We start from the raw sequence: 71722 nt of genomic DNA on the forward strand, positions 1-71722 counted from the left end.
CACTGGTGAATTCTACCAAACATTTAGGTAAGAAATTGTATCAACCATATGTCATATATTTCAGAAAATAGAAGAGGAATATTTTCCAGCTCATTTCCTGAAGGCAGCATAACCCTCATATCAAAATCTGAGGAAGACATTACAAGAAAAGGGAATTGTAGACCAATATCCCTCATGATCATAGGAACAAATGTCATTGACAACATATGAACACCACAAAGACAGCAACATATGAAAATAATAATATGCCATGACCAAATGTAAGTCAACTTAGGAATGCAAAATGGTGTAATATTAAAAAGTCATTCAACATAAATTGCCACCTTCACAGATTAAAATTAAAAAATGACATGATAATCTTCACAGATGGACAAAAATTATTTGACAAAATTCAATACCCATTCATGGTAAAACATCTCAGCAAACTAGGACTAGAAAGGACCTTCCTCAAACTGATAGAAATAACTATGAAGTATCTCCAGGTAATCATCATATTTAATGATGAAATGTTGAACATTTCCTGTAGAGTTGGGAACAAGGCAGTGAGATGTGGCCTTTAGAAGGTTTTCCCACCTTTTACTGGATGTTTTAAGCAGTAAGCCAAGTAAGAGAGAAAGATTATATTGGAAGAAATAAAATGGCCTTTCTGTGACCTTTACATAATTGCACAGATAAAAACTACTACAGAAACTACAAAGATCCACACAAACTAATAAATGAACCTAACGAGGTTACACAGATAAGGTAGGTATACCAAAATCCATTGTATTTTTATGTAGTAGTAAAAGCAAAATGGAAAAGGAATTTATTTACAATGCCATAAAGATAAAAATATTTGGAAGTAAATCTACCTAAATCTGTAAGATATTCCTGAGAGAATTAAGGAAGACATAAATAAATGGAGAGATAAACCATGTTCACAGATTAGAATATTCCAAATGGCTAAGATACCTATTTTCCCCAAATTGATCTGTAGATTCACCATAACCCAATCATGAACCCAGAAGACTTTCTGGTAAATTGACAAGTGATTCTAAAACGAGTACCTAAATGGGAAGAACCTAGAAGAGCCAAAGCAATTTGGAAAAGAAGAAAAATGCTGGATAAATTATACAACCTGACTTCAAGAATTAATATAAAGCTTCAGTAATCAAGGCACTGTGGCATTGGCTTTAGAACAGAGAAACAGATCAGTGCACAGAAACAGAGCCACACACACATTGTCAATTGATTCTTTGACAGAGGTCCCAAATTAATCCTGTGCTGAAAATGTAGTGTTTTTACTAATGATGCTGGGACAACTGGATGGATAATTATTATGGGAACATAATGAATTTTATCCACACTTCTCAACAAATATAGATCTGTGGATCATAGACCCAAATGTAAAATTAAACTATTAGCCTTGAGAAGAAAACATGGATGGATTTTTTTGTGATCTTAGAATAGGCAAAGACTTCTTAGGGAGGACACAGAAAACACTAGCCAAAAAAAAAAAGATAAATTTGATTTCAAAACTTCAAAAACTTCAGTTTTTCAAAATACACCATTAAGAAAAGGCATACAAAGCCCCACACTGGGAGGATTAATAATAAGTTGTACTTTTACATAATAATGATATAGGAAGTATAATGCAATTAATATTCCACTTATATTATAATATATAAAATACTTGAATTCCAGGCATAAACTTCTAACAATGAAACAAAAGGAAAAAGTAACTGGAGAGTTATACCTTATGCTTGATTGTATAGACTATAATAAGGATGATAACACTTCCTAATTTAGTAAAGTTATTTTATTTATTTATTTTTTAACGTTTATTCATTTTTGAGAGAGAGAGAGAGACACACACAGCAGAGACAGAGCATGAGCAGGGGAGGGGCAGAGAGCGAGGGAGACACAGACTCTGAAACAGGCTCCAGGTTCTGAGCTGTCAGCACAGAGCCCTAGGCGGGGCTCAAACTCATGGACTGCAAGATCATGACCTGAGCCAAAGTCAGATGCTTAATCGAATGAGCCACCCAGGCGCCCGTAGTAAAGATACTTTAATGGAAGACTAATTAATTTTTCTCAGGATATTTTAAGTAACATTTTTATTTATTTATCTTTATTTTTTTCAATATATGGAGTTTATTGTCAAATTGGTTTCCATACAACACCCGGTGCTCATCCCAAAAGGTGCCCTCCTCAATACCCATCACCCACCCTCCCCTCCCTCCCAACCCCCATCAACCCTCAGTTTTAAGTAACATTTTTAAATGGGATTTCCAAGACAAGGAAACATGCCTTTGTTTTTAGTTTATTGACTATTTCAAATAGTGTGTTTTTACCAGATTGGATTGTGGCAAGAAGGAATTGATTTGTTAGTGGATGTTCAAACAAACCTTCAAAAAAAGGTTAAGAATACTGGAATAAAAATTAGGCCATGAGCAGCCCCAAATACCATAACAAGAAACATAATCTTAAAAAATGTCCTGAAGATGTATGCTTTAGCTGCAGATAAAACACACACCCCTATTACTGTTGAAACTGCACTTTGTAACACTGTGTAGCCTAGCAGATACAATGCCTCAATTATTTTTTGGTTTACTGAGGGCTTAGAACTGGAAAAAATGCGTAAGAAATGTGTGCAGAAAAATCGAAAGAAAACCCTATCTATACAAGTGACAAGATTAATCATGGATATGGAATCAAGATTGACATTCCAGAATGCCATGAACCCTGTTACTCCCACAATCACAGAAGCAATAGCAAAAGTTACCCAGAAGGAACACAGTGGATGAGGAATGAACAATAAGGAAACAATGAACATAGCTGAGGATGCAACAATGACATTTCGAACAGTGTTTTCTAATATTGCGGCAAACTGATCAAAATATATGAATGCCGGGTTGTACACCATTAGGGGAATTTCACACTTTTCGGCTATGCTTCGTAACTGGAATAACATCATCTCCTTATTGGTTGAAGAAGAAACGCCGATGGTCTGAATGAAGCCCCGGGAAGCAATGATTTCATGTGAAGATGAAATATTAATATCACACATAAAAAGTGGAAAATTTGTTAAAAACTGGGCAAACTGTTTATAAAAGTATTCTTATCATTTACATCTTGCCTGCTATTTTCCATATATTGCACATACTCTCGTAACCAAAACTCTGTAACATTTGTATCTACATAGTCACTGTTTTCCAAATCTGCCAGACATTTTTCCAGTTTTTGCCTAGCATCTTTATCTCAGTAGTCAAGAGTTTCAGTGACAATAACCATAACCCTGGGGCCATAATCCAAAAAATAGTCTTCTACTTTAAAAAATGGTGTGGTGTAGGAATCGTCACTTGCCAAATTTCGAAGGTCTAACCCTTCCTGCACTTGGAAACACCCATACATACTACTAATGATGTACAAAATGTATAGAAGCACTACAAAAAACTTGGACTCAGTGCTTGTGAGAAAAGGGCCTAAATAGTCTCTGAAGAACAAAGTCATTGGATGGACATCAGTTTCTTGTTCATCTGGGAGAGAATCACATGGGACAAAGCAGGACTTTTTAAATGAAGAACACTTTTGGTCAGGAGTTTCTGGCTTTTTCAACCAGCGTAGACAGACTACTTCTCTTTTACCATCCAGGGCCATAAATGCTCCAAAACAGGTGATGTTATAAAAATAACCAAAGAGCAGGGTTGTTCCTGTATAAGTGCAAAAGTATTGTACGGACCCGAAAGAGGTCATAATCCCTATATAGAAGGCCAGGACGTTGGTGATAGTGGTGATTGTAATGGACACTGCCACTTTGGAATAGACACTGGACAGCCGCTGTTTGATGTTATCCATGAGGCTGGTCTTCTGCCAGGCAGAAATCATTATAAACATGTCATCAACCCCAACACCTGTTAAAGAAACAAAGAAACAATTTGCATACATATTAATATCTATGAAAAATTAAACACATAAACTCAAACCATCTTCTTTTTCCATCTCTTAGATCTTATTTATCTTGCCTGATCTGTGCTTTGATACTACTACTTTCTCTGGTTGCTTCTGAATCCACAACAGAATCCATCCCTTCCTCTGTAATAACTCTATGCTTCATTCATACTCTTATTATTTGTACATAGCACAGGATACTCTACTCCTACTCTTCATTTAGGGTGTTGTAATGATGAGTCAGGAAACATGTTGTAGGTGTTAGTCGAAGCAGGATTAGCATTGTATCTTTGATTCTACTGGATGACTTGAAAGACCATTTTCCCTCATAAACCATCTTAATGAATGCACAAACACACGAAGCCAACATTCTGTTGCTTAAAATATAAACTGGACTTATCTATTCTACAGTTAGCATCTAACTAGCAATGTTGGCACCTCTCTCAAGATTTCTACTAGAGTTGACACTACTTTCACTCATGTATACCTTTGTTCCCATGTATATTGATGCAAACTCAATAAAATATATAAGGAAATAAACTGCAATAAAATGCTGATCTAATTTCAATTTGGGGGGATCTTGTGCATGGATTACATGGGAGGGTACTGGGAATTGCAACTTTGCCTCTGATGTTTTACAGGTATGATCAAGAAGATAGAAGAATCTGTATTGACACAAGTCTAAACATTCTGTCATAAACTGCATCCTGACATCCCATGGCTTACTAGCTTTGGGGATTTCACTTGGGCTCAGCAGCACAAAAGGGAAGAATCAGAAGTACTAGGGACCAAGAATGAACTCTTGATATGTATTAGGTATTGAAAAACTAGTTTTGTGATTTATAGAAACTTATTCAGAAATTGTCCCTGAACACTTCTTGAGTTGCTTAAATCTCACACACACACAAACACACACACACACACACACACACACTCCTATGTACACACGGACTATTCAGTGCTGGTTTATATTAAATCAAGTATATACACTTTAACTATAGTTGTTTATGGCTGTGGGGAATACTGAGTGGCTAAGCGTGGGTGTGTACTAGGTAGGTGTGTCCTGAAGAGTTAGAGTAAATAAGTTGACATCCAGCAAACAGCTTTTCCACTGTCTCCCCGTGGAAACCAAATACTATTCCTTCCAAGTTCCTTACTTTCTAAAATGTAGAATGGATAAAGAAGATGTGGTTTATATATACAGTGGAATACTACTTGGCAATGAGAACAGATGAAATCTGGACATTTGCAGCAACGTGGATGGAACCGGAGGGTATTATGCGAAGTGAAGTAAGTCAGGCAGAGAAGGACAGCTACCATATGTTTTCACTCACATGTGGATCCTGAGTAACTTCACAGAAGACCACGGGGGAGGGGGGAGGGGAAAAAAGTTACAGAGAGGGAGGGAGGCAAACCATAAGAGACTCTTAAATACTGAGAACAAACTGAAAGTTGATGGGGGGGTGGGGAGAGGGGAAAGCGGGTGATGGGCATTGAGGAGAGCACCTGTTGGAATGAGCACGGGGTGTTGTATGGAAACCAATCTGACAATAAATTATATTTAACAAAAAATAAATAATTGGTGTCTCTTTAAATTAAAAAAATAAAATATAATATAAACACCTTTGTTTTTCATGCTTATTGTCAAATAAATTCTGGAAGTACAAGAAAATGCAGAGAAAAAGTGTAAACAAGAGTAATTCCACCCTGCATTTTTATGTATATCCATCCAGAATTTGCTCTATACAAATATGCACATATAACTGTATCTCTCTATTTCACACACCTGGTTTCAATACCAGCATTTTTCATTTAACATTATATATCTACCTCCTTTTGAAGACTGGATATGATTCAAAAGTATTAATGTGCTGTGTTTGAGTTGACCAATCCCATGTTGATATGGAATTAGGTTTTCAAAACTTTTCCATTCTAAATAATGCTGAAGTGAACCTACTCGTTCTGCTCTTTGAGTACTTGTCTAACTGTTAAGACAAATTTCTAAAAATGGAATTGTTAAGCCAAAGATATTTGCTGTTTGATGTTTAACTCTTTTGATTTGCTGCAAAATTGGATTTAAAAAAGCGTGTAACAATTTATAATTTTCTCCCAGCAGAATGAGTATTCATTTATATACAACCTTCCTCATATCTTCAATCTTGCTAATATTTATTAATTTAATAAGAAGACAAGGAATCTCACTTTTGGTTTAATTTGCATCCATTCATTAATTGAGAAGTCAAATTAGTTTTTCCCTCTACTTCCAGTGAGGGGTGTGTGTGTGTGTGTGTGTGTGTGTGTGTATGTGTGAACTGCCTGTTCATGTCTCTTGTCTGTGTTTTTCCATCCGGGGTGCTTGATTTTTCTGCCTCTAAACACACACACTTCAATTTGATTTTCTTCTCTCCTGTCACCTCATTTTGGATCTGTGGAGCCACCTGAATATAATTATTTTGCTTAATCTAACATAAATTCCTTCCCTTATCTACCCCATACCCCTACATACACAATGTGTAGCTTCACATTTGGTTTTACTCATCTAGAATAAGAAGTGGTGAATTTGCAACTATGATCACAAATGGCACCCCAATGTACAACATCAGGCCAAAGCCACTCACCACTGCCAAGGCAGCAGAAATCACTCCCAAGGTTGCAGCCCACATTTTGTTTCGTACACAGTCACTCCTGTTCATTTGGAGGGAAAAATCATGGAATTTGTGGTGGGAGCTTCCACACTGAAATTCCATCAGTTTATAACATTCTCTACTTGGACATCTGTTCAGAAAGCTCTTGGGCGATCATTCCCATACCTGTCTGCTGAAGACCTTTAATTCCCAGGCACTGTCCCAGACCAAGTGGGAAAAAGGGCGGAGGGAGCAGAAAAGCTGTGAATCAGTACTTTTACCAAACTTCCTGAGCAATTCTTCCGCAGCTGGGCAAGCACAAATTCACTCACCACCACTTCAGAGCCATAAAGATATACCAAATACTTCAGATGGTTAATTACACCCTGATCTTCAAAGGGTGTAAAGGGAATACAACAGCAAAGGGAGGGCAAGCTCTAGCAGAGAAAGTACCCATATTCAGTGCTCTTTTCACCCACCCTTGACTCCAAGTAGCCATTGATGCAATTCTAAACAGCTCTTGTATTTCCAAACCAGTTCAATATGTATTGTGATTAACAAAATGTATGAAAGTCTCCTCCTAAAACGTTTTCAGGATTCTTGTCTACTGGTGAAGAGGGCCTAGGAAAGTTGCTACTAATTACAAAAGAATTAGAAATGTAGTCCATTAAAAAAAAGTTTATTTATGGGGCGCCTGGGTGGCTCAGTCAGTTAAACAACTGACTTTGGCTCAGGTCATGACCTCATGGTTTGTGGGTTTGAGCCCCATGTTCAGCTCTGTGCTGATGGTTTGGAGCTGGGAGCCTGCTTTGGACTTGTTGTCTCCCCTCTCTCTGCCCCTGCCCTGTTCATTCTCTCTCTGTCTCAAAAATAAATAAATTTTTAAAAAATGTTACGTTTACTTATTTATTTTTGAGAGAGAGCAAAGTGGGGGAGAGGCAGAGAGACAGAGAGAGAGAGAGAGAGAGAGAGAGAGAGAGAGAGACTACCAATCAGGCTCCACACTACCAGTGCAGAGCCTGATGTGGGGCTTGAACCCACAAACAATGAGATCATGACCTGAGCCAAAGTCAGACACTTAACCATCTGAGCCACCCAGGCGCCCCTCCAGTCCATTTTTAATAACACAGCCTGTGCCTTTTTCTTTGCTGGACCAACAAAAATGGGAATATATAGGCAGCATTTTAAAGTATGGATTCAGCACTTTACCTACCCAATAACCACAATATTACATTTGAAAATATTGACAACCACCTCTGGTTTTATATTTTGCTTTTTTGTTAACTGCTTCAAAACAAATGACTGATACTTGTCTCTAGATATTTTTAGGAGGAGAGAGAAACTACGTTTGGATTGAAGACTAGGAGAGTCAACTATGGAAATAGAAGCACTGATTCCAATACAGCAACATGACCATGACCTTTAGGCAAGACAACAGTAAAATAGCTAATCTTTCTTATTCTGCAAAAAAATTTCTACACCATGGTTTTATTTATTTATTTTTTTCAACACACCAGTGCTATGAGTTAAACTCAGGGCCCCAAACCAACCACATGTACAAAATTCCAGAGCAAAAGTAAAATTCCTTGTTAGAATAAAATTTGATTATAATGAATACTTTCTTAAAACAACAATGTTGTTTTATAGCAGTTTGAAATAAGAAAGTAACAAAGATGAACTTTGAAATCAGAAAGATGAATGAGTTACATATGACATTCCATCTTTCAAGTTTCTGGATTTTTTGGTATAAAATTTTCAGATGATGTAAGGGCGGCAGTGAAGTATATTATTGCCTGTAGTGACTTTATTTTGACTACGTGCTGAGTTGACTTTGTCTAAATGATCTTTATTTTAATGTGCAATAGACAATGGAAGGAAAGATTTTAAGATGGAACGCTGCAGGAGTTTGGTGAATACACTTGCAGATATTCCGGTCTCCAAGAAAGTTTTTTTTTTTTTAAGTTCATTTCTCTTGAGAGAGAGAGGCTGACAGAGAGAGACAGAGAGAGAGAGAATGGCAAGCAGGCTCCACACTGTCAGCGCAGAACATGAAGTGGGGCTCAAACCCATGAACCACGAGATCATGACCTGAGCCGAAGCCTAGAGTCAAGACGCTTGGCTGACAGAGCCACCCAGGCACCCCTGAGAAGGATTTTGTTTCAGGCAGTTTATCAGAATGACCTAGGGAAGTCTTAGAACTTTAGATCTCCTGGAGCCTGGCTATGCGGATCCTGATTCAGTAGGTTGGTAGGGAAGCTGCAGAATCTTTATGTCTAAAACCTTCCCCAGATGACTCCAGCGCAGGCAGCCAGATGGCCAACCTTCTGAATGTTTTATTTACCTGACAGGGAAGGGCTAAATTAGAACTTATTCTTAGACAACAATCTATATGTTTGCTAAGAGATCCACATCTTCCTTCAAAGGTAATGATGTTTCTCATAAGTAAACAACAGTTTACAGTGTATTTGAGAAGGGAAAGATTTTCCAGCTTGTTTCAGAAACAGATCTAATATTTGGCGTAAATGTTGTCATGTCCAAAATGTGAGACAATTTTGAAGGAGTCAAGAAGATCAATATACCACTACTTGCTGTAGAATGAGGTTCAAGCTAGAGCATATACCTGAAAAAGTTTGTTCAGGGGCGCCTGGGTGGCGCAGTCGGTTGGGCGTCCGGCTTCAGCCAGGTCACGATCTCGCGGTCTGTGAGTTCGAGCCCCGCGTCAGGCTCTGGGCTGATGGCTCAGAGCCTGGAGCCTGTTTCCGATTCTGTGTCTCCTTCTCTCTCTGCCCCTCCCCCGTTCATGCTCTGTCTCTCTCTGTCCCAAAAATAAATAAACGTTAAAAAAAAAAAATTTTAAAAAAAAGTTTGTTCATATGACTTCACAATCAGACAATAAATACGGAACCCTAAAATAGGTGCAAATAAGGGTTCTGTGTGAGGTAAATGCATACGTGCAAGGATAACCTTCATATGTAAGTGTAAATGAGTCAGGCAGGATGGGCAACGTCTTAGGGACTGTCTAGGAGGCTATTGTCCAGACCAGAGATAAGAGATTCTCAGTGATAACAGAAGAGGTAGGAGTGGGAGATGTCCTAGGAATTTACAAACACACTCAAAGGAGAATTGGTTTTATTTTAAAGCCTAGAGAAGGCATGTATTGAAGCATCGTGGCAGCAGCTGTGCCTTAAGGATTTCCCTCCTCCCTTTCTTTTTCTCCTTGGACATGCTCCAACTAACTTAGCAAGATGGGAAGCAGGAAGAGAAGGGATAGAAGAGGGCTGGCGAACCAACAGAATGGCAGAAGATATTTGCAAATGACATATAACATAAAGGCTTATTATCCAAAACCTATAAAGAACTTACCAAACTCAACACCTGAAATAATCCAGTGAAGAAATAGCCAGAAGACACGATTAGACCAAAGAAGGCATCCAGATGGCCAACAGACACATGAAAAGATACTCAACGTCACTCAACATCAGGGAAATACAAATCAAAACCACAGTGAGATACCACCTCACACCAGAGTGGCTAAAATTAACAACTCAGGAAACAACAGATGTTGGCAAGGATGTGGAGAAATGGGAACCCTCTTGCACTGTGGTGGGAAGGCAAACCCTCTTGCACTGTGGGTGGGAATGCACAATTGGTGCAGCTGCTCTGGAAAACAAAGTATCCAAAGGATACAGGAGTGCTGATTCATGGGGGCACATGAACCCCAATGTTTATAGCAGTGCTATCAACAATAGCCAAAATACAGAAAGAGCCCAAATGTCCATCAACTGATGAATGGATAAAGAAGATGTGGTTTATGGGGCGGCTGGGTGGCTCAGTCGGTTAAGCGGCCGACTTCGGCTCAGGTCATGATCTCGCAGTCCGTGAGTTCGAGCCCAGCGTCGGGCTCTGTGCTGACAGCTCAGAGCCTGGGGCCTGTTTCAGATTCTGTGTCTCCACTCTCTGACCCTCCCCCGTCCATGCTCTGTCTCTCTCTGTCTCAAAAATAAATAAATAAACGTTAAAAAATTACAAAAAAAAAAGATGTGGTTTATACATAGAATGGAACAATACTTGAAAATGAGAAAGAATGAAATATTGCCATTTGCAACTACGTGGATGGAACTAGAGGGTGTTATGCTAAGCAAAATTAGTCAGAGAAAGACAAATATCATGTGACTTCACTCATATGAGGACTTTAATATACAAAACATAAGGGAAGGGATGCAAAAATAATACAAAAACAGGGAGAGGGACAAAACATGAGACTCTTAAATATGGAGAACAAACAGGGTTACTGTTGTAGGAGGAGTTGTGGGAGGGGGAATGGGCTCTATGGGTAAGGGCATTAAAGAACCTACTTCTGAAATCATTGTTGCAATAATACGCTAACTAACTTGGATGTAAATTTCAAAAATAAATTAAATTTTAAAAATTTAAAAAAGATGTGGTTTATATATACAATGGAATACTACTTGGCAATGAGAAAGAATGAAATCTTGCCATTTGCAACAACGTGGATAGAACTGGAGGGTATTATGCTAAGTGAAATAAGTCAGTCAGAGAAAGACAGATATCGTATGTTTTCACTCATATGTCGAATCTGAGAAACTTAACAGAAGTCCACGAGGGAAGGGAAGGGTAAAAAATCATTTCAAACAGAGAGGGAGGCAAACCGTAAGAGACTCTTAAATACAGAGAACTGAGGCTTGATTTGGGGGGGTGAGGTGAGGGGAAAATTGGTAACGGGCATTGAGGAGGGCACTTGTTGGGATGAGCACTGGGTGTTATATGTCAGCGAAGAATCACGGGAATCTACCCTGAAACCAAGAGCACACTGTGTCCACTGTATGTCAGCTAACTTGACAATAAATTATATTCAGGAAAAAAAAAAAAGAAGAGAACTGGTAAGCTCCTTTCTCCCCATTAAGGGCTATCCCATGCAGCATGCTCTAGCAAAGGGTGCTGGAGGGCACCTTAACTTTAAATCAAGTCACCAATTTTGTTTATTACATGGACCTGGACATGGACATTTTAACTCTGACTGGAGGATTTTGTCCTACCTGCTAATGACCACAAAAGTCACATAGCCTGTCTGAGTTTTCATGGGGCAGAGGAAGATCTTGCTCTTACCCACAAAACTTAAAGGGAACAAAGGGAGACAAAAATAAAGTTGCATTATGTTTATACCTCATGAGTCCTATATGTTTCATATGCTGGTTACATAAACACAAAGTCTTCAAAGACAAATAAATATAAATCATTTTCTAGGGGTGTGTGGCTGGCTCAGTCGGTTAAGCATCCAACTCTTGGTTTTGGCTCAGGTCATGATCTCCTGGTTTGTGAGTTCAAGCCCTGTGTCGGGCTCTGCTCTGACAGCGCAGAGCCTGCTTGGGATTCTTTCTCTCCCTGTCTCTCTGCCTCTCCTCTGCTCACTCAACCATGCTCTCTCTTTCAAATTAAATAAATATTAAAAAAATCATTTTCTAATTGCCTAGAGTGTAAGATTTTCTGTACCACTGTCCATAATTATTAGTAAAGATAAGCGAGAATTGATATAAATGTGTATCTTCAGAACCAACTACCTAGTAGGAAAGTTTTGTCAAGCCAATTGTTGGTACTTTGGAGATTCCACACTAGGTTAACATTATTTTTATACTCTAATGACTTGAACAAGACTGAATTTGGTCTTTTTTCCTTCCCATCCTTCCTCCCCTATTTTCTCCCTCCCTCCCTCTCACCCTTCCTTCTTAGTTTTTTGATTTTGTTTGTTTTCTAGGGAATGTGGTCTTTCTTTCCAAAATAACAAAGTTACGAGGTAGTTTATTAACTCTAACGAGATACCCATCATGGTTTAACTCCCTCTACCTACTGGGGCCTTATGTTTCTCTACCTGAAAATCTAGAGAGTTGAATTATATCATTTGTTCCCAAGCCTGCCTATACAGGAGAATCAATTAAAGACATTTTTGAAATATAGATTTTCAGACTGAAACCCCAGAGACTCGATTCAATAGGTGGCTTCAGAATAAGTAGGTGTAGAGTCCTCTCTGGAACTCTGCTGTGAGAATCACTCAATTAATATATTCTATGGGGTTACTTCTACAACTAAATACTGGTGTTTGCTGATATTTTCAATATTTTAGCTTTCTGATTACAAGAGCTCAAACTAACCCTAATGCCTAGATAACAATTTTTAAGTGCTTAACAAGGTAAACCCCACATCCGAACAATGGGGACACCCAAGTCAATTAAATTAGAGGTTGATTTTTTATATAGTTAAAAGTACTCGTTCAAATTTATACAGAAATAAGGACTTGTTTAATTCTATCAGCATGTCTGCTTCCAAATGGAACAATTAATCACAATTGGCACAATATGTAAAGTAAAAACCATATGCCAAATCAAACAAAACTGGCCATAGTTTCTTTATTTGTTTTTACGATTCCATCTGATTGCACACTATTGCCAATGGGGGTTGGGGAGAAAAGAAAGTTTAAAAAGTAAGAGTTTAGTGCTGGATATCAGCAAAACATGGCCTAGGAATTTCCCAAGTCTCATCCCGACAAAGAAATATAGAAAAACGGGCATATATTTTCAGAATTCTGTGAACTCTGGAAAGCAGTCAAAAGCTTACAGCAACTAAGCAAGCGCTAAATGAAAGAAAATCAGGGGAGTACTTCAAAATAGTAGGAATGTTTTATAGTGATTTTACATGCCCTGTCTCCTTCTCCAGTGTGATAGTCGCCTTAAAGTGGCAGTGATCATAATGTGGCAGATACGTTAAAGTGGCCCCAGTCCCAAATTGTCCCTCAGACAGCAGGGATCTTAAAGTGGTAACAGCTCATGTTACCATGATGGAGCCATCTCCCTGTTTTTGGAGGAAGCAGAGCAGAGGTTATTCCTAAAATAGTTTATATGTCTGTTCTAACCTATTTGGGGGCTACCTGAAGGACTGATGCAAGGCACTCCTCTGTTTTGTCTAACTCAAAACTCAGGTTGAGAAAGCTGGAAACACCACAAGTTGAATGAACAAGCCTCATGTGCATAGGGCAAAAGATTATAGCTCAAAAATACAAAAGACTGCCTATGGAAAAAGATGAGGAGCATTTCTCTGGGAATTTAGGAGATTAAAAAGCTCTCAGTTATACTGGGGAATTTAGAAAATTACCCAGGGCAAGATGTATGCTCAGAAAAGACCTAAGAAGACCCTAAGCTTTCACCTAGGGCTGATCCCTAGGTACAGTGTAAGCCTTGGTAAGTGTTGGAGGTTCCAGGCACAGAACCATTTTGCAAACACTGGGAGAGCTCCTGGCATCCAAGGAAATCTATGTCAAAACACTAGCTAAGGTACAGAAACTTCAGTGAACACAAAAAACAATAATTACAGTCTTTCGATAATAGTTTCGGAAAATCACAAAGAAAATGGACCACTAATCTTAAATAAACACATAGGAAAACAACAGAAAACCCTGGGGAGCGTGGAAACTGATTTCCAGTTAGCCAAATGTCCAGTTTTCTACACAACCACCACCACCACCACCAATAACAAATCACAAGGTATATAAAGATAGAGGAGAGTGTGGTTCAAACTATGTGTGAAACAAAATAAATAGACAGAAATCATCCTTGAGGAAAGACAGAGCTAGGACTTACTAGACAAAGACTATAAACACTTTTCTAAACATGCTTACAGAGCTAAAGAAGAGCTCTGACAAGGAAATAAGAAAAACAATGTATGACCAAAATAATAATATAAAGAGGTAGAAATTTTTTAAAGGAACCAAACAGAAATTCTGGAACTGAAAAATACAATAACTGAAATGACAGAACACAAACCCAAAAACACTAGACGCATTCAACAGCAGGTCTAATAGGCAGAAGAATCAGTGAACTGAAAATAGGACAATTGAAATGTATGGAGTCTAAGAGACATAAAGAAAAAAGGATGAAGAAAAGTGAGAAGAACCTCAGAGATCTGTGGGCCTACCAGCCAGTAGATCAACATACACATTATGGGAGTTCCAGGAGAGAGAGAAAAGGAGGCAGGAAGAATATTTAAAGAAATAATGGCTGAAAACTTCCCAAATTTGGTAGAAGATATGAAGCTACAAATCCGAGAAGCTTAATGAAGTTCAGATAGGATGAACTCAAAAAGACCCAGACTGAGAACATGATAATCAAATCACTGAAAGCCAAAGGCAAAGAGAGTCTTGGAAGCACTGAGAGAGGAGCAACTCACCAAATATAAGGGACCCTTAATAAGTGTAAAAGCTGATTGCTTATTAGAAACCATGGAGGCAAGGAGACAATGGGATATTTATAGTGCTTAACGAAAAAAAAAACCATCAACTGAAATTCTGTATTCATCAAAACTGTCCTTCAAAAATGAAGGAGAAATTAAGACATTCCAGATAAACAAGAGCTAAGCGGGCTTGTTAATTAGACCTGCCCTATATGAGATGGTAAAAGGAATCCTTCAGGCTGGGTAGAAAGAACAATAAAAAGTAATGCTAAGTCATATGAGGAAACATAGGTCTTGGTCAAATATAACAGCAAGTATTATTATATTTTTGGTTTATAACCCTACATTTTATTACCTACAGAATTTAGAACATAAAAATAATTATAACTCTGTTATTGGGCAAAGAGTGTACAAAGACATAATTTGTGACAACAACAACATAAAGAGTGGGGGACAGAGGTGTACAGAAGCAGCAGATTTGTGTGTTTTTGAAGTTAAGTTGGTATCAGTTTAATGTAGGTTGTTTTAAACTTAGAATTATATGAATCAGCATGGTAACCATAAAGAAAATCTCACAAAATCATGGCAAAAGGAAATGAGAAGAGAATCAAACAACTCATTAGAAAAATAGAAACTAAACATAGAAAAAGGGATAATGGATGAAGTGAGGGACAAAAAAAACTGTATGATACACAGAATACAAATAGCAAAATAGCAGAAGTCCTTCCTTGTCAGCAGTTATTTTAAATGTAAATGGATTAAACTCTTGAATAAAAGGGTAGAAATTGACAGAAGGGATAACATACCATGATTCAACTATATGCTGTCTACAAGAGACTCATTATAGATCCAAAGACATAAATAGATTGAAAGCTAAAGGATGGAGAAAGATATTCCATATAAATATAACCAAAGGAGGGCAGGATTGAATACACTTCTATAAGACAAAATAGATTTTATTTTAAAAACTGTTAAAAGAGACAAAGAAGGGCATTTTATATTGATGAAAAGAACAATTCATCAAGAAGATTCATCTACAAACATACATGCACTGCCAATAGAGACCCAAAAATGAAACAAATATTAACAGATTTGTAGACAGAAATAGACGGAGAATTCAATATGCCACTTTCAATAATGTGTAAAACATCTAGGCCAATAATCTGTAAGGAAACAGAAGAAATGGACAACACTAAATAAATTAGACCTTACAGAGATATATACAACACTCAACCCAATGATAGAAGAATATACATTATTCTCAAGTGAACATGAAACATTCTCTGGAATACAGCATACGTTAGGTCACAAAACAAGTCTGAACATGTAAAAATATTGAAATTACCCAGTGTGTCTTTTTAACCAACAATGGAATGGAGCTACAAATCAATAATAGAGGGAAAACTGGATAATTCAAAATGTATGGAAATTAGGCAACTCACTATCAAATAACTAGGGGGTCAAAGAATAAATCACAAGGGAAATTAGAAAATACTTAGCAAAAAATGAAAATAAAGACACAGCAAAACATAACTTACAGGATATAGCAACACTAGTGCTCATAGGTAAATTTATACTACATTAAAAAAGAACAAAAAGGTCTTCAATCACCTTACGGTACTAGACATATCGCAGAAATAGAAACAAAATAAAACAAAACAAAACCCAAAGCTAACAAGGAAGGAAATGAAAAGATTAGAATATAGATCTATGCAATTGAGACTAGAAAAACAATGGAGAGAACCAACAAAGCCAGAAATTGATTATTTAAAAAGATCAACAAATTGATAAACTCTTATCTACAGTGACAAAGAAAAAAGAAGACAGAAATAACTAAATCAGATATGAAATTGAAGACATTACTACTAACCTTAGAGAAATATGAAGGAGTATAAAAGAACACTATAGGGTTGTCTGGGTGGCTCAGTTGGTTGAGCTCCGACTTTGTCTCAGGTCATGATCTCACGATTGATGGTTTTGAGCCCTGCATGGGGCTCACTGCTGTCAGTGCAGAGCCTGCTTTGGATCCTCTGCCCCCGCCCCCCGCCACCTCTCTCCCTCTCGTGCACTCTCTCTCAAAAATAAATAAACATTAAAAAAATAAAGAGTGCTATAAACAACTTATGCCAACAAACTATATGAAATGCACAAATTTCTAGAAACACCTAAATGACCTAAACTGACTCAAGATGAAATAGAAAACCTCAACAGACATTGAATAAGTAAAAAGAGTGAATCAGTAATCAAAAACCACCCAAAAAGAAAAGTCCAAGACCAGATGGCTTCACTGGTAAATTTTACTAAACATGTAAAGAAGAAGTAACACCGATCCTTCTCAAGTCCTTCCAAAAAGTTGAAAAGGAAGAAACACTCTCTAACTCATTCTATGAGACCAACATTACACTGATACCAATCCCAGACAAAGATTACAAGAAGAAAACTACAGATCAATATCTTATGAATGTAGATTCAAATGTCCTTAATAATATTCTGCAAACCCAATTCAATAGCACGTTAAAAAGATTATACATCATTACCGACTAGGATTTATCCCAGGAATGCAAGAGTGGTTCAACATGGGAAAAATCAATCAAGTAACATATCACGCTAATAGAACAAAGGATAAAATCTACATGATCATCTCAATAGATGCAAAAAAGGCATTTGACAAAATCCAACACCCAATTATGATTTAAAAAAACACCCTCAAAAACAAGGAATAGAAAGGAACTTCCTCAAAATGATAGGGACCATTATAAGAACTGAATATCTAACAATATAATCCAAAGTGAAAGCTGAAAGATTTCCCTTCAAAATCAGGAACAAGATAAAGATGCCCACTTTCACCAATGACACTTGACATTGAAGTGGAAGTGCTATCCAGAGGAATTAAATAAGAAATGGAAATAAAAGGAATCCAAATTGGAAATGAAGAAGTATAACGATCCCTTTGCACAGATTACATGATTCTATATATGAAAATTCCCAAGAAACCACAATAAAACTAATAGAGTTAATAAACAAATTGAGCAAAGCTGCAGGATACAAGCTCAACACACAAATACCAGTTGTGTTTCTATATACATGCAATGAACAATCCAAAAATGAAATGAAAAAAGCAATTCCATTTAGTGTCTAAAAGAATAAAATATTTAGAAATAAATTTAACCAAGGAGCTGAAAGACAGAAAGCTACAAAAATCTAGTGAAAGAAACTAAAGAAGACCTAAGTTAATGGAGATGCAACCTTAGTTCACGGGGAGGAAGACAGTATTGTTAAAATGTTAATCTCACTTAAAACAACCTACAGATTCAACACAATCTTTATCAAAATTTCAATGACCTTCCCCCCCACCCCAGAAATGGAAAAGCCAACCCTCAAATTCATATGGAATTGCAAGGGTCCTAGATATCCAAAATAATCAAGAAAAAGACGATAAAAATTGGAGGGCTGAGATTTCCAGATTTCAAAACTCATAACAAAGCTACAGGAGTCAAAACAGTGTGGTCCTGGCACATCAACAGACATGTAGGCTCATGGCATATAATTTAGAGTCCAGAAATAAACCCATACATCTACAACCAATTGATTGTTTACAAGGATGCCAAGTCCAATCAACTGGGAAAGAATAGTCTGTTCATCACATGGGACTTGGAAAACTGGATTTCCAGCAATCAACATGGAAACATGGATTTCCACATGGATTTCCACGCACAAGAATGAAGCTAAACCCCTACTCACACTACATATACAAATGTGAACTAAAAATTGATCAACAACCTAAATATGAGGGCTAAAACCATAAAACTCTTAGAAGGAAACACAGGGCAAATGTGCATGACATTGAACTTGTCAATGGATTCTTAGATATAAGTATAAGTAGCAAAAGAACAAAATAAGATAAAGTGGATTTCATCAAAATTAAAAACTCTTGTGCATTAAAGACATTATCAAGAAAGTGAAGAGACACTACACAGAGTGGGAGAAAATATTTATAAATCATATATCTGATAAAGGTTTAATATTTAAAACATACAAAATACTGAGGTGTCTGGATGGTTCAGTCAGTTGAGTATCTGACTTCAGCTCAGGTCATGATCTCATGGTTTGTGGGTTCACGCCCCGCATCAGGCTCCGTGCTGGCAGTGTGGAGCCTGATTGGGATTCTCTCTCTCTCCTCTCTTTCTGACCCTCCCCCATTCATACTTCTTCTCTCTCGAAATAAGAAAAAAAAAACTTAAAACCAAATATACAAAGTACTCACCAACAATAGGACTCAAAAACAAAAAGACAACCACATTAAAAAATGGGCAAAGGACTTGCATAGACATTTCTCCAAAGATGTACATATGGCCAATAAACACATGAAAAGGTACTTAAGATCATTAGTAATTAGGGAAATGTAAATCAAACCACACTTTGTCACTATTAAGTTGACTATTATCAATAAAAAAAAAAAACAAGTGTTGGTGAGGATGCGGAGAAATTGGAACCTTTATACATTGCTGGTAGGATTTGGCGGTTCTTCAAAGAACTGAACATAGAATTATCACTCCACCCACCAATTCCATTCCCAGGTATATACTGAAAATAATTGAAAACAGGAGCTCAAGAAAATATTTGTACATCAATGTTCGTTGCAGCATTATTCACAAAAGCCAAAAAGTGGAAACATTCCAAGTGACCGTCAACAGTTAAGTGTATAAACAAACAGTGCTGTATGTATACGGTGAAATACCAGTCATAAAAATGAATGAGGGTTTGATACATGCCTGGATATAGAGGAGCCTTGAAAACATTATGCCAAGTGAAATAAGCCAGTCACAAAAGTACAAATATTGTGTGATTCCACTTATATGAAATCTCTAGAATAAGCAAATTCATAGAGATAGAAAGTAGATGAAGGTTAGCCGAGACTGGGGGGAGGCCATGGAGAGTTACTGCCTAAGGGTTATACAGTTTCTGTTTGGGGGGATGGAAAGATTTAGAGACAGACAGTTGTGGGGCGCCTGGGTGGCTCATTAAGCGTCCGACCTCGGCTCAGGTCATGATCTCCCGGTCTGTGGGTTCGAGCCCCGAGGCAGGCTATGTGCTGACAGCTCAGAGCCTGGAGCCTGCTTCCAATCCTGTCTCCTTCTCTCTCTGCCCCTCCCCCACTTGTGCTCTGTCTCTCTCTATCAAAAATAAAGAAACGTAGAAACATAAAAATGAAAAAAAAAACCCAGATAGTTGTGATGGTTGCACAACAGTGTGGATGTAATTAATGCCACTGAAATATACACTTAAAAATGATTAGAATGGCATATTTTATATCAATTATATGTATTTTGCCACCCAAAAATATCTGTTAAAAAGAGTTAAGAAACAATGAAACCATTTTACCTGTAGCATGATAGGATTGCAAATAATATGATTAGAAGTTATGCCAAGTGAAACAAACGGATCACTGTCATCAAAGTTGCTTCAAGTTCCGTTGTGTAGAAATTGATGTCAAGTAGACCACCTGCCACAAAAGTTTAGTCAAGTAAATAACTTTTCATTCCAATATTTGTGTGAGTTACAAACCCTATTGAAACACTATAGCTTACTGATTGAAACATGTGAAGATTTAGTAAAAGATCAAAATATGTGAATCGTGATTTTAGAATAAAGAAGATTAACATAGGTGTGCTTCTTCCCACAAATCTGTGGCACGCTTTCCATAGTTTCTTTCAGAAACCCAAGGTTTAAACCTCCTGAATACACAAAATCTGAGATCTACCTAAGATTGTGAAACCATTCATAATTACAGAAATTGTGGCTTTTTCTAGAATTTTAGTAGGTCGTTGTCTTTTACTATTTTAATTTCATCGATATTTCAGAAGGATCTGGTATTTTTCCAATAGTTGTCTCACTTTGACCAGGCTTATTCACAACTATTAGTTACAGAATAGCTAGCATGTGCCTGGCACTAGGCTATATAACTTACTTGGTAAACAGTGAGCTAATTCGCTTTTCAATAATACCATGGAACTTCTTAAAAGTTTGTTGCTTTTATTCCAATGAACCCCAAACACATTTCAGAGGGTTCCGCCAAATAGCAAAGACTTTAAGAGTAAGGATTTTAAAGTAATTTGACTGGAAAACCTGATGATCAATGTCTGCACTGAGCAGACCTACCTTAGGGATGTAGGATTTGTGTTTTCCACCAGAATATTATTAAGGATGTATGCTGTGTGGCATCCTTTGGTGTGTGAGATTAAGGAAGTTGGATTAAGTGCCAAACAGAGTAGAGCGCTCCCAGCTGCAAGTCAAGGACTCCAACAAATAATCCAGGAGTGCTACTACTTGGAAAACGTGTTCTTACCCCTCCCACCTTCTCCTGGTCTCCCTATAAAACTCAGCCAGCAGATACCTGGATCCTCTTCGAGGCCAGACGCTTTTCAATGTTGCTAGATTGGTTCAGAAAATGGGTCAACCATTTCTTACTACGCTCGATGTCCTCTCCATCCTCAGTTTTCAGGTAGTAGAGCAGCCTCACGGCTTTGGCTTCCAGGAGTAACTGGTTCATTCCCATCCTCTCGCCTAAGAAGGTTCCTCCAATGGTGCCAGCCAGGTAGGTGGGCTGACCGGTGTGGTTGTAGATTGGGAAAGTGACATTTCTCAGGTCGAGGTCCCTGTTCATCTGCCAGGCATACAGGAGTGGGTTGGAAGGCACGCAGAGACCCTGGTGCTTGGCACACACCTGATTGTAGTGGATCTGGGTTCCGTTTTCCCCCATCGCATACAGATCCTGGATCACGTCATCCACTTTACTGTCTTCTGATAAGATTGCTGGTTCTAGCAGGGAGGTGGTGTTGGAGACCGCTAGAATACAAGCGAAATAGACCTCGGTGCTCTTCCTGGAGATGGAGAAGCAGTAAGAGGCGGGGCTGCCCGCCCCGCCCGCGCGCGCGCCCGCCCGCCAGCCAATCGCGCCCACCGTGCCCACGCGCGACCCGGCGCGGCTGGCGGGGACGGGGACCCAGGCGCCCCCCAAGGGCCCGCGCCCGCCGCCTCCGGGCGACGCCCTCGCTCACAGCCGCAGGCCAGCGCCCCCCGGGAACCCAGCGACGCCCACGATGCCCCAGCCCACGGCAAGGCGGCTGCCCGACTCCCGCCACACCTCGCGTCTCCCATGCCCAGGCCTGGACTCTGCCTGCCTCGCTCTCGAGGGACCCCAGTCGGTGCCTCAGCCTCTGACCTTCCCAACGTGTGGCTCTTCCGTAAGACCTTGCCCCCCAGGGACTGGCGGCCTCCTGCCAGCCGCTCCTCACCTCACCATGGACGATGGAGGTGCTGGCCTGTGGAGTCCTGCGCCTGGCCACAGCAGGAGAGGTGATGGTCACCCCACGGACGGCCGGATGCCCGGCGCAGGGCCTGTGCCCCAGCTTCCTTCCTGCAGCCTGTTCAGTGCTGTGCACATCTGCTCTGGGAGGAGACACCTAGGCAAGCTGCAAAGTCCAAGCCCCTGGGCCGTTGTCCCTCTTCTCTTTTTCTGGCTTATTTTCTGGGATTATTTCTAAAGAGTAACCGAGCTGACATCTGGGACAGGACGGACCGACCTCAAGCCTGCCTGCTCCCCCACTCCCCACCCCAGCTGTACACCCTCTGCTCTGCAGATGGCAGCCAGAACTGCTACCACCCTGAGAAGGGGGGCAGGGAGATCTCGGCCTCCTGTGCTAGAGGCCAGTCAGTGGCACTGAAGGCAGGGCCAGGGCCTGCACCCCATTTACAGATGGGGAAACTGAGGCCCCAGACCTTCAGTGATTGGCAAGATTCTCAAGCATGAGTGCCTCCTGTCTTCCGTCACTATCACACTCCCAAGTACCTTTGGCTTCCCTGGAGTGCTCTCAGATGTCATATCTGGAGTCTTCGGTCCCACAGAAAGGACAGGCAGACCTGTGGTCACCAGCTCCCCCAATGACAGCGCCCTTAGGAGGACATGGCCTGCTGTACCTTCCACACTCAGGAAGCGCTCCTTTCTCCCTAGCCCCTTGTGTGCCCCTTGGTCCTCCTCCATCTCTGAATCACCAGCACCTAGCACAGAGTTGTTTGCTCAGAAAATGAAAAAGCCATGTAAGCAGCAGCATTGCTCTGCAAAGTTCTGTGTCAAACGCCCATTTCCCCCTCCACTGGGACCTCCATGTAGTCCAGAGCTGTGACCAGTGTGGGGACACTCCACCGCTCAGACCCCTCATCCAAAGCCTCAGGGCCAGATGTGTTTGGAATTCAGAATTTGTCATATATCTCATACAGTACATGATAACTCATTGGAGCCGGCTGCAGCTGCTGGTAACCAAACACATTAAGATGTTTGTAGTGGAGGGGTACCAGGGTAGCTCAGTAGGTTAAGCGTCCGACCTCAGCTCAGGTCATGATCTCTTGGTCTGTGAGTTCGAACCCCGTGCTGGGCTCTGTGCTGACAGCTCAGAGCCTGGAGCCTGCTTTGGATTCTGTGTCTCCCTCACTCTCTACCCCTCCCCCACTTGTATTCTGTCTCTGTCTCTCTCAAAAATAAATAAACATTAAAAAAAAAAAACTTTTAAAGATGTTTGTAGTGAAATGAGGGGTGTCCAGGTGGCCCAGTCGGTTAAGCGTCCAACTCTTGATTTTGGCTCAGGTTGTGATCTCACGGGTTTGGGCTCTGTGCTGACAGCATGGAGCCTGCTTGGGATTCTCACTCTCCCCCTCTCTCTCTGCCCGTCTCCCGCTCACAATCTCTCTCTCTTAAAATAAATACATAAACAAACAAACAAACAAACATTTAAAAAAGGTGTCGGTAGTGAAGTGCGACTATTCACATGAACTGGAATTAATAAAGGCCATAACACATGGTTACACATCAGCCCAGGGCTGCCTTTGTTACAGAGTTTCGAACACTTTAAGTTTCAGAGCTTTGGGGGAATTTAGAATTGGGGATAAAGAATGCAGCAGGGAGGGAACACTTGAAGTGATAGGCAGGACTTCTGAATCTTCCTCAGCTCCGACAGGCTTGGTGGGAACCCCATCTGAGGGGGCCTGAAGCTTTGCAAAATGGTTGAACTGGTCACTGAAAACTGGCACTTGGACCTTTAGTATGAATTGACCCATGCAAGCCTGTGCTTGTGGGGACAAAGGAGGAGACAGGAACCTATCCTCGATGAGGCAGACATGTCTTTGCAAAGGGCTCTCTCTGGGCTCAGCGGGGAGGGGGGCTCCAGGCAGCCCTGGGTGCTGGCCTTGCCACAAGAGAGTCAGGAGTGTGGCCCCCCGGGAGGATTTCTGTGGCGGTGGATCCCCAGCCCGGGGCAAAGGGGCTGACTGGTATCCTGGAGACCACCATGGCAAAACCATGGTACCCCAAATAAGGACAGACAACATCACTGCCCTCCACACTGGGGACCTCCAGATGCAGAGCAGACACCTGGAGAACCGATCTGGGACCTCTGAGACCAGAGACCTCCACACCAGGGACCTGCCAAACGGTGACCTCAGACCAGAGATCCCCAGAGGAGAGACCAGCATACCAGAGACGCCTACACCAGAAATTCCATACCAGGGCTCCAAAGAGAAGAGACCTATAGAGCAGGGGCTCTAGATAAAGGATCTGCAGCAGAGAGACTCATAAAATAGGGACCCTCACTAGGGACCCCCGGAGCAAGGGGTACCCAGGTGAGGCATTCTGTGCCAGGAGAGACCCAGGGCTCCCGCAAACAAGTCTGTCCCCATTTTTCCTATAAAGAGAGCCAATGGTCTTCCCCCACTCCCCCCCTGAATGAACATCTCAGGATGGCATTGTCTATGGGCTCTGGCTCTGCTCTGGTCTGTGTCACTGGTGTCCTCCCGGGTGTGGACCCCCAAGACGCACTCTTGCAGGAGATGAGGCAACTTGAACATGGTGAGCACCTTCAGTGGGCACACAGGGGCGCAGGCGTGTTGGGACAGGCGGCTGTCAGGGGCGCCCGCCCCCCGCCCCCCCCCCCCCCCCCCCGCAGCCCTGCCCAGACAGAAGCCCTTTCCTCGTATCTGGCTGGAATCCTTCAAGAGCATCTTTAAATAAACAAAGCACAGAGAAAAGTGAGCTCCTAAATACAAGTCACATTAACATAGATTTCCATGCAGAAGCACAGCAGAGCTTGGCCTTTAGGCCTCCCATAGGCCTCCTCAAAGCCCTGCTCAAGCCTGGGAGTTTTAGAGGCCCAGGGGCACAATCACCTGGGCGATGCCCACACTGCCCCGGACACTCACCCCCACCTCCCCAGCCCCCTGGCCCCAGGCTATAGTCTCCCTCTTGGGAATGGGCACACCAGGCCTATGCACACACCTGGGCAAGAGAAGCAGCATGGGGACCCTCTACTTGCCGTGAGGTCTGTACCCCCAAACCCCAGGGGTTCCCTCAGGCAAAGCTTGAAGGATTCCCTTCCAGCCCCTCTCACTTCTTTTTTTTTTCTTTAAAGTTTATTTACTTCTTTTGAGAGATACAGAGACAGTGCAAGTGGGGGAAGGGCAGAGAGAATCCAAGCAAGCTCCACCCCATCAGCACAGAGCCTGACAAGGGGCTCAAACCGACATAGCCGTGAGACCATGACCTGAGCCAAAAGCAAGAGTCAGACGCTTAACCAACTGAGCCACCCAGATGCCCCAGGCCCCTGCCACTTCTGAAGGGGTTTTTTTTTTTTTTTTACCCCACTGGGGACACAGTGACCTTGTGGGGATGATCCCAGGGTCCTGTGTGACTGGGACAGAGGCAGGGAGAGCAGCACTGGGGTGGGTGGAGAGAGCCAGTCAGGCTGTCCTTGTTGTTGAAGGTGCCCTCCCGTCCCCCACCCCTTGCCACATGAGTGTCTATCTGGCCGAGAGCCCCTCAATTTGTCTAACACACTTAAACAGGGTGAGGTGAGGCCCTCCCCACAAGGACACCTGTAGTAGGACAAGGGGTGAGGAGGGTGGGAGCCTCTGATAGGTGAAGGCTGGAGTCCAAGGGACCTGCACCCCCAAGCCCCCCCAGACCATGCAGACAGTAGCCTCCAGATGGGATGGCACACTGCTGGGAAGAATGCTTCAGAACCAACAAATGACTGGATGGAGCTCCCCTTACACATCTGGGGCCCTTCTGCCCTCTCCCTCCTACAGGCTGAGCCCAGGGCACCTCTGGCCCCTGCAACCTCTGTACCCTCCCCTGACAGGCGTCTCCTGGCAGCACAGTGCTGCTCCCTCAGCCTGAACATCCCCAGGAGCCCTCCCCACCACCTGCCTTCGACATACCAGTCAGTGCTTTTGATGTCCCGGGGCTGGGGCACTCAGGTTTGTTCTGAGGGTCAAGGGGATCATCCACATGATGAGGACCAGGGTTTCTCTCAGGCACAGAATTCCAAGAGCTCTGAAGGACGCTCCCGTCCCCGCTCCCTCCGCTCTTTGAGAGATTTCATGGTGGACATTTGTTTCCCTGTGTATAAGTGGCCTTCTTTCTGCCACAAGAGCCCTGAGGGGTTGTCTGCAGGACAGACCCCTGGGCCAGGGATCCATGAGGCCAGTGGCTGAACTGGGGGTCTGGGCAGTGGGGGTGCTGAGCACACTCCATAGGTCTTGGGAACATTTTCATGGGCTCTCTCAAGCTTTGCCCACTGAGTACTGACCCCCCAGGGGATGTCCACAGTAATGGAGGGGTCCCCACCTGGTCGATCTCCCAGCACCCTTTGTCCAGCTGGCCTCCACCACGCTGCGGGGTGGTGGTGACAGGAAAGCAGGACAGAAGGAGGGAAAGACCGTGTTTCCTCTGGGGCAGAGAAGATCCCCATGGGAAGGCTTCTCTGGGAAGGACTGCTGATCCCCAGACCCTGCAGGGCCAGCCCATGGGTTCTCCTGATAGGACAGGACGTCATCCTCTGCAGACATTTCCTGTCTGTGCACAGAGAAGGTGAGGACGAGGAGAGTGTTGCATCCATTGTAGACAGCCCTGGGTGTAGACAGCTCTGGGCACGTGACTGTGTTGGGGAAAAACGGAGGTAGGCCTGGGGGATACCCCAGGGGCTGTTTAAGGAGGGCGGGACACAAGAGCTAAGGCCAGGCCCAGTCACCAGGACCAATGACCCTAAAGGCCCCCCTCAGCCTAGGGGGCGAGTGCTTCCCGAGAGCCCCCTGCTGATTTATGGTTCTCCAGGGTGGACAGAGTTATGGCTGCTAAGGCCTTGCTCCCTCCCTCTTCCTCCTCCCTGTTGGGGGTCGGTTGGGGTGGGGTGGCTCTCAGCTGGTTTCCAGATGGGCCTGATAGAGGGGGCATCTTGGGGTGGGAGGCCAGACACCCTGAGCAAAAGGACCTGGCCAGTGTCAGCTGGCCAGCCATAGCTGCCTTTGTCTCTCTCTGTGGTTGTCTCTGTCTCTGTCTCTGTCTCTGTCTCAGGCTCTGTCTCTGTCACATGCAGCCCCCCTTCCCCGAGGCAGCCTGGGTGGGTGGGAGTGGGAGCCGGTGATTTATCGCCTGCTGCCTGTCTTCCATCGGAAACGCCGGGGGTGGGCGCAGACGGTGCAGTGAGCTATGGGCCCCCAGGGCCCCGCCACCCACCCCAATGTTGTTGCTCTGTCTGGGCGGCGGGTGCACCCCACCCCAACGTGGCCAGGGCTTCGGGGGCCCCCAGACCTTCCCAGGGCCTCGTCCACGCGGGCCCCACTCAAGTCTCCGCCCACCGAGGGGCCGCCCCCCTCCCCAGGCTCCCCTTCATCTCCCCAGGCAAGAGGGGGCCCACAAAGGACCCGCACCCACTCCTCGCCCCCAGGTTGGTCGGGAGGTGGCGAAGCGTCTGTTCCACTCCCCCTGGGGGGCTCCCATTCCACCATCCCCGCCGGCTTCTTCCTTCTAGTCGCCCTCCACGCCACCGGCCACCACGCAGCCGCTCCTTCCAGCCCCGCCTCGGTGCACACAGCAGGGGCCCAATATATGTTTACGGAGCAAACAGGCGGCAGGAGTGCGGCTGGTGCACCTGAGCTGACACTCCCTCCGCCTGGCGGAAGAAGTCCCTTATCTTCCCTGTTGATGAGCTGTCAGCGACCCCGGGGAGGGGAAGGGAGAGGAAGGTAAAGGAGGGGAAGGGTGTAGAGGGGGCGCGCTCACCCCTCCCTGTCAGCGGCCACTTGATGCACCCTTCCCTGTTCCCGTGGGGTGCGCGACCTGTCCGCCGTCTCGGCGATCCACCCCCACCAGCCTGGGCAAATCCGTCCTCTCCTGGCCTCTGTTCCTCTGCGGACCCTGGTTGTCTGCACGCCCAGGGCTCACCTCGGCTGCCCTCGCCCCACGTGGGGGGTTTTCCGCAGACCACGAGCGCCCTCTGGTGGCTCATTCGGGTCGCGGCGCGTGAGGGGAGAACCGGATGCCCATTTGGGGGCGGGAGGTCCTCAGCCGAGGCCGCAACCCATTTCACAGACAAGGACACGAAGATTGCCAGAGGGACGTCACGGCTGTATCTGTCCCAGGAATGCCATCTGGCCCTGCTGGGGCTTGTTCAGAGAGGCTGGGGGTGGGCAGTGATGTGGTCAGAGGACCCCTGGGCTGTAGGGCAAAGGACCCTGAATCGGACAGCTTGGGGGCTGCAGGTGTGGGGGGATGCGTAGTGCCTTGAGTGGCCACCGTTTTGTTCCCATCTGGAAGGAGAAGGAGTCTGAAACCGCAGAGAGGACCAGGCTGTCAGTGGGGAAGGAAGGGCCCCTGGGACAGGTGTGGTGTCCATTAGATGGAGGACCACGCTGGGGGGAGGGGCATGGCAGGCCCTTGAGGTGGGGGTAGAGGTGTACATTCCCCCTCCCTGCACAGGGCCATTCAGGGGCGCTGAGCTGGGACCATCCACTTCCCCACACTCCTTGGAGGCCCCAGGGTCAGTGCATGGAGGGTCAGCTCAGGGTCACAAGTTGGGACCGGGGACTCCCAGGCAGCCCGGAAAAGATTCGCCAGGGAGGCCAGGCCAGCACCCTCTGTGGTCAGTACCTTGGGCAGAAGCCAATCTAAATCATGGAGAACTGACCAAAGAGAGAGAGAGAGTCTAGGAGGAACCATGGAATTCAGCTGCCCTATTTACCAGGGAGTAAGGAAGTTCTTCCTCAGGTCTGACCAGACTGTGACACCAGCCTCTTTCCTGCATCAGAGGAGCTCCAGCTGCTTCTGCAGCTCCGGGCTCTCAGGGTTCCTTGTGCCCACCCTCTCAGAGGGACACAGCCCAGAAGCCCTCAAACCTGTGGGCAGTGGGCCTCGGCTCCTGCTGACCCCTCCCCATAGTGTCTGCTGGAGCCTGGGCTCACAGCCCAGGAGGCTTCCTTCTCTTAGCTTGGGGTCACCTAAGACCCCCAGGCCATCTTCTCCTGAGCCCTACATTTGTTCCCTGAAGGCCTCAGTGAGGAGTAAGAGAGGAGTCCTAGGGGCTCTGCTTCCAGTGCAGCGTGGAGAAAGCTCAGGCCCAGCAGGAAGACCCCTCTCTGGCATCTGGTTTCCTCCTCTGGAAAGTGAGGGGGAACATCCCCTCCCTGTACCATGCTGGGACTGAGTTAGGCTGCCTGTGTACCTTACTGTGACAAAGACTATTACCTCTGACCCCCACCAGGGGCTCTGGGTGTGCTGGGCCATCCCTGAGGGTGTGTGTGGGGGGGGGTGGGGGGGTTGACAGTTCATTTGTACAAAAGGGGCCATCCCTGATGTAGTGATAAGGCCGGATGGACGGCTGGACAGTCGGCCACAGCCCACAATGGGCTGGATGCCCCGCACCTGCCCACAAAGGAGGGGGTGGCTCCTGCCTCACGTCTGACCGGCAGCCCTGAGATAGCATCAGCCCAACCGGAGGGCCATCCATCTTGTCCCACAAAGACTGGGACAAAGGCCATGTCAGCGGCAGCCTCCCCGACCCGGCCAATGGGGGCCAGAGCCTTCCTGTGCCAGGCGCCCCAGGCCCAGGCCTGAGGCTTCTTGTCAGGGTCCTGTTTGGGTCCATGAAGAGTGGCCTTCATTGTTTACAGGGCCAGCCGGGTGGAGGCCCCACCCAGGGCAGGAATGGGACTCCAATATTGAGGAAAGTGTCAGCCCTTCATTTGGGCACCCTGGGTCCCTTGTTAGCAGCTTGCGCCACAGTGGGGCACCCTGGAGGAGTCCCAGGCCCTGGCTGCTCAGCCTGAGTTCAGGGGTGGGATAGGGGAGACCAGGGACCAAGGCTGGTCCGAGCGGTCAGAGGCACCTTCCCACGGGAAGTGGTGGTCAAGTGCAGAACATGATTCCAGACACTGCGCAACTCCCTGGTACCCACTCAACCCTGCAGGGACCTGCCTCACCTGTCCTCCAGAGGCTGAGCTTCTAATTCAGATGCCCAGGGAGTTCCAGGTGGGTCATCAGATTATTCTCACCACCCTGACCCATCCCTGACTGCCCTGAAATCTGCCCATCCACGCTCCCAACAGTCCTCAGAGCCTCCTCACGGCCCTTCACTGACCCCCCAGAGACCCCAACTCCAAACATCCTCTCTCTCAACCACACTGTCCTGCAGTGCCCTCGATGTCCCCACTGTCTTCACTGTCCAGTATCCTCACCGTCCCCGTGTCCTCACTGCCCCTCAGTGTCCTCACTGTCTCAACACTGTTTTCACTGTCCCCACAATGTCTTCACTACCCTATAATGTGGTCACTGTCTGAGTTCTTGTGTGCCTTCCACTTGAACTCCTTTGAAAGTGAGTGGTCTGGGAGAGTCACTGATCCCGTGTTGGGTGTAGGAAGATGTGATGCATCCCCCTTGAATCACCTCCTAGGGCTTGTCCTGTGGTTTGGGAGGGGAATTTCCGGGTGGTGGGGCACAGAGACCAGTCAGATTGGGAGAAGGGTTTATTCTGCACTGGAGTTTGGTGTGGGGAACCTCGCAGGGGCTGGGCTGCGGCTCACCCCCTTGACCCGCCTAAGCGTCCTGGGCTTTGGCTCGCCTCGCTGTAGAGGGGCGCGTGTGGCCCGGGGCCCGCAGGGGGGGGTGGTGAGGTCTGGAAGACTGTGCCCAGGCGGAGGACGAGCCCCGGTCCGGGTGAGGGCGAGGGCTCCTTGGAGCAGGGTCCTGTCGGGCTGGCACGTCCGCGTCGCTCAGCGCCTCTCAGGACGACTCGTAGAACTCGCTGGCTCCGGCCGTCTCCGCCACCAGCGGGGCGGTCAGCGACAACGGGTGCGCGGCGCGGGCGCGGGCGCGCAGCCGGCGCAGGCGACACAGCAGCAGCAGCAGCAGCAGCGCGTGCAGGAGCCCGAGGCCGAGCACCAGGAGCTGCGCTGCCAGCGCCCCCCAGCAGAGCGCGCCCGGCGCACAGGCGGCGCGCAGCTCGTCTTCCGCCAGGTACCGCAGCAGGCGGCCGCGCAGCGCCGGGGGCGCGGCGCAGCGCAGGTCGCGGTAGGGCGCGCGCTCGGGCCGGCCGGCCAACCAGGCGCGCAGTGGCACCAGGCGGCAGTCGCAGCGCCAGGGGTTGCCGCCCAGGTGCGCGGCGCGCAGCACGGGCAGCGAGTCCAGCAGCCCCGGCGGCAGCGCCGTCAGATTGTTGCCCGTCAGCACCAGTTCAGTCGTGTCCGGCGGGAAGGCGGCGGGCAGCGAGGCCCATGTCAGCCCGCGGCGCCCGCAATCCACGCGCGTCCCCGCACAGCCACACGGCGCGGGGCAGCCCGCGACTGGGCGGCTGGGCGGCGCTAGTAGCAGGAGCAGCAGGCTCAGCGCCCGGCGCGGCCCTGCAAGGGAAGCGCCGCAGTGAGCCTGGTGGCCTGTGTGGCACCTGAGCGGGTCCCTGTACACCCCGGAGACCCGGGGCCCCGCCTTACCCGAAAGCCTCTCCACCTCGACCATCCGCGCGCTGACTGGAAGTCCGCCCTAAATCTCCCTACTGCAGCCCAGATGACTGCAGCGCCTCCCAACCCGACTCTGCTCAAGGAGCGCAGTCCCGGGCCTGCCTGACCCCAAACTCACCGGAGCCCATGGCGAGAGGATGGTGACCTGGCTTGTTCTGGAGCGCTGAGCGTTGGCTGGAGAGCCAAGTGATAATGCCGCCCTGCCCCTGCCAGGCCCCAGCACCCCGGCCAAACCGACCACAGCGCTGCCACCCGCCAGAAATAACCCGGAGGCCCAGTAGACAGACGCTGCGGCCCCAGATAGAGCGCTATCACCAGGGCTCGCAGGCTACCAGGGCTTCCACCCCCCACCAACCCAGGGGAGCACGGATCACCACTGCGACTTCACTAACATTGTTCTCCTGTCACCAGGACAGGATGCAGCATTCACAACTGAACAAAACTGGAGACTGGGATTGGGGGGGGGAAGGTATCATGCTGGGGGTGGGGGAGGGATGGACTAGACAACCCAGGGCAACAGTGCTGCTGGGGAGAAAGGACCTCCAGCCACAGGCAGGGAATGGCAGTCTAGGGGTGAGGGGTTCCCAGGTTGCCCAGCACCCACTGTTCCTGGAGCCCTCAGGCCAGGCCACAGCCCTAGATGAGGAGTTTGGGCAATTGCAGGCGTCCCTGCCCCACCAGCCCCGGGAGATCCTTGCCTGCAGCCAGCTGCTCTCCTTCGGTCTGGAGGGATCCTAAGCGCTTCTGTTGCCCAACCTGCCACTGAGCTACCCAGTGAGGGGTGAGGAGGTAGGGAAGGACTGGCCCACCTCGGCACAAAGTGAGGCCTCAGCGTAAGCTGGGTGGCCCGAGGGAGGGGGCACATGAGGGTTCCCACGTCCACTCTGTGGCACTGGGATGGAGAAATAGACCTGGGATGCCGAGGATCTGCTCCCCTATTCTGCCTTGTTTTACCCCCCTACCTGAGTAGGGCCTGGAGTCGGAGTTCATGACCTTCTGGGGCAGGGGTAGATCTCAAAAGTCATGGCCCAAATTAGCTCCTGTTCCCCCGAGGCCAAAGAGGGCCAGCTGTGGGGGCTGCTGTCCAGGCCCCTTGGAAGCAGATACAAATAAGGGGAGGGACTGGTGCTGAGAATAAATTAGGGTTGTTTGGGGGCTATGAGCCTGCATCTCTGGGTCAGGCTGGGAATAGTCGGGAACAGTCCTGGTCTGGACCATTCCAAGACTGCTGTTGTGCCCAGGTCTGTTGGAGATCCAGATTTATTCCAGGGTGGAGTCCAGGCCAGTTGGGGTCCAGGGACGGGAAGGGCCAGCCTGGAAACTGGCAGTATATCCATGGCAATGCGGGGCTGGGTTGGGGTCACTGGTCCTGCATCTGCTACTTCATCTTCTGCAGCATCTCCTGCATGCGCCTTAGCTGGAGGTGAGACGGGAATAGCAGAAGGTAGAGTGACAAACGTGATAGGAGGGGCTGGACCCCCACCCCCACCCCTTCTCCTCCCCTGTGGCCCCACTAACCTCCTCATCCTTCATCCTGATGAGCTTTTCTGTCTCAGCATCCGGGGTAGGCAGTGGTAGGATGGGGATGGGGCTCTCCATGCGGCTGTCCTGGGTCAGTTTGCTGTGGGGTGGACAAGAAGCACAGTTTGTCTGACCCCCAACACTACCGAGGCTCTGCCCTCCTGAGCTCCCACACCGTTGGGTCGGCTCTGGGAAGACAAGGTGCAGGGTGGGGGGCCTACTTGGGAGTCGGGGCAAAGTTCAGATCTGGGAAGGCAGCAAGGATCAGCCCTCTGTTAGGGAGCCTTGGCTGGGAACATGAGGTGCACGATCCAGGTCCGGGTCAGAGCTGCGCACCTGGTCATCTGCTGGATGCAGTGCGCGCGATAGTTCTCATAGTGCACGTCGCATGTCACGTCCTTGAGATCATGCACGTGTGTGCGGATCAGCATGTTGCGAAGCTTCACAAAGTCGCAGTGTGCCTGGTTCTCCACTGTGGGGCAAGAGCGGGTGTGGGGTGGGTGCAGGCCCGGGGGAGCCACCCCACTCCCTCTGTCGCACCCCATGCCTGAACTCACCCTCCACGATCCCCCAGGGGTACAGTCGCCCCCGGACCCGCTGCCCCTTGGCCTCCACCACTGTGTTGCTGCCGATAACCGCGAAGGGCGCACTCTCCTGGGAAGGGCAGGTACAAGGGCTCGCGCCCAGTTAGTGTGAGTATGGGGTAGTGGCTGAAGAGGGACATGGGCACTCGGCACCTGGTCGCTCCTCCAGTATCACTATCAACAGCCCCTCCCCAAAGAGATCCTGGGGTTGCCCAACCCTTGTGGCTTCTCTGAAGCCAGAGCTGGCATGGCATATACCCGTGGCACAGGGTATGTGCCCAGCCAGGCATATCCTCCCCTTCTGACACCATCCCCCATCAGGAAGTGCTCCATTCAGCTACCATCGCCATCCCTCCCTCCCCAGAGCTGAGCCCCTGCCTCCTGTTACTGATGCTGACTTAGGCTGGGGCCAAGGGCTCCACCCTGCTCTTGGCCCAGTGGCTGCCTATCCCGTGCCTTAGGCTTGGTTATTGCCACTCTAGATCCCGGGGCACCCAAAGCCACAACCACCCTCTGGAGCTCAGAATTCTGGGAGCCAGGGCACACACAGGCTTCTGGCCATCAGGCCAGACCCTTCTGCTCGTGACCCATTGGAAGAAGACTGAGGAGCAGGGTCAGGGTGGAGGCCTGGCCAGGACTGTGCCTTTGGGTCCTGGCAAGTGCTCCGTGACACGCTAACCACACGGGGCCCAAACTGCACAAGCCAGTGGGGACATGAGTGACTGTACCCCACCCCCACCCCCCCACCCCACCCGACCCCAGGTGGAGGGGCTCTGCTGCCCAGACAAAAGACTCTTTCCCCCACCGGGTTGGACCTGGATGCTTGGTGCCATGTAAACTGACCTCCAGTTCCCTCCTCTGCCACCCCAGGCCGCTCACCTTCAGTTCCCGATCCTGCTGCTTGAAGTCCTCATCCTCGTCAGAGTCACATTCAGGGAACTGGTACACGTGGATCCCAAACTTGTCAATCTCCTCCCGGATCTGTGGCAGGGCAAGGGCTGTCAGATTTGAGGCTGGCCAGGGACCCGGGGCCAGGTGCGCTGGCACCCAGGATCAGCACACTTGGTGTTCTGGGTCCTGGAGACTTAGCCCAGGCCCAGTTGCCAGGCTCACCCGCTCCTTCAGCTTCCGGATCTCCCTAGGGACGAGACAGTCAGCTTTGGCGATGAGGGGCACAATGTTCACCTTCTCATGCAGAGCCTTCATGAAAGCCACATCCACTGGCCGCAGCCTGCAGAGAGCATCCAGGGGTGGAGAGGGGCATGGTGGGGGTGGTGGGGGCACAGAGAGAGGGTGGGATGGGCTCAGGGAGGGCATGGTTGTGAGGGCACAGGCAGAAGATAAGCAGTGACAGGTGCAGCCAACGGGGAACCACGGAGGCGGGCCCCACCCCCCACCCTGAGCCTGTTCCCAGGACATTCACGCACCCGTGTCCAAAAGGGGAGATGAAGTAGAGGCAGCAGTGCACGCGGTTGTCTTGGATGTTCTTGCGGTTGAGGCCACTCTCGTCACGAAAATACTGCTCAAACTGCTGGTCCACATAATCGGTGACGGGCTTCCAGCTGCAGGTAGGCAGGAGGGTTGGTGAGGCCAGGGGGACACTGGATCAGCCTAGGCACAGACTGTTCCCCAGCCAGGCTTTCCTCACCACTCAGAGTTGTTGACAGCATCCCCGAAGCCCGGTGTGTCTACAATGGTGAGCTTCAGCTTGACCCCCTTCTCCTCAATGTCCACCGTGTGCTTCAGGATCTCTGTCGTTTGGCTGATGTGCTCTGTGGGTGTCGGGGCATCGTTTGGAGGGGTCTCTCCAACTCTCAGACCCCACCCCCACTGGGCAGCCAGGACCCTTGTTCTCATCCATTCTAGCATTTAGCCCTGGCCTCATGGCCTGACTGTGGTCTGGGCCACTCCTCCTGGACCCTGAACAGGAGAGACCCACGCTGTGGGGAGAGAGGAGCAGGGTCTGGACCCAGAAGGGACCCCTTTGAAGGGTCACACAGCAGAGGATGGGGAACCAATGCCAGGGCTGCATAGGGCCCACTCACCCTCGGCACTGAGCAGCTTCCGGTCCTTGTACAAGTCGGTCAGGAAGAGGCTGTGGACCAGCGTGGACTTCCCCAGGCCCGACTCACCTGCCAGCAGGTACAGTGAAAGAGTCAGGTTAAGTCTGGGACCCCTCTGACAAAGCCTAGCTGGCTATGGCCCAAGCCACCCCACCTGGGAGTCCAGCCCACTCACCCGCCACCATAAGAGTGAAATCGAAGCCCTTCTTCACAGACTTCTGGTGCACCTGATCGGGCAGTGTGACCAAGCCCACGTACTGCTTGTTGATATCCTGGGGGGCAGGGGCAAGGCAAGTCAGGAGCAGGCTTGGATTCCTGGGGCAGTCCGATGCCCTGTTCCCTACCCGGCTCAGACATGGAGGCATGTCTGTGTGGGGAGTTTCAATGGCAGAAAGGGGTGAGGGCCTGTGAGCAAAGGCCTGGAGCTGGGAAGGCAGGTAAGGGGGTGACAGGCATCCTTGCCCCCGCCTCAGTGAGTAGCTTTGCAGGGACCTGAGAATGTGTCTGTGTGTGTAGAGTTTAGGATGCCTGGCTGCAGTAGTCCTAGGCTGGGTCCTCCCTTGGGTGGTGGGCAGAGGGCACCAGGACCCAGACCCCTCACACACATCCAAGGCCCTCCATAGGCGGGAGAAGCCCCCTGGCCTCAATACTCACCCCTCCTGAGTGTACCAGGGGGTGGGAGGCCACCCTCCACCATCCAGCCGCGGGGGGTGGCTGGCTGCTGCTACCAAGGGGAGCAAGGGCTATTTATAGACAGCGGCACCAAGCCTCCCCCACCCTCGGGGTCCCAGCGCCCAGTCAGGTGGACCCTGGCCCTGCCGGTCCCTGTCACGTCCCAGAGCCCTTGGGACCGGGACCCGGCAGGCACACACAACGCTGACCCACATTCCACTCCCCTCTCCACACACACCTTGAGCCGCCTCTGGGCCCGGGTCCGCCGTGACAGCAGCTGCTCCACCAGGCGGTCCTGGGGCGCTGCCGGCGAGTCCATCGCTGCGTTTGGACCCCAGACCGGGTCAGACCCACAGGGGCAGGGCTTTCAGGAGGGACTCACAGGCGGTACTGCCCTGAAGCTCTGTTCTCGCCCCCGTTAATAGACGCGGGAATTGAGGCCCAGAGAAGGGACGTTGCCCACCCGCGGTGTGGCTGACCCCAGAGGCCACGCGGTCCATGCCTCTGCCAATGCGGACCCGCCCCGAGCCGCGCGCGCGGTCTCAGCCACAGGCAGGCCCGGCTCCCGCACCGAACCAGAGGCGGGGCCTCGCGGGCGCTGGCAGGCGGGGCGGGCGGGGAAAAAGACCGCCCCACCCCCACCCTCATGGTCGCCGGGAAACAGTCGCTTGGAAATTGGGCCGCCGGCGGAGCCACCGGAAGGCTGCTTCGGAGGGCAGGGCCCAGCATAGGCGCGCATAGGCACGGAGGCGGAGTCCCGCTGCCGGACGGGTGGCCTCTGTCCGGGCGTCTCGACCACCCGGGTGGGAGGGTGGGGAAGCCAGGGCCCACCTAAGGGCCCTAGGGGGCGGGGTTTGTGGCCGCCCCGCGTCTCGCCCCCTCCAGGTGCAGCGCGGCTTTCACCCGCCAGAGGGCGCCGGGAGAACGCTCCCGGGACCTATGCGCACCCACGCGGGAAGCGGCCCCTCTCACTCCTTCTCTCCTCGTAGAATTGGCCCGGAAACCTCCCGGCGGTGTCGCGGAGTCCTAACTATCCACGGCCACACCCCTCCTCGTACGCTCCCTCCCCCCTCGTATGTTATGTGTGTGTGATGGGAGCAGGAGTGTTCTGGACTGGTGTGGCCCTTCCAGACACGTGGGAACTGGGAGGGGGCAGAGCCCACCTCCCCTTCGCCCGGGCTTGAAGGGGCTCAAGTGCTCAGTTAGAGCACCAGAGGCCTACCCACCCTACCTCCGGGAAACTTGGAAGCTGCAGCCAGCCAGCACTGGCCACAGCTGCCCCCAGACCACTTCTGCCAGCCAAAGTGGGGGGATGGTGTGTAGAGTGAACTTACCCCCTCCCCATCATTTGTCTCCCTGTCAGCCTCCTCGCCTGCTCTGATCCACAAGACGGACCCACGAGGGCTGGAAAGCTCAAGCCGGTATAGCTCTCACCCTCTGTGACCACCCCAGGGGCCACAGGCCTCTCCTGGCCACCAAACCCTTCCTCACCCCTCTCTCCAGGACCCTACCAGAATCGGAACCAGCCAGCCAGGCAGGAGGGAGGCTTGGAAAGGAGCTGCAACAAGAACAGACATACTTAGGCTGAGGCCAGGCTGCGGGGTGACTGGCCCCTCCGCGCCTTGGCGGTGAAGCGTTCCTGCACAAAGCGCCGCTCGGCCTTGGCTGGGCTCCCTATTGGGGTGTACTGCTCCTCCAGGTTTTCTTCTACATCCTTGGGCAGGTAAATCAAACCGGTGCCCAGAGCGGCCGTCAGCACCATGGGCACCAGCAGGAAGATCCAGGGGTGCGCGCCCACTTCGCATCCCAGCCTTCGGAAGAGGCAGGAGAGGGGCGCCTCCAGGCAGTCGGTGTGGCAACGGGGTCTCTCGGACACCTGGTTTTCCGACGGTGATGCTGGCAGCGAAGAATCCCCCCTCACTGACACCGGATGTGAATGGGGCACCCCAGCGGGCTCTGGCAAGTGCCCCGAAGCCCAGGTCATCTCGGGTTCCTGTCTTCCACCGAAGAACTGCTCTGACTCGTGCTTAGAGGCCGGGAGTGGCTCTGAGCCCGGGCCCTGCCTCGGGTTGCCGCCTCAGCTCTGACCTGGGCCCCGGCTCCTCCGCTGGGGGCTCCCGCTCCGCCTGCGCCTCTGCCTCCGGCCAGGCCTCTGGCACTACCTTGCAGGGACGAAGGCTCATTTCCGGGAAGGAAAGGCCAGGGTCTCAAACGTGACAGCAGATTAGAAAACAGCCACTGGACCGAGCGCCCATCTCCGTCCCACACGACGGTTTCCTGGAGAAATTCTGCAGAAGTCTGAGTTCTGGCCGCTTGAGCCAGGATCCCGGAGGCTTCCGTTGGGGAGCACGTGTTTTGACTCATAGCCCATCCAGCCCCAAATTTGGCTGTGGCGTGCCTGATGCTCCCAGAAAGTTAGTACACAAACACTACCTAACGGTAAGATGCGTGCCTCTTCTACAAAGCTTACACACACACACACACACACACACACACACACACACACACACACGTGGTGTCACCTTTCCGGGGAGCATCCAGTAACACAGTTCTCCGGTAAGATGAACCTCGTATGCCTGGTTTAGTGACTCTTTTTGTTAACTACAAACGTAACATATATTCTTCTTGTAAAAAGTTAGAAGTAAATAAGTGGGCTGAAAAGTGGGTATTTATCTTGGATCTATTCCACCCGCAGTTCCCAGGATGGAGGGACCCCTGTGTTCATGTCACCGTTTTTACGAAAACCTCTACCTACCTTTCAACATGCTCGCAACCGAGAGGCAGGTGTTGAGCGGTTCTTAAGAATTATGAAAATTGCTTGCCATGTTTTTCATGGTTGGTAGTCACCTAATATTATTGTGATTGTGTTTTTATGTGGGTAGGTCTAGCATTTTAATGAAATCTCCAGATTGTAAGAGTACCAAGTCCAAGAGTTTAAGAAAGATAATTTTAACAGTATTTTCAAGGAGAAAGAAATAGGAGATTTTGTTAAGTTGCCTCTCCAGAAAGTCATTGTTTAAGAGCGACCTTATTAAAATAACCAAAAGATGGCACCCATTTTCTTTTTTTTTTTATATATATATATGAAATTTGTTGACAAATTCGTTACCATACAACACCCAGTGCTCATCCCAAAAGGGATGGCACCCGTTTTCTATTTTCAAAGTTATGGTAAAGGAAACTGAAGATTCCTTCTGTCTTTCCTCTGTGTTTCCAAGTCCTAATTATAGCTACATCTTGAGTTCATCGCTGGTGTGCTATAAAGCTAGTGGCTTCTGTATCACATTTCAAGTCTGTAGATACAGGAACTGACCTGAGAATTCCATTTGTTGGACCATGTCTACATTATGGAGAGAATGGCTCAGCTGTTCTCCTAAACATTTAAGAGGAAATGGTAGGGTGAAGGTGTTCACAAGTACCCTATAATGTACACATCCAAACACAGGGCCTCTTCCTGCCCATCTTTATAAAGTATTTCTCTAGCACAACATCAATGTGTGTCTTTCATCTCAAAACACAAGTAAATTTCTACAATTGCTCCTAAATCAGGCATTGTGAAGTGCGAATAAATTCCATAGTAAAATATGCACCCTGGGATTTGATTTTATCTAGTTTCTTAATTATAGATTATTGATTCCAGATTATTTTATTAATCTCGCTATCTAGATTACTAATGTTTGTGCGGGTCTAGAATGTCAATCAAAAATACCACTGTTAGTTATTTTCCACCAGTTTTTCTGCATCATTTCATAAAAGGAATAGAGCATTTCCAAAATGAGCTCATCGCCTATTTTTGAGTGATCAAAGCCTGAAAGGCTCTGAAAGATTGGTTTCAGAACTCTACACTTCTCCAGGTGAAGCTGTCACATGGCCTAGAAGTGACATGGCTTCTAATTAAGGAAGTCTCTAAAGGCTCTTCCTTTCAATTCAGGAAGACCCTCTGGCCTTCAATTTGAGAATGGTGTCTACTGTGTCAGGATAGGATTCCCCATCCTTCAGAAAATGCCTTTTGTATGAGGAGAGGATGGGTATTGGGAATTCAAGAATATAGTTTAGAACTTAAAATTGTATCTAGCCTACTTCTTCTCCACCTTCAGTCTAGATAAAATGAAGCAGACAAAGCATTCCTTTTATCTTCTATCACCATGTAGATTCCATTTCCTTCTGTTCCCCAGTCCTTCTCCAGCAGCCCCTGTGCTCCATTTTTTTTCTCTTCTCCTCCCTTCTCTTTTGCTTCCCGCCCCTTCTCCTTTTCTAATACCTATTCTCCCACATTAGCCAAACTGAGTTTGATATAAATAAAGGGAATTTTATTTTTTTATTAAAAAATTTGCCCATTAATATTTATAAGATGTTTTTGTTTTAACTGTGTATTTTAGTTCTATGATAATCTGTTTCCTACACTTGACCATGAGCTCCTCAGAGAAGCTCTGTCTCATTCATCCCTGCCTACTCAGAGGTACTCAGAAGACACTCAAATGTTAGTCATAACTTAGGTGGTCCTGTTTATCTTTCCATCGCTCTAGAAATTATCTAATTCAAATATGGCAGACATCATGGCTGAAATGTATTCTGTAGATCCCATAGGGTCTGCTCAGATGCCTGTGTTCTCACTGAGACATGAGGTATCTTTTTGCATCTTTTCCCCTGCCCTATTTTAAGCTATTTGCCATTTCCTTTCTTCGTTGCTACAATTAACACAGTGTAGCTGTTTCTCCTAACTTGTATAATAATCTGTCACAGAGCATTACGGAGTCCCTCAGTTTTCCTTTTCTAAACTGAAATGTAAAGATTTAATAAATTGATTGGTCATTGAGAAGAAGCTCTAAAACTGAAACACGAGTAATTAAGAAAGAAACTGAAGAAAAGGCAGCAGAAAGAACTGACCATGAATGTAGTGTTACAGAAGAAACATATGGTTAAGATGCATGTACATATTATGGTAGGGTGGTAGGCTCTTATATTGATGGTCTCCAATGAATCATGGCTCCCAGAATTTATGATTTGTCCTGGTTCCCTCCCACAATGACTCTGGGTTTGGCTATGTGACTTACTTGGTCCAAGCAAGAGAGCTCAGGCTTTTATGGACTTGGGGTTCATAATGCTGATGGTAAAACTCTTTGAAGTACTTTATCATTGGTTTTCATTAAGTTTCTAAAAAAAATTTTTAATTTTATTTTAGAGAGAAAGCGCAGGGGAGGGGGCAGAGGGAGAGAGACAGAGAGAAAGAGAGAGAGAGAGAATCTTAAGCAGTCTCTTTGCTCAGTGTGGAGCCTGATGTGGGGCTCAATCCCACGACCCTGGGATCATGACCTGAGCGGAAATCAAGAGTTAGATGCTCACCGGACTGAGCCACTCAGGTGCCCCTAAATTCCTTTTTATATAATAAGGTGAATTTCTCCTTTTCTGTAGTATAGCAATACCTAAAAAGATGGCTTAGGAAACAGCAGAAGACAAGGTGGAAAATGCTTGAGAAAAGAAAAATAGAGATTTCCTTAATGCAAGTGTTGGAATTTGGGAGAACACATTAAACAGAAGAGGAAAAAGGAGATCTTGAAGGTCACGCTCAACATATGGAAAGGATAACACAGCAACAACAACCAGAATGGACAGCTTATGGAGTAGGACTTTAAAAGGAGGGAAATAATTTAGTAACTAACTGGCTGGAGAGAGTGACTAGAGTCTTAAAAAAAATCTAACAGGTGGGGTGCCTGGGTGGCTCAGCTGGTTGAGCATCTGACTTCAGCTCAGGTCATGATAAACATAAAAAAACATTAAATACACATAAGTAAACATTAAAAACATTTTTTAAGTCCCATTCAATGGTGAAAATATATTTTTTTTTTTGGTTTTTCATTAATTTAATGTGAATGCCCAATGTTATTCTGGAATTCATAGAATTATCTCATCTCTCTTGCACCTACCAGTCAGGTTTTGTTGTTGTTGTAGTTTTACTTCTTCTTTTTTTTTTTTTTTTATATATGAAATTTATTCACAAAATGGTTTCCATACAACACCCAGTGCTCATCCCAAACATCCAGATGGCCAACAGGCACATGAAAAGATGTTCAGCGTCGCTCCTCATCAGGGAAATACAAATCAAAACCACACTCAGGTATCACCTCACGCCAGTCAGAGTGGCCAAAATGAACAAATCAGGAGACTATAGATGCTGGAGAGGATGTGGAGAAACGGGAACCCTCTTGCACTGTTGGTGGGAATGCAAATTGGTGCAGCCGCTCTGGAAAGCAGTGTGGAGGTTCCTCAGAAAATTAAAAATAGACCTACCCTATGACCCAGCAATAGCACTGCTAGGAATTTACCCAAGGGATACAGGAAAATATTTCTAATAATAATAGCCCTTATTGAATTACACGTGTTTTAAATAATTTCACACATATTAAATAATTTAACCCTACGAACTCCACGAGTGAAGTACTATCTTCTCGCTTTGACAAGTGGAAAATGTGACCGAGAGAAGCTAAGTAACTTGCCCCAAATCACACAGGTAGTAAGAGGTAGAGCTGGGATAGGAACCCAGGTACAGTGGCCTCAAAGTCCATACTTATTTAAAAAAAATTTTTTTTAACATTTTTCATTTTTGAGACAGAGCATGAAATGGGGGAGGGTCAGAGAGAGGGAGACACAGAATCTGAAACAGGCTCCAGGCTGTGAGCTGTCAGCACAGAGCCCGACGCGGGGCTCGAACTCACAGACCAGGAGATCATGACCTGAGCCGAAGTCGGCCGCTCAACCGACTGAGCCACCCAGGCGCCCCTATAGCGTTATGGTCAGAAAAGATGCCTGATATTTTTGAATTTGTTGAGGCTTGTTTTGTGGCCGAATATGTGTTCTATTCTGGAGAACGTGCTGTGTGCACTTGAAAAGTACGTGTATTCTGCTGTTTTAGGATGGAATGTTCTGAATATGTCTGTTAAATCCATCTGGTCCAGCATGTCATTCAAAGCCACTGTTTCCTTGTTGATTTTCTGTTTGGATTATCTGTCCATCGATGTAAGTGGGGGGTGTTAAAGTTCCTTACAATTACTGTATTACTATCGATTATTTCCTTTATTTTTATTAGCTGATTTATGTATTTGAATGCATAAATACAATTGTTATATCCTCTTGTTGGATTGTCCCCTTTATTACACAATGTTTTTGTCTCTTGTTACAGTTTTTGTTTTAAAGTCAATTTTGTCTGATGTAAGTATTACTACTCCAGGTTTCTTTTGACTTCCATTTGCGTGACAAATGTTTCTCCATCCCCTCACTTTGGATCTGCAGATGCCTTTTGGTCTGAAATGAGTCTCTTGTAGGCAGCATATAGATGGATCTCTGTCACCCTATGTCATTTGATTGGACCATTTAGTCCACTTACATTCAAAGTAATTATTGATAGATATGTACTGATTGCCATTTTGTTAAGTGTTTTGTGGTTGTTTCCATAGATTTTCTCCGATCTTTTCTTCTCTTGCTCTCTTTCATGGTTTGTTGGCTTTCTTTAGTGATATATTTGGATTCCGTTCTCTTTATTTGCGTATCTATTACTGGGTTTTGATTCTTGGTTTGGATATAACATCTTCTGTATATAGCAGTCTATATTAAGTTGATGGTCACTTAAGTTTAAACCCATTCTTTTTTTTCCCCCAGGGGTAGAATTTAGTGATTCACCACTTACATACAATATCCAGTACTCATCACAAGTGCCCTCCTTAATACCCATCACCCATTTAGCTGATCTGCCACCCACCTCCCTCCATCAACCTTCAAGTTTTTCTCTATAGTTGAGAGTCTCTCATGGTTTGCCTCTTTCCCCACCCCCTTCCCCTATGTTCAGCTTTTTTGTTTCTTAACTTCCACATACGAGTGAAATCATACGGTATTTGTTTTTCTCTGATTTGATTTGCTTAGCATAATATACTCTAGCTTCATCCATGTATCCATATTGTTGCATATGCCAAGATTTCATTCTTTTTTAGAATTTTTTATTAAAATTTTCTTACTATTTACGTTTAAATTTTAGGTTTACTTACTTTTCCAGAGAGAGAGCGAGAGAGAGCGAGCGAGCGAACATGGGTGGGGGAGGGGGAGAGAGAGGGAGATACAGAATCTGAAGCAGGCTCCAGGCTCTGAGCTGTCAACACAGAGCCCAATATGGGGCTTGAACTCACAAACCTTGAGATTATGACCTGAGCTGAAGTTAGATGCGGAACTGACTGAACCACCCAGGTGACCCAGATTGTTGACATTTTAATTACTATGTGTCTAGGTGTGGACATCCTTGGGTTGAATTTGTGGGGAGGGGGGATCTTTATGCCTTCTGAATCTGGATGTCTATTTCCTTACCCAGATTAGGGAAGTTTTCAGCTATTATTTCTTCAAATAAAATTCTGCTCCCTTTTCTTCTTCTGAGAACACGATAATGCAAATGTTTTTATGCTTAATGGAATCTCTGAGTTCCCTAAGACTGTCCTCAATTTGCATAATTTTCTTTCCTCTCCTTCGCTCATTACTTTCCATTACTTCTGCCTTCTAGGTCATTAATTAATTCCTCTGCTTCACCTACCCTGTTATTTATTCTACCAAGCGTATTTTTATTTTCATTTATTGTGTTCCTGCCTTCTGATTGGCTGTTTATCTCTGTGTGAAGGGGTCTTACTGATGTCCTATGCTCTTTTCTCAAGTCCAGGGAGTATCTTTACCATCATTAAATTCTCTATCAGACATATTATTTATATCCAGTTTGCTTAGATATCTTACTGTGGTTTTGTTCTGTCCTTTCATTTGGAAGATACTTCTTTGCCCTCTCATTTTTTTCTCCTCATTGTGTCTGTTCTGTGTTAGGAAAATCAGCGACTTCTCTTACTCTTAACAATAATAGCCTTATGAAGAAGAGGTACTGAAGTGCCCTGCAGTGCAGTGTCCCTTCTTCCCTAGGGCCTGGGGCTTCAGGGAATGCCTCCTATGTGTGTTGCCTATGTGCTCGTCTGTTGGGTCTTGGCCTCTTTTTTTCTTCAGTCCAGTTGTCTGCAAAGTCTGTCTTTGCCTATTGTGGGCAGTATTTGGTCCCCAGCAGGAGTGGGATGAATTTTAACAAGGTGTGCAGTTGTCTCCTTGCAAAATGAGACGTGCCCCTGCTGCTGCAGGAACCGAGGCCCTGCAAGACCTGTGGGTCCAGAGATGGGGTAGACAGGGTTTGGGCCGATCTTCCAGGGGAGGGGCCCTGCATGACTGGGAAGGGAAGATCTGGAGAACTGAGGGGTTGGGGGCTCGGTGCAGACAAGTTCTGTAGTATAAGCATAGCACTGTTCCCCACAGATGGCCGTTGTTTATGCTGGGGGCAGGGGAGGGAAATGGCACCTGCCTGCTCCTTTGCTCTTGGAGGGGTCTTTCCATGATCCTTGTCTCTCTGGGCCACACTCTGATAGGAGCAAATCACTCTTCCTCCTGTCTGCACCCTGCGTTTTTCAAACTGCTGGTTCTATGTTATATCTGCAAGGGCTGTTGATTGTGCTCTCTCCCCCTGAGCCCAAGGCTGGAGCCTGCTAATTTTTAAAATTCCAGGTTTTAAGACCCTCCTGGTTGTAAGAGCTCATGAAATTCGGCCCCTCTCTCTTCCAAAGGCAATGTTATGGGGATTTGTCCCCCTCGTCGCTTGGCTCCCCGGTGTGAGAGTCTGTTTTACACCCTTGTCTGCACCACCAGCTCCCTCTCCACCAAGTATGGCTTTGGTCTGTTTTGCTCCTAGACCATGTCTTCACTCTTCCAACCTTCTTCAATGTGCCCTCTTCTCTACCTGTAGTTGTGGAGTTTGTTCTGCCAGTCTTCAGGTCATTATCTGGGTTAGTTGCACTGCTGTGAGTATTGTCTAGTTGTATCCAGGGGGGGAGGCAAGCTTAGGGTCCTCCTACTCCCTCTTCACAACCAACCAGAAATAACCTGTTTCATGAAAGGTTGATGAATCTCTCCCGTGACTTATCTGGGTCCTAGTGCCTTTAAGAGATTGAAATGTTTAACAACCAGTTCAATTTTATTGATACTATCGGGTGAATCAGGTTTTAAATTTCTTCTTCAGCCAACTTGAAACTTTTTCTAAAAATATGTTTATATTATTAATTTTTAAAATGTCATAACATTTTCATGTGTTTTTTTAAATTAAAAAAATCTGTTCTTTATCTGTACTTATGGCCCTTTTCCATTCCTAATATTAATTTGTGCCTACTCTCTCTTTTCCTTAGGAAGGCTTTTATAGCTTTTTTCTATTTGCCACTCTTTTAAGAGAAGCAGGTATTGATTTTGCAGCTTAACTCTATTTTAAAATTCTTTGATCATTGTTTATTTAATTTCTCCATTGCCTTTATTTCCTTCTTCCAACTTTTGAAATTCTCTTCTGACTTCTTAAGTCGACTGCTTTTTGTTTTATAATAAATGCATTTCAAACCATGAGTTTTCACTTAAGTACTTGGTTAATGACTCTATAGGTTTTGATAGGTAGTGTTCTAAAGATGAATTTTCAAAAGTTTACTAATTTCCTTAGAACTTCTATTTTATGTCATCTGTTTTTAAAAAAATTTTTTATATACATTTAGTTTTGATAGACAGAGACAGAGCACAAGTGGGGGAGGGGCAGAGAGAGAATCCCAAGCAGGCTCCAGGCTCTGCGCTGTCAGCTCAGAGCCCGATGTGGGGCTCCAACCCACAAACCACGAGATCATGACCTGAACCGAAGTCGGAGGCTTAACTGACTGAGCCACCCAGGTGCCCCTTACGTTATCTGTTTACCAGGCTTTTATCCCCACTTGCTTTTTCTACTTTTATTCTTTGCTCCTTTTGGTTTTCTTAATTCTCATGGTTTCCTTTAAAAGGTGCTCTGAAATTTTTTTTTTTTAAGAATTTTTTTTTTAATGAAATTTATTGACAAATTGGTTTCCATACAACACCCAGTGCTCATCCCAAAAGGTGCCCTCTTCAATACCCATCACCCACCCTCCCCTCACTCCCACCCCCCATCAACCCTCAGTTTGTTCTCAGTTTTTAACAGTCTCTTATGCTTTGGCTCTCTCCTACTCTAACCTCTTTTTTACCCTTCCCCTCCCCCATGGGTTCCTGTTAAGTTTCTCAGGATCCACATAAGAGTGAAACCATATGGTATCTATCTTTCTCGGTATGGCTTATTTCACTTAGCATCACACTCTCCAGTTCCATCCACGTTGCTACAAAAGGCCATATTTCATTTTTTCTCATTGCCACGTAGTATTCCATTGTGTATATATACCACAATTTCTTTATCCATTCATCAGTTGATGGACATTAGGGCTCTTCCCATAATTTGGCTATTGTTGAGAGTGCTGCTATGAACATTGGGGTACAAGTGCCCCTATGCATCAGTACTCCTGTATCCCTTGGATAAATTCCTAGCAGTGCTATTGCTGGGTCATAGGGTAGGTCTATTTTTAATTTTCTGAGGAACCTCCACACTGCTTTCCAGAGCGGCTGCACCAATTTGCATTCCCACCAACAGTGCAAGAGGGTTCCCGTTTCTCCACATCCTCTCCAGCATCTATAGTCTCCTGATTTGTTCATTTTGGCCACTCTGACTGGCGTGAGGTGATACCTGAGTGTGGTTTTGATTTGTATTTCCCTGATGAGGAGCGACGCTGAACATCTTTTCATGTGCCTGTTGGCCATCTGGATGTCTTCTTTAGAGAAGTATCTATTCATGTTTTCTGCCCATTTCTTCACTGGGTTATTTGTGTTTCAGGTGTGGAGTTTGGTGAGCTCTTTATAGATTTTGGATACTAGCCCTTTTTCCGATATGTCATTTGCAAATATCTTTTCCCATTCCGTTGGTTGTCTTAGAGTTTTGTTGGTTGTTTCCTTTGCTGTGCAGAAGCTTTTTATCTTCATAAGGTCCCAGTAATTCACTTTTGCTTTTAATTCCCTTGCCTTTGGGGATGTGTCGAGTAAGAGATTGCTACGGCTGAGGTCAGAGAGGTCTTTTCCTGCTTTCTCCTCTAAGGTTTTGATGGTTTCCTGTCTCACATACAGGTCCTTTATCCATTTTGAGTTTATTTTTGTGAATGGTGTGAGAAAGTGGTCTAGTTTCAACCTTCTGCATGTTGCTGTCCAGTTCTCCCAGCACCATTTGTTAAAGAGGCTGTCTTTTTTCCATTAGATGTTCTTTCCTGCTTTGTCAAAGATGAGTTGGCCATACGTTTGTGGGTCTAGTTCTGGGGTTTCTATTCTATTCCATTGGTCTGTGTGTCTGTTTTTGTGCCAATACCATGCTGTCTTGATGATGACAGCTTTGTAGTAGAGGCTAAAGTCTGGGATTGTGATGCCTCCTGCTTTGGTCTTCTTCTTCAAAATTACTTTGGCTATTCGGGGCCTTTTGTGGTTCCATATGAATTTTAGGATTGCTTGTTCTAGTTTCAAGAAGAATGCTGGTGCAATTTTGATTGGGATTGCATTGAATGTGTAGATAGCTTTGGGTAGTATTGACATTTTGACAATATTTATTTTCCCAATCCATGAGCAGGGAATGTCTTTCCATTTCTTTAAATCTTCTTCAATTACCTTCATAAGCTTTCTATAGTTTTCAGCATACAGATCCTTTACATCTTTGGTTAGATTTATTCCTAGGTATTTTATGCTTCCTGGTGCAATTGTGAATGGGATCAGTTTCTTTATTTGTCTTTCTGTTGCTTCATTGTTAGTGTATAAGAATGCAACTGATTTCTGTACATTGATTTTGTATCCTGCAACTTTGCTGAATTCGTGTATCAGTTCTAGCAGACTTTTGTTGGAGTCTATCGGATTTTCCATGTATAATATCATGTCATCTGCAAAAAGCGAAAGCTTGACTTCATCTTTGCCAATTTTGATGCCTTTGATTTCCTTTTGTTGTCTGATTGCTGATGCTAGAACTTCCAGCACTATGTTAAACAACAGCGGTGAGAGTGGGCATCCCTGTCGTGTTCCTGATCTCAGGGAGAAAGCTCTCAGTTTTTCCCCATTGAGGATGATGTTAGCTGTGGGCTTTTCATAAATGGCCTTTATGATGTGTAAGTATGTTCCTTCTATCCCGACTTTCTCAAGGGTTTTTATTAAGAAAGGGTGCTGGATTTTGTCAAAGGCCTTTTCTGCATCGATTGACAGGATCATATGGTTCTTCTCTTTTTGTTAATGTGATGTATCACGTTGATTGATTTGCGAATGTTGAACCAGCCCTGCATCCCAGGAATGAATCCCACTTGATCATGGTGAATAATTCTTTTTATATGCCATTGAATTCGATTTGCTAGTATCTTATTGAGAATTTTTGCATCCATATTCATCAGGGATATTGGCCTGTAGTTCTCTTTTTTTTCTGGGTCTCTGTCTGGTTTAGGAATCAAAGTAATACTGGCTTCATAGAATGAGTCTGGAAGTTTTCCTTCCCTTTCTATTTCTTGGAATAGCTTGAGAAGGATAGGTATTATCTCTGCTTTAAACGTCTGGTAGAACTCCCCTGGGAAGCCATCTGGTCCTGGACTCTTATTTGTTGGGAGATTTTTGATAACCGATTCAATTTCTTCGCTGGTTATGGGTCTGTTCAAGCTTTCTATTTCCTCCTGATTGAGTTTTGGAAGAGTGTGGGTGTTCAGGAATTTGTCCATTTCTTCCAGGTTGTCCAATTTGTTGGCATGTAATTTTTCATAGTATTCCCTGATAATTGTTTGTATCTCTGAGGGATTGGTTGTAATAATTCCATTTTCATTCATGATTTTATCTATTTGGGTCATCTCCCTTTTCTTTTTGAGAAGCCTGGCTAGAGGTTTGTCAATTTTGTTTATTTTTTCAAAAAAACAACTCTTGGTTTCGTTGATCTGCTCTACAGTTTTTTAGATTCTATATTGTTTATTTCTGCTCTGATCTTTATTATTTCTCTTCTTCTGCTGGGTTTAGGCTGCCTTTGCTGTTCTGCTTCTATTTTCTTTAGGTGTGCTGTTAGATTTTGTATTTGGGATTTTTCTTGTTTCTTGAGATAGGCCTGGATTGCAATGTATTTTCCTCTCAGGACTGCCTTCGCTGCGTCCCAAAGCATTTGGATTGTTGTATTTTCATTCTCGTTTGTTTCCATATATTTTTTAATTTCTTCTCTAATTGCCTGGTTGACCCACTCATTCGTTAGTAGGGTGTTCTTTAACCTCCATGCTTTTGGAGGTTTTCCAGACTTTTTCCTGTGGTTGATTTCAAGCTTCATAGCATTGTGGTCTGAAAGTATGCATGGTATGATTTCAATTCTTGTAAACTTATGAAGGGCTGTTTTGTGACCCAGTATATGATCTATCTTGGAGAATGTTCCATGTGCACTCGAGAAGAAAGTATATTCTGTTGCTTTGGGATGCAGAGTTCTAAATATATCTGTCAAGTCCATCTGATCCAATGTCTCATTCAGGGCCCTTGTTTCTTTATTGACCGTGTGTCTAGATGATCTATCCATTTCTGTAAGTGGGGTGTTAAAGTCCCCTGCAATTACCACATTCTTACCAATAAGGTTGCTTATGTTTATGAGTAATTGTTGTATATATTTGGGGGCTCCGGTACTCGGCGCATAGACATTTATAATTGTTAGCTCTTCCTGATGGATAGACCCTGTAACTATTATATAATGTCCTTCTCCATCTCTTGTTACAGCTTTTAATTTAAAGTCTAGTTTGTCTGATAGAAGTATGGCTACTGCAGCTTTCTTTTGGCTTCCAGTAGCATGATAAATAGTTCTCCATCCCCTCACTCTCAATCTAAAGGTGTCCTCAGGTCTAAAATGAGTCTCTTGTAGACAGCAAATAGATGGGTCTTGTTTTTTTATCCATTCTGATACCCTATGCCTTTTGGTTGGCGCATTTAATCCATTTACATTCAGTGTTATTATAGAAAGATACGGGTTTAGAGTCATTGTGATGTCTGTATGTTTTATGCTTGTAGTGATGTCTCTGGTACTTTGTCTCACAGGGTCCCCCTTAGGATCTCTTGTAGGGCTGGTTTAGTGGTGGCAAATTCCTTCAGTTTTTGTTTGTTTGGGAAGACCTTTATCTCTCCTTCTATTCTAAATGACAGACTTGCTGGATAAAGGATTGTCGGCTGCATATTTTTTCTGTCTAGCACACTGAAAATCTCGTGCCAATTCTTTCTGGCCTGCCAAGTTTCAAAAGAGAGATCAGTCACGAGTCTTATAGGTCTCCCTTTATATGTGAGGGCACGTTTACCCCTTGCTGCTTTCAGAATTTTCTCTTTATCCTTGTATTTTGCTAGTTTCACTATGATATGTCGTGCAGAAGATCGATTCAAGTTACGTCTGAAGGGAGTTCTCTGTGCCTCTTGGATTTCAATGCCTTTTTCCTTCCCCAGTTCAGGGAAGTTCTCAGCTATTATTTCTTCAAGTACCCCTTCAGCACCTTTCCCTCTCTCTTCCTCCTCTGGGATACCAATTATGCGTATATTATTTCTTTTTAGTGTATCACTTAGTTCTCTAATTTTCCCCTCATACTCCTGGATTTTTTTCTCTCTCTTTTTCTCAGCTTCCTCTTTTTCCATAACTTTATCTTCTAGTTCACCTATTCTCTCCTCTGCCTCTTCCATCCGAGCCGTGGTGGTTTCCATTTTGTTATGCATTTCGTTTAAAGCGTTTTTCAGCTCCTCCTGACTGCTCCTTAGTCCCTTGATCTCTGTAGCAAGAGATTCTCTGCTGTCCTGTATACTGTTTTCCAGCCCAGCGATTAATTTTATGACTATTATTCTAAATTCACTTTCTGTTATATTATTTAAATCCTTTTTGATCAGCTCATTAGCTGTTGTTATTTCTTGGAGATTCTTCTGAGGGGAATTCTTCCGCTTGGTCATTTTGGATAGTCCCTGGTGTGGTGAGGGCCTGCAGGGCACTTCCCCTGTGCTGTGGTGTATAACTGGAGTTGGTGGGCGGAGCCGCAGTCAGACCTGATGTCTGCTCCCAGCCTACCGCTGGGGCCACAAGTCAGACTGGTGTGTGCCTTCTCTTCCCCTCTCCTAGGGGCGGGATTCACTGTGGGGTGGCGTGGCCTGTCTGGGCTACTTGCACACTGCCAGGCTTGTGATGCTGGGGATCTGGCGTATTAGCTGGGGTGGGTAGGCAAGGTGCACAGGGGCAGGAGGGGCAGGCTTAGCTCGCTTCTCCTTAGGGGATCCGCTTCAGGAGGGGCCCTGTGGCAGCAGGAGGGAGTCAGATCCGCTGCCGGAGGTTTGGCTCCGCAGAAGCGCAGAGTTGGGTGTTTGCGCGGAGCGAGCAAGTTCCCTGGCAGGAACTGGTTCTCTTTGGGATTTTGGCTGGGGATGGGCGGGGGAAATGGCGCTGGCGAGCGCCTTGTTCCCCACCAAACTGAGCTCTATGGTCCGGGGGCTCAGCAGCTCTCCCTCCCTTTGTCCTCCAGCCTTCCCGCTTCCGAGCAGAGCTGTTAACTTATGACCTCCCAGACGCTAAGTTGCGCTTGCTGTCGGAACACAGTCCGTCAGGCCCCTCCGCTTTTGCAAGCCAGACTCGGGGGCTCTGCTTGACCGGCGAGCCGCCCCTCTGCCCCGGCTCCTTCCCGCCAGTCCGTGGAGCGCGCACCGCCTTGCCGCCCTTCCTACCCTCTTCCGTGGGCCTCTCGTCTGGGCTTGGCTCCGGAGACTCCGTTCTGCTAATCCTCTGGCGGTTTTCTGGGTTATTTACGCAGGTGTAGGTGGAATCTAAGTGATCAGCAGGACGCGCGGTGAGCCCAGCGTCCTCCGACGCCGCCATCTTCCTTAGATTCAAATTTAAATCAGATTCAAACTTATTTTCATTGGCTACTTTGGAAATTTGCTTTATTGACTTCTTGTATCCAGTATTGCTATAATGAAATCTAAGACAAATCAGGTTCTGCTCCTTTGCTGATAATTATTTTTCTCCTTTGAAGGCTTTTGAGATATTATTCTTTTCCTGTAATATGTCATAAGAACATATTATTGGGGAGGAAAAAAATTTCCTTCTTCCCTTCAACATCATTTGGCTGCTCTAATAATTAAATTACCATATGACAGATAAGCAGGAAAAAACAAATTTAATTACATATGTATGAGGAGCACCATGAAAATATGATACTCAGGGGCAAGCTGAGGAGTTGCTGCCTATAGACCATCCTGAACTAAGGAATGGGATAGGAGCCTGGGGCTTCAGAGGGGAGGAAGTGATTCACAGCACAATAAGGAGAGCAGATTTTTGGTAATTAGGTGTTTGCCCTACCATACAGATATAGCATTCAGATAAAAAAAAATTATCTCTGATAACAGCTGATAACAGAACTTCCCCAGCCCTTCAGTATACACTGTTCAGTTTTAGGACGAAACACCCCCTCACAAAGTGTGTTCTATAGCTATTGTACTTTGCAGCATGGCCAAACCATAGCAAACAGACTCTCCCTGGCCTTATTTCCAATGGGAAGTTAAGGAAGAAGGATTTGGCATTCCAGTTGGATAAAGTTCTAACCTCTTGAGACTGTCTCCTTCCATTGCTAGAGAGTCTATCTAGACCCACCCCACATCACACAGGAGCATGATCCCAATGTGAGTGCTATGTAGTGGTTCATGATGTCCCCATTAGGTGACACACATCTAAAGAAATCATGCTTTTTTTCATGGAAGGCATATATCATCAGATCCTCCACTGATGAGCAACAAAACAAAACAATATCTTGAATGCCTACATTCAATTACCCGGGAATTTAATTTTCTAAACATTCAAACATATCCACTGTATGATTCTAACTATAGGACACTCTGGAAAGAGCAAGACTATGGAGGTAAGGGTTGGAATGAATGTAGGGATAAAGGGGCACAGCACAGAGGACTTTTAAGGCAATGAAACTCTTTGACACGATACCACAAAGGTGGATTCACATCATTACACATTTGTTAAAACTCATAGAACGTATAACACCAAGGCTGAACACTAATGCAAATTACAAACTTTGCCTGAAAATGATGATTTAGTGTCCGTATAAAACGCACCATTGTTGTCAGGGTGCCTGGGTGGCTCAGCTGGTTCAGCGTCCAAGTCTGGATCTGAGCTGAGGTCATGACCTCACAGTTCATGGGATCAAGTCCTACATCAGGCTCTGTGCTGACAGCACAGGATTCTTTCTCCCCTCTCTCTCTGCCCCTTTGCTGCTCACACACATGCATGCTCTCTCACTCAAAACTAAACAAAGGAACTGAAAAATACATACTACTAAAAATGGACCACTGTCGTGCAACATGTTGACAACAGTGGAGGCGATCCGTGCGACGGAAATCACAGCACCACACATGCCGACATTGCAGTGCTGCGTAGACGTGGATGGACACGTTTGGGTTAGGACAGGTAAAAGCCTGGCTCTGATGTCAGACAGACCTGGGGGTGAAGTCCCTGGCTCCGCACCCTATCGGCTGTGTGCACTTGAGCAACTCACGCCTCCCCTCCAAGCTCGGGTTCTCTCTCTGTAAAGTGGGGACAATCGCACTCACCTCAGAAAGTTACCTGTACACACAGGGTACGGCACAGAGTAGCCCCCAGGAAATGGAAGTTCTGATTCCTGAAACGATGTGCCCCACGAAATACAGAGTTCAGAATCAGCCACCAACTCACTACTGTAAGCCGTGCCTTCTGACTGCAGATCCGGAGTCAATGGGCGCTAGAGGCCTTTTGCCCAAATTTGCAAGGTTCTGTCCCTGCCCCACTGAGGCACCAAGGGGGATGCCACACAGGTCCCTCTGATCAGGCGATGGCCTTGGCCTCATGTCAGGCAGAAAGCTCATTCCATGCCCCAAACTCGGCTGCTCCCAGGAGAGAGGATGCAGGCCCACACCTCTGGTCACCAGGGGCAATGTATACCCACCGCACCCCCCCACGCTGCGGCCAATAATCCAAACTAGACTGACATGGGTAGGACCTCCAAGGACGCTCCTTCTCCACATGTGGAAACTGAGTCCTCGAGAGGGGAAAGGACTTGTCCAGGGTATCGAGGGAGCTGCTGGCAGAGCTGGGACCAGGGTCCCAGCTGGAGCCCTGCCCAGAAGCAGGTGCCTTGTTCACACATTCTTCTGCCTGTGGCCCCCACTCCCACTTGAACAGCCAACCATTTCCTTGAAAACGCAGCCATTCCAGTTGCAAACATCTGCAGAGCACATATTACAGCTAGGTTTGGTTAAACAATGAACAAAGAGTCTGCAGGTTTTTAACCTGAAGGCTTTTGGGGGAGGTTCTAGAGACACCCTCCCCTAACATAGTCATCAGAATACTGTAGGTCTGTACGTTTTGTTGGAAGGTGGTCTATCTACATAGACCTTTCTTCAGTTCCCCACAGGGCCTCTAAGAGGGCTAAACTGAAAACATCTGGGCCTTTCTGAGGAATTCCACACATCCCACCTTATTCAGAAATGCTAGAATGAGGGGTGCCTGGGTGGCTCAGTTGGTAAAGGGTCTGACTGTGGCTCAGGTCATGATCTCACGGTCTGTGAGTTCCAGCCTCGCGTTGGGCTCTGTGCTGACGTCTCAGTGCCTGGAGCCTGCTTCAGATTCTATGTCTCCCTCTCTCTCTGACCCTCCCCCATTCATGCTCTATCCCTCTCTGTCTCAAAACTAAATAAATCTTTAAAAAAAAAAAGAAATGCTAGAATGTACAGTCAGCTCTGGAGGTAATTCTTTCAACACGCAGGACATGCCACACCTAGAGACCTATATGCAGACATATGCCCGAGCTTTCTGAGCAGGGAGGGGCAGCAACAGGTCCAGGCTTCAAGCCTGTCCTTTGGTGGCTGTCTGCCACCAGGCGGCGAGGGGCTTCTTGGTGCTCAGTGCTGACACCAGATGCGGACACCCTCAACACACATACACGGGCACAGGTATGAGGCCAGCCCCCAAGGTCTGAGGGCATTTCTGGTCTCAGGCTGAGGACTCAAGATACAGGGGTGAGGCAGCTCAGCAGTGACGGGTCCCAGGATGGGAAGTGACATAAGGAAGGCAATAGACACACATACAATCACACATACACGGTCACGGCCTCACCCATGTACACAGAGACTCATGCATCACACAGATACACCTCATACTCACGAAAACACATAAACACACAGACCCACGTACACGCAATAAGAAGATATACTTGGATATCTCCAGACCGATGCACAGACATGCTCAGAGGCACCCCCTCACAGCCACATGTCCTCGCCCACATAGGCGTGTGCATGCTTTACACACACGCACACACACAGTCCAAGCTCCCCGGGAACCAACCACTATGCATTCTCCCCTCTGCGGGCAGTCCAGGGCTACAAACTAAAGGCTGGACTGGGTTCCCAGTTGGCCCCAAAGAGAGGGAAGGGGCAGAGGGACAGTTGAACCTTGCTTGCTTCTCACTCGACTGCATGTGGGGGTGGGGTAGGGGGTAAGGGAAACCCACCTGCCAAAACAGCAAGGGACAAGCCCACAAATGGAGTAACCCACTTGCCAGGGGCTATCAGGAATGGGGGGCGGGGGGAGTCTCTTGGCTCCTGGGGGTGGCTCCAAGCACTGAGAATTTGCGGGAAAGGGGAGATCTGGGATGAGGGGCATTTTTCCACAGTGAACCTTTTCCCCCTTCTGAAGCGTGGTCTTCCTTCTGCAGCTGCATTCAGCCCCCCCACCACCCAATACGCCCAGTCAGCACCCCTAGGCGCTTGCCTCACCTTACTGAGATACAACCACCAGCTCCTCCACAAGAGGAGGTCCTACCCAGACATATCCAGGGGTGCCCCACACCCGGGGGGCCCTCCCGCTGCACCCGCTCCTGCACACAGCATAAAAACATCCAGAGTCCCCCTATACTCCAACCCCCAAACTCACCCGCCTCCAGTTCCGCGGGAGGTAAATACCCAGCCAGGTGAGCCCCAAACCGGAAATGGCCGTCCCCGCCGCCGCCACCTCTCCTTCGGAAACCCTTCCCTGGGTTCTTGAAAGCCCCCTCCCCCAGGATCGCGACCCCACCCCTGCCTCCTTTTGGACGGTGTGCAGCAGCCTCTGTCAAGTGTCCGCCTCTGTGGGACGAGACGAGAGGGCAGCCGGTCAGCCAAGCGCTGGGGGTAGGGGCCTGGGGGGCTGCCCTCCCGCCACTCCCGCGCCCTGCGCCCGCTTAGCCGAGGCGCCAGAGACCATGGCCACGCGCGCTACGTTCTCAGCCCAGACTGTCTCGGTGCCCGCTCTCTGGCTCCACAGCTGCAGCTGCGGGGGAGCGGGGCCGAGCGCCCGGTGACGTCAGGCCCCGCAGCGCAGCCACCCAGGACAGCCGCCCCGTATGTCCGGTAGAGGAGCTGCCGCCACCCCTGTTTGTGTTAGGCTGGTTTAGCAAGGGTTACAGGCTCTGATGGCCATGAACTCCAAAATCCACAAATATCTTTTAAATCCTCACAAACAAAATAAAAAAAAAATCTCCTACTAAATTTCCTACTTTAAAAGCAATTACACATAAAAATCAAAAAGTATATATATATTAAAACCAGAACATTAAAGCAGAAGCCCTTGTATATGCTCTCTGGATCTAAACTACCTTTCCGGCCTCATTTGGCCATTAACTCTATGAACTGAGCATGGAAGGTCAGGGTTAGGATACCGGAATGCTGACCTTACCAACAATATAAACAGTCGATTAATACATGTTTATTCTTACACTATAAACTAAAGAAAAGGTTACTAAGAAAATCGGAAGGAAGGGGTGCTGGGTGGCACTGTCGGTTAAGGGTCAGGCTCTTGACTTTGGCTCAGGTCATGATCTATACTTCTTCCGTTCAAGCCCCATGATAGGTTCAGCACTGGCAGTGTGGAGCCGGATGAAGATTCTCTCTCTGCCCCCGCTTCCCCTACTAAGGTGCTCTGTCCTCTCTCTCTCTCTCTCTCTCAAAATAAATACTTAAAAAACAAGAAGAAAAAGAAAATCATAAGGAACAGAAAATACATTTACAGGATAGTACTCTATATGTTGAAAAATATCTGTATGTAAGTGGACTCCCACGGCACAAACCCACCTGGTTCAAGGGTCAACTGTATACCTATATGATGTCTCCACTAAGAGATTACCGGAACTTAACATAGCGCCAAATTAGAAAATCAAACACCCATTCCTGCTTTCCCTTCTTTTCTGGACACTATGGCCATTTTATTGGCCTTCAGACATCTTCACATTTAAAACAAGCATTTTCTTGGGGGACCTGGGTGACTTAGTCGATTAGGCACCCAACTTTGACTCAGGTCATGTTCTCACATTTCATGAGTTCGAGTCCTGCATTGGGCTCCTTGCTCTCAGTGCAGAGCCTGCTTTGGATCTTCTGTCCCCCCACTCCCCTCTCAACAATAAACAAACATTCACCAAAAAAAAAAAGCATCCTCAATATTTACTAAGTCAATACATGCCACTGTGATCATTTTGTCTTCTATTTCTATAGCACCCTTTACAGGTTACAAAACGTTGCCACATTTGTTCATTACACATAACCAAGAGGTGGGTATTAGTGCCGTTTTTAGGAACGAGGTCATTGGCATTCAAGCAAGTTTTTCCAAGGTCCCACAGCTAGGAGGTGAGGGAACCAAGATGCTAGCATGTCTTTTGATTTCAAACACAGCGCTTGCAGCATTATGCAGCAGCTGCCTGGGCCTAAGAGATCAGGACCTTTTTACCTCCTTCCCTAGTTGTCACCTTAGAATAGGTCATCATTACTTTACTTATATTACTGCAAGTATGACTGCGATGTTATTTTAATTATCCAAAAGTCAAAGTGAAAGCACCTCGTGGACGTTTTAACATCACTCCTCCATGCTTATACTTAAACATAAGAAGAAGACAGTACCTCAGGAAGAGAAGGTGATTCTACATCTTCCTCTTCTCCCAATTCTAATGCTGACATCATATCTATAGGATACGGTCACAGATAAATTAATGTGTTACAGATAAAACATGTGTTACTATGAATTGTAAACACAGACACAAGTCCATCTCCATTCATGACTATTTCAAGAAAATAAAAGCAATAGCAGAAAAGATGTTCAGGGGGTTCAAGATTTTCCGGAAGCAAAAGGGGGCAGTACTTGGGATACTTGTAAAGAAAGATAGCAACAGAAAAATATCTTCAGGAAAAAAGGATAATATATTTGGATCTACATACTTTCAGATTTTTCTCATACTAGCATTTAATCATAGGAAAACAACTCACAGAGATTCACTAGCTTACCGCTTCTGTAATTTTTATGCACTCCACCAGCAGAAGTCAAACTGTCATTAACTGTTTGCTCCGGTGGCACATTTTCAATAATACCAACACCATCTTGCTTTGCTTCCATTGCTGACTTTGCTGTTCCTTCCTAGAAAAACAGCACAAAACAAAAACCCAACTTCAGAAAAACATCACATTCATTCCTCTGGTCACGCACTCACCCACTCAGAAAGACGAGCACATACTGTATCTGTCAAGTCATAGCCACGATCCGGGGACGAGCTGGAAATATAAATAAAAGACAGAGTCTGTTCTATACGCTAGTAGCGGTAGAGATGCATGAAAACAGGTAAGGACAGAACAATAGCATCCACTAGTTCTGCAAGGGAAGTGAATCACGTACAGTGAACGCACAAAGGAGAAAACACTTACATTTGGGAAGCTCAGCAAACTTCCCAGCTCAGCTGGGAAGATAGGGCTGTATCTTAAAAGACAGACAAAGCGCACGGGGAGGGTGTGAAGGGCATTCTAGAATGAGCAAAAGGATCAACTATGAAATAATATAGTAAGTGACAACACCTATGCAATATGGCAAAACTGGAACAGAGTTATTGGGAATGGGATAGATAGAGAGATATTATTGGAACATCAGGACGAAACCAAAAAAAAAAAAAAAAAGAAAGAAAGAAAAAAGAAAAAAGAGCAGTGTTATGCTAGAACATGAATTTTCTCCTTCAGGTAATGGGGATCCATTGAATAAGCAGAGGAGTGACATCGTCACAAGTATATTTTAGAAAGGTCACCCTGGCAGCAATGTAGGATGAACATAAAGGAAGCAAAACCAGAAGAGAACTGCAAAATTATAGGTGAGCGAGTGAATTACGGGAATAACATATGAAAAATGGTCAGCAGGTACAAAATATCGAATGTGGTGAGTGACTGGATGCGGTCATTTCAGGGGAGTTCGGAGTCCAGGACTTTTCCTGTTTCAGGGCTGCTATTTTTGAGGCTAGGGAACACAAAGGACAGAGCAGATTACAGTCAGGAAAGAGGAAAGGGAAAGGGTCAGAAACAATGTCTTGAAACTAGGGCATATTAAATGTAAAGTGCCCAGGGGACTTCCAAAGAAAATGTTAGGGCCGCCTGAATGCCTCATTCAGTTAGCACCTGACTCTTGATTTTGGCTCCAGTCATGATCTCACAGTTCAAGGGTTCAAGCCCCCCGTCTGGTTCTGCGCTGACAGTGCAGGGTCTGCTCGGGATTTTCTCTCTCACCCTCTGTCTCTCTACCCCTCCCCACGTGTGCTCTCTCTGTCTCTCTCTCTCCAATTAATAAATGAATAAACTTTAAAAAAACAAAAAGAAAATTGAGATCAATGAAGTTCAAGTAAGAAAAGGCCATCGTAAATATCTATAAAACATATTAAACTGATAGAATAATGCAATCCTACACAGAACTGTGAAATTGTGAAAAGGAAAGTAAAAGGAGGCGGGAGGAGTTAAGATGGCAGAGGAGGGGGATCAGCGTTTCCCTTGTCCCTCAAACACAGCAGTATTGAGGTCACAACACTTGGAATACCAGCAATACAGGCTGCAGAGGGACAGGAAAATCTCCACAGGTGCAAAGAGACAGCTTGGCGGGACAGAAGGGTGTGGATGTGAGTTGGGAGAAATAAAATGGGCAGCGCAGGCATGGAGTCGGGGAAGCCCTTTGGTGGAGAAACCAAAGGAAGAGAGAGAGAGGCTGTGGGAAGTGTAGTTGGATATGAGAAAACCTGTCCGGACCACAGACCAAGGAGATGTCCAGAGAGCCAGTTTCTACTTTGCAAAACAGCCTTAGAAGCTAAAAAACGGAATTTTCAAGGCTGCCAGACTTTCTCTAGACCAGAGCTGCCACCTCCCATGCCTGGTGGGGAGGGAGCCGCCCCTAGGCTCTCAGGGAAACACTGGGAGAGAACACCTTGAGTATGGTGGAAAGAGGAGGTATTGCCCTCCCCAAGGGAAAAAGAACCTGCAGGCACGAGCCAGAGGCCCTTTGTCCACTGCGCAGAGTGGCCCTACTCCAGAACCAGGTCTGAGCAAAGCGGGATCCTACAGGGTTTTGAATCCCAGCTCAGCGCTCAGGGAGCACAGGAGACTGTGCAGCAAGGCAAGCTGGCCCCCCAGGCTATTCTGTGAGGACGGCCTGAACAGTGAGTTTTGAGACACCTCGTGTGGCCAGGAGAGATTGGGGTGTCGCCATTTCTCTCCCCATGACCAATATCGTGGGGCTTCAGGGAACGGACAGTGAGCCTCAGTGGAGCCAGGCCCATTACACCAAACCCTGCCTCTCTGTGCCTGGTAACTGCTTCTCTATGGGAGTGAGACTGACACTGATGGGACCAGACAGCCCCTCCCCTAGACCAGCACAGCCACCAGTCCCAGGCACCAATAAACAACTCTCCTCTGGTTTTGTATCTTTGTTTGTTTGTTTGTTTTCATTTGAATTGTTCTTTTTTTCTTTTCTTTTCTTTTTAATGTTTATTTCTGTATTTTGAGAGAGGGAGAGAGAGAGAGAGAGAGAGAGAGAGAGAGAGATCAAGCAGGAGAGGTGCAGAGAGAGGGAGAGAGAGAGAATCCAAGCAGGATCCATGCTCTCACTGCAGAGCCTGATGGGGGTTTTGAAACCACCAACAGTGACAATATGACCTGACCAAATTCAAGAGTCAGACACTTCACCAACTGAGCCACCCAGGAGCCTATCTTTTCTTTCCTTTTCTTTCCCTTTCTTCTCTTTTCCCTTTTTTCTCTTTCTACTCTCCTCTTTCCTCTTCTCCCTTTGGAATCAAGCCTAGTAGTCTGGAGTTGACTTTGGGTCAAAGCTATATGTATATAACACACACACACACACACACACATATATTATCTTTTTTCCTTTGTTCTTCTGTTCTGGTTCTTTGTTTGTTTGTTTGATCGGGCATTTTCGCTATACTTTTCCAGATCTCCTTCTTCATTTTCCTCCCTCTCTTTCTGGATTAAGCCGTATAGCTCCTTTGAGTCACTGCCTGGTCTTTTTTTCCACTCCTGTCATTTCTCTCTTTGTTTGGGCTAAGGATTCTTCACCACCCTCTTCTCCTTTTTTCCAGGATTACTTCAACAAACCTGGTGGAAGCATCAAAGCACACCTGGTGGAAGGCCCAAACCACCATTCCAAGTAGTGAGAAAAGCAGCCAAAGAAGTGCCAAAAGAGTGCACACAACAGAATCCAAAAACATTTGTTCAACTTCCAGGCCCTGGACAGTGTAAGACCCCTTTTTAATATACTAGTACTCGCAGGTGTGGGACACAGAACAAGATATCAAAACATATAAAGGGCTGGAATCTAGCCACAACGACAAATTGGAAGAATTCTCCTCAAAAAAAATTCCAGGAAGAAAGGCCAGCCAGAGAAGTGCTCAAAAGAGACAGAAACAATTTATCTGATCACGTTTTTGGAATAACAGTCATAAGATGCATAGCTGGGCTTGAAACCAAGCATAGAAGACAGCAGACAATCTACTGCTTCAGAGATCAAGCACCTAACGACCCGTCATGATGAATGCTGAAAATGAAATGTTGTAAATGAGTTACAAAATAAACTGGATGCAGTAACATCAAGGATGGGAGAAGCAGAAGAGAAAATTGGTGAAATAGAAGATACAATTGTGGACAAAGATGAAGCAGAGAAAGGAAAGAAAGGAAATTACTAGACTACGAGGCAGGTACCAGAGACCTAAGTGATTCGGTGAGATGAAATAATAGCCACATCATAGGAGTCCCAGAAGAAGAAGAGTGACAGAAAGGGGCAGAAGGTTTACTTAAACAACTTAGAGCTGAGAACTTCCCTCATCTGGGGAAGGAAACAGGCATCCAAGTCCTGGCGGCACAGAGAATTATTCCCTTCAAAATCAACAAAACCAGGTCAACACCACCACATGTCAAAGCGAAACTGGAAAAATACAAAGATAAAGAGAGAATTCTGAAAGCAGCTAGGGACAAACAGGTCTTAATCTACAAGGGAAGAAACATAAGGGTAGCAGCAGACCTGTCCTATGAAACTTGGCAGGGCAGAAGGGAGGGGTAGGAAACGGTCAATGTGCTGAATGGGAACATATGCAGCGAAGAATCCTTTCCCCAGCAAGGCTGTCATTTAGAATAGAAAGAGACAGAAAGGCTTTCCCAGACAAACAAAACCTACTGGAGTTCATGACCACTAAACCAGCCCTGCAGGAGCTCCTAAGGGGCCACTCTGTGAGTGGAAAGCAGCAGAGACTACAAAGGACCAGAGGCCTCACCAAAAGCATGAAACCTTCAGATAACACAATGACACTAAATCCGTATCTTTCACTAATCACTCTGAATGTGAATGCACTCAATGCCCCAATCAAAAGACACAGGGAATCAGAATGGATAAAACACAAAACAAAACCAAAGAACAAGATCCATCTATATGCTGTCAACAAGACACTGATTTTAGACTCCAGGACACCTCCAGATTCAAAGTGAAGGTATGGGGAGCCACCTATCATGCTACTAGAAGTCAAAAGAAAGCTGGAGTCACCATACTTTCACCAGACAGACTAGATTTTAAACCAAAGACAGTAGTAACAGATTCAGAAGGGCATTTTTATATCATAATTAAGGGGTCTGTCCATCAAGAGGAGCTAACAATTGCAAATGTTTATGTCCCCAAAGTGAAAGGTCCACATATATGAATCCATTAATCACAAACATGAATGAATGTATACATACAAATACCATGATTGTAGACGACTGTAAGTCTCCATGCATTGCAATAGGCGGATCATCAAGGCAGAAAATCGGTAAGGAAACACAGATCCAATGTGTCACTGGACCAGATGTATTCAGATATACATACACATATATTGGCCTTTATATATACATTTATACAGATAGATATCGATACAGATGTACTGAGATCTTCTCATGTAACAGCAGTAGAATGCACATTCTTCTTAAGTGCACATAGACCATTCTCCAATATAAATGACATCCTGGGTCACAAAACAGCCCTCCACAAATATAAAAGGACTGAGATCATACCATGCACATTTTCAGATCACAACCTTCAGACACTTGGAATCAACCACAAGAACAAAAATTGGAAAGCCCCCAAATGCATGGAGGTTACAGAGCTTCCTACTCAAGAAAGAATGGGTCCACCAGGCGATTAAGGAAGAAATTAAAAACCATATGGAAGCAAAGGAAAATGAAAACACGCAATCCAAACCCTTTGGGATGCAGCAAAAGCAGTCCTTAGAGGAAAATACATTGCAATCCAGGCCTATCTCCAGAAGCAAGGATGGTCCCAAATACAGAAACTAACTTCACTCCTAAATGAACTAGAAACACAGCAGCAAAGAAAGCCCAATGTCAGCAGAAGCAGAGAAACAATAAAGAGTAGAGCAGAAATAAATCCTATAGAATCCAAAAACAAGGTTGCACACAGCAATGAATCTGAGAGATGTGTTTTTCTTAAATAAACAAAACTGATAACCCCCTAGCCACACTTCTCAAAAAGAAGAAAGAGAGGCCCAAACAGATAAAATCACAAATGAAAGATGAGAGATCACAACCAACAGCACAGAAACACAACAAGAATCCGAGGATACTATGAAAAAGTATATGCCAACAACCTGGACAACCTGGAAGACATGAACAAATTCCTAGACACCCACACACTACCAAAAGCCAAACGGGAAGAAATAGAAAACTTGAACAGACCCATAACCCGTGAAGACATTCAATCAGTTATTAAAAATCTCCCAACAAAGAAGAGTCCTGGGCAGGATGGCTTCCCAGGGGAATTCTACACCAGACATTTAAAGCAGAGATAACCCTTCTTCTTCTCAAGCTGTTCCCAAAAGATAGAAACGGAAGGAAAGCTTCTGGACTCATTCTATGAAACACCAGCATTGCGCTGATTTCCAAAGCAGACAGAGACCCCACGAAAAAGGAGAATGACAGGCCAACGTCCCTGAAGAACATGGATGCAAACCTTCTCAGCAAGATAGTAGCAAATGTAATGCAACGGTATATTAAGAGAATGATTCGCCAGGATCAAGTGCGATTCATTCCTGGGCGGCAGGGCTGGTTCAATATTCACAAATCAATCAACATGACACCTCCCATGAACAGAAGAAAGGATAACAACCATATGATCCTGTCAATAGATGCAGAAAAAGCATTTGACAAAATACAGCACTCTTTCTTAATACAACCCTCAAGAAAATCGGATAGAAGGAACAGACCTTCAAACCATAAAAGCCACATATGAATGGCCCACAGCAAATAGTCTCCTCCATGGAGAAACACTGAGAGCTTTTCCCCTGAGATCAGGAACATGAAGGGATTTCTACTCTCACCACTGTTGTTTAACATAATGTTGGAAGTCCTGGCCTCAGACATCACACAACAAAATGAAATAAAAGGCATCCAGGTTGGCAAAGAAGAGGTCAAACTTTCGCAGTTTGCAGATGACACGATACTCTATGTGGACATCCTGAAAGCCTCCACCAAAAAACTGCTAGAACTGACACACGCATTCAGCAAAGCTACAGGATAAAACATCAATGCACCCAAATCGGTTGCATGTCTATACACCAATCATGAAGCGTTAGAAAGAGAGATCAAGGAATTGATCCCATTTACCACTGCACCAAACCATAAAATACCTAGCATTAAACCTAACCAAAGAAGTAAGAGATCTGTATGCTGAAAACTATAGACAACTTATGAAAGAAACTGAAGAAGACACAAAGAACCCTGAAAATATTCCATGCTCATGGGTTGCAAGAACAAACACTGTTAAAATGTCAATACTACCCAAAGCAATCTGTACATTCAATGCAATCCCAATCAAAATAACAGCAGCATTCTTCACAGAACTAGAACAAACAATCCTACACTTTGGCCAGAACCACAAAAGACCCAGAAGAACCAAAGTAAGGTTGAAAGAGGAAACCAGAGTGGGGGAGGCATCACAATCCCGGACTTTAGCCTGTACTTTACAAAGCTGGACTCCTCAAAACGCACGGTATTAGCTCCAAACAAGCACAGAGGCCAATGGAATAGAATACAGAACCCAGAAATGGGCCCACACAATGTGTGGCCAACTAAGCTCCAACAAAGCAGGAAAGAGTAGCCAATGCAAAAAAGACAGTCTCTTTAGCTAATGGTGCTGGGAGACCTGGACAGTCACATGCACAAGAGTGAAACTGGACCACTTTCTTACACCTTACACAAACATAAACTCCAATGCATGAAAAAGCTAACCGTGAGACAGGAAACCATCAAAATCCTAGAAGAGAAAACAGGCAACCACCTCTCTGACCTCGGCTGCAGCAATTAATTACTTGACATGTCTCCAAAGGCAAGGGAAATAAAAGCAGAAGTGAACTTTTGGGACCTCATCAAGATACAAAGCTGCCACACAGCAAAGGCAACAATCAACAAACCTTAAAGGCAACCGACGGAATGGGAGAAGATATGTATTCACAAATGGCATATCACATAAGGGTTAGGATAAAAAAGTCTATAAAGAACTTGCCAAACTCAACACCCGAAAACCAAGTAAGCGAAGAAAGGGGCAGAGGACGTGAATAGACACTTTTCCAAAGGAGACATCCAGATGGCCAACGGACACATGCAAAGATGCTCAACATCACACATCATCCAGGAAATACAAATCAAACCCCACTGGGATACCACCTCAATCGGTCAGAGTGTGGTGGTGAAATTCACAACTCCGGAAATAACAGATGTTGGCGGGGATGTGGCGAAATGGGAACCCTCTTGCACTGTTGGTGGCAATGCAAACTGGTGCGGCCGCTCTGGAAAACAGTGTGGAGGTTCCTCAAAAAATTAAAAATAGAATTACCCTACAACCCAGCAACAGCACTATTAGGCATTTATCCAAAGGATACAGGAGTGCTGATTTGTAGGGCCACAGGTACCCCAGAGTTGACAGCAGTTCTATCAACAATCGCCAAATTATGGAAAGAGCCCAAACGTCCATCAACTGATGAATGGCTAAAGAAGAGGTGGTTTCTATATACAATGGAATAATACGACTCGGCCATGAAAAAGAATGGAATCTTGCCATTTGCAACACTGTGGAAGCAACTGAAAGGTATGATGCGAAGTGAAATAAGTCAGTCAAAAGAAAGATATCATGTGTTTCCACCCATAGGTGGAATTTGAAAACTTCACACAAGACCATAGGGGAAGGGAAAGAAAAAATAGTTACAAATACCTAGAGGGAGGCAAACCATACGACGCTCTTAAAAGACAGAGAACAAGCTGAGGGTTGATGGGGGTGGGGAGTTAAGGGGGTGGAAAAAAGGGCTGGTGGGCATTGAGGAGGGCACACGTTGGAATGAGCCCTGGGGTTATCCGGAAGTGATGAATCACGGGAATCTACTCCCGAAGCCAAGACTACACTGTACACACTATATATTCCCTAACTGGACACTAAATTGTGAACTAATAAAAATAAAGAATAATAATGAAAACAGGGGAGGGGTGCCTGGGTGGCTCAGTCAGTTAAGTCTCCGACTTTGGCTCACGTCATGAGCTCTTGGTTCATGAGTTCGAGCCCCGCATCAGGCTCTCTGCTGTCGGCACAGAGCCTGCTTTGGATCCTCTGTCCCCCTCTCCCTACCCCTCCCCTTCTCCCTCACGTTCTCTCTCTCAAAAATAAACACTAAAAACATTTTTAAAGAGTAAAAATAATATGATCACAAAAGCAGGAGAAAAAAACATGAGATTCAAGATTTCACGTCTATATTCCAACATTAGTTTTAAGGGTGAAAACTATACGTTTACCAATATAGACAAATATTCATTTCAGTAATGAATGGCATTAAGAGTCATAAAAAGTTTTAACTGTGAAACACTAATTCAGGATTTTATAAGAATACTGCTTTTTAAAAATTAATCTTGGGATGCCTGGGTGGCTCAGTCAGTTGAGCGTCCAACTCTTAGTTTCAGCTCGAGTCATGGTCCCAAGGCCGTGGGATCAAGCCCCGTGTCACTTCCACACGAAGCATGGAGCCGGCTTGCGATTCATATGTTCCCTCACTCTCTCTCAAGAATCAACATTAAAAAAAATAGTAAAAAAAATAAAAAAATTAACCTTAAGGGACAAGATTTAAAAGTATAGAAGAGAAATACAGGATTACAGAATTTTGAGCCATTTTCCACTACTACCACAATGTCTAAGAAAAATATAAAAACTGATTTTAAACTTCATAAGTTTTATTATTCTACTGGGAACAGCATATGAAGAGCTCTAATTTCCTATCTACACCATATAGGAAGGTAGTTAAGGACCCGAGAAGGAATCTAGCATTAAGCACTTAATATATTTATGATCATCCAATTTGAAGATTTTAAAGTCTTCAAATACATGTGTCATTATCAAGCAGGACTGAACATTCCCAGGAGGAAAGAAGAAAGGGACTAAAAACAAAAAAAAAAAATCAACTCACCAGTCTTTCTCAGTTTTAGACATGAAAGAATTTACATGCTAAATCGAACAACTATGAATACTAAAGTTTCCCCTGAATAATATAAAATATACCTTGGGGTGCCCGGGGGACTCAGTCGGCTAAGCATCTGACTTTGGCTCAGGTCATGATCGCATGGTTCCTGAGCTTGAGCCCTACGTGTCAGGCTCTGTGCTGACAGCTCAGAGCCTGAAGCCTGCTTCAGATTCTGTCTCCCTCTCTCTCTCTCTGCCCTTCCCCCGCTCATGCTCCATCTCTCTCAAAAATAAATAAATATGGTTTAAAAAATGTATTGATTGTCGGAAATCTTCAAAGAAGTAAAAATCATCTCCTACAAAGAATTTTGCAGTCTCCTGGCAACCTTTCCTGCCTTATGATTCTGTCATGACAAAGAGTTCATATTAGACAAAAATTTATACATTTTGAGTTCATTCATTTGGTATGTATGTGTCTATTCTATGCAGATTCTATTAAAAAAAGAGTGGCACCTGGGTGGCTCAGCTGGTTAAGCGTCCAACTTGATTTTGGCTCAGGTTATTCAAGCTCTGTGTCAGGTATGACACTGGCAGCACAGAGCCTGCTTAGAATTCTCTGTCTCTGTCTCTCTCAAAATACATGAACAGTTGAAAACTTTTTTTTTTTCAACGTTTATTTATTTTTGGGAGAGAGACAGAGCATGAACGGGGGAGGGGCAGAGAGAGAGGGAGACACAGAATCGGAAACAGGCTCCAGGCTCTGAGCCATCAGCCCAGAGCCCGACGCGGGGCTCGAACTCACGGACCGCGAGATCGTGACCTGGCTGAAGTCGGACGCTTAACCGACTGCGCCACCCAGGCGCCCCGAAAACTTTTAAAAAAAGGTAAATCAGAATGCAGAAAACATATTTTATATATTTTTTCTTTCAGAGTGTGGCAGCTTAAGTGGCACCTGGGTGGCTCAGGCAGTTAAGCATCTTGATTTGGGCTCAGGTCGTCATCTCGCAAGTCGGATTGTGAGTCTGAGCTACGCGTCGAGCTCTGTGCTGACAATGAAGAGCCTGTTTGGGATTCTGTCTCTCCCCTCTCCCTGTCCCTACCCTGCTTGCTATCTCTCTCAAAATAAATAAATAAGCTCAAAAACAAAAAACAAATTCAGTGTTGCAGCTTCAAATTTAGTTTTTCATTTCACGGATAAAGAACCTTATTTACATCACCAGAAATTTTATTGAATGAAAAGAATAAATGTTTCTTTCCTCTCTTTCTACTCAAAAAGACCTAAAATATACCAAGATTATACCACACAGTAAGTAACCTTAGAAACCCCAAGAAAGACAATAGCCAAAAATTGAAAATTCGCCATCGATCTGGTATGGCCTAAAACAGATTTCACTTTGCATTCCTTAGAAACACAGGTTTTGCTAAACTAAATACAGGATATCACCTTTATTAAACTGAAACATAAGGGCAAAAATTTCTTCCAGTTCTTCACAGAAATCAGCTGTAAGTCATTCAGAGGAATCTAAGCGTTTTTTGTTTTTTTTTTATTACCTGGCTTTCCTTTTCTTAATTTGCACTTAAAATATTTTCTTCCACATTTTATAATTTAAAGAACATCTGCTCTGCCTTAATTCCACTATTGCTGCTGTGATTTGATACTTTCTCTCAACTCTTCATACTTTTAAGTTCATCTCGCCCCTCTAAAATGAATTCTTCCCCTTCACCCCCCTCCTCCTCTTCATATGCATCTAGCTATTCTTTCCAGCTGCCTTCTCCTTCTTTGCTTCCATAAAAGCATCCCCGAGAATTGTCTACTCCCACCAAACTTTATAAATTTCAATCCTGTACCTTCCTCTCTGTGGTCATTACACTGATTTCTATTATGATCTTGAGGACTTCCATTTCTTCCTAAGATCCTTTTCATCATTATAAGGAGCAAGAGGATGGTATGGGGGTAAACAACTTACCTTTGCAAGACCAAGGACAGCTAACATCTTGAGAGAAGGTTCCAGAAGAGATTTAGATGATGGTAAAACAGGAAGAGGATCGCCATAAACTCTGGCTGGTGGTTTGGAAAGAGTTTCAGCCATATCTTTATTTTCAGAATCAGGACTGTTTTCCTCAGATAAGGTTCCACCTTCTGGTTTCAGAGTGCCACGTTTTGCTCTCACTTAGTAGAAAACAAAGTAAAGAGGACATGAAAATACCTGTCACTTCAAATTGGTGAATAACACGAGAATGGACAAGAATCAGTGAATAATACAAGTCTCCCAATAACTTACTGTTTTTCATAAATTGCCAAGAAGAATGCAGTAGCTTTGCTACGCATGATTTTGGGACATTCTAGAAAAGAATTAACAGCTTTAAGGATTACGAGAATCCAACTCAATAAAATCACTGTAATATTCACCATTACCAAATGCGCACCCTTACACAAGGAACACAGGCTTTGGAATCTTTCAAATGTAGACTCAAACC

General features: G+C 45.8%; 2 protein-coding genes and 1 pseudogene across 3 annotated transcripts; all 3 read right to left on the minus strand.

Moving 5' to 3' along the window:
- Positions 1-2928: 2928 nt before the first annotated feature.
- Positions 2929-39233, minus strand: LOC124518520 (patched domain-containing protein 3-like; annotated as a pseudogene).
- Positions 30626-31951, minus strand: LOC124518421 (platelet glycoprotein Ib beta chain-like). Of its 2 annotated transcripts, none has more exons than XM_047088442.1 (2): positions 31747-31951; positions 30626-31511 (listed from the first exon to the last, which is right to left on the minus strand). In XM_047088442.1, exons 1-2 carry the CDS (start codon positions 31754-31756, stop codon positions 30895-30897), a joined length of 627 nt encoding a protein of 208 aa, XP_046944398.1. In that variant the 5' UTR covers positions 31757-31951; the 3' UTR covers positions 30626-30894. The 2 variants fall into 2 exon arrangements, with proteins under 2 accessions (XP_046944398.1, XP_046944397.1); XM_047088441.1 differs by lacking the exon at positions 31747-31951 and adding an exon at positions 31602-31740.
- Positions 32873-36012, minus strand: LOC124518420 (septin-5-like). The gene is made up of 10 exons (XM_047088440.1): positions 35972-36012; positions 35779-35865; positions 35382-35505; positions 35161-35295; positions 34847-34964; positions 34613-34714; positions 33707-33803; positions 33486-33621; positions 33147-33249; positions 32873-33045 (listed from the first exon to the last, which is right to left on the minus strand). Exons 1-10 carry the CDS (start codon positions 35979-35981, stop codon positions 33007-33009), a joined length of 951 nt encoding a protein of 316 aa, XP_046944396.1. The 5' UTR covers positions 35982-36012; the 3' UTR covers positions 32873-33006.
- Positions 39234-71722: the final 32489 nt, after the last annotated feature.

Source organism: Lynx rufus, unplaced genomic scaffold, assembly GCF_022079265.1.
Source record: "Lynx rufus isolate CCGP_SWC_20201006 ecotype Redwood Valley unplaced genomic scaffold, mLynRuf1.p SCAF_24, whole genome shotgun sequence".
Classification (NCBI taxonomy): domain Eukaryota; kingdom Metazoa; phylum Chordata; class Mammalia; order Carnivora; family Felidae; genus Lynx; species Lynx rufus.

What these genes read in the sequence shown, in the direction of transcription:
- LOC124518421 (XM_047088441.1), bottom strand. Translation starts at nt 31,626, where the DNA reads ATGGTCGAGGTGGAGAGGCTTTCGG. An exon ending in CGAGGTGGAGAGGCTTTCGG is followed by an intron (nt 31,512 to 31,601) that starts GTAAGGCGGGGC and finishes CTTCCCTTGCAG; the next exon opens with GGCCGCGCCGGGCGCTGAGC.
- LOC124518420 (XM_047088440.1), bottom strand. An exon ending in ATCTCCCCTTTTGGACACGG is followed by an intron (nt 34,965 to 35,160) that starts GTGCGTGAATGT and finishes TGCTCTCTGCAG; the next exon opens with GCTGCGGCCAGTGGATGTGG. An exon ending in AGCAGGATCGGGAACTGAAG is followed by an intron (nt 33,804 to 34,612) that starts GTGAGCGGCCTG and finishes TGCCCTTCCCAG; the next exon opens with GAGAGTGCGCCCTTCGCGGT.